This window comes from Hakea prostrata, chromosome 1 (assembly GCF_041222555.1).
Source record: "Hakea prostrata isolate BN-2017 chromosome 1, UWA_Hpros_2, whole genome shotgun sequence".
Lineage (NCBI taxonomy): Eukaryota > Viridiplantae > Streptophyta > Magnoliopsida > Proteales > Proteaceae > Hakea > Hakea prostrata.
The window spans coordinates 60,338,779-60,400,658 of NC_142600.1; the positions used below are offsets into that span (position 1 = coordinate 60,338,779).

A 61,880-nucleotide genomic window follows, 5' to 3' on the forward strand; every position below is an offset into this window, starting at 1 on the left:
CAACAGTTCTCAGTTCTAGTGGGGCCACTTGAAGGGGAAAGGTATGGATTGAAGGGTTGTTTTGTTGAGGCTGACTTGGCCTGGTAACTGAGGCGAGGTTCATATGAGACAAGAGCGACCAAATTGCTTCTTGGTGTTCTGGTCGCTGATTCAAGTAGTCGTGCAGGGATGGAAGAATTGAAAAGGTGCTTGCAGAGGTTTGATCATAGGGCCGTTGAGGTTAATGTTGACTCATGCCTTCAGTTTGGTAACAAATTTCTGCAGTTGCTTCGTTCAACTTCCATGTCTCATTTGTGACGTGCCCCGTTGAAGCTGCGGCTCAGTCTGCAGGTCAGCATGTTTAGGGCCTTGATCTTTTGTACGTTCAGCCAAATTCTTCTTTCCCAAGTTTTCCTTTGCCCGCTACTGATTTTCTTGGTATTGTCGTCTTCTCCTTTCCCTGTTACCTCTGGTATGTTGTGGTTTACACACCAGTGGCCTCTTCGTACAGGAATCTGAACCACCTTCATCACTCCTAACCTGTTTCTAAAAAAGCGTGTTTGCTTTGTGTAGCAGACGGTCATCAGGAGCTACACCTCTAATTTCTAGACCACATTTTGATATTTTTCTTCTTCCGCTCCTGTGGGAATTGCTTCCACTACCTGCAAATTCTTGAAGGTTCAAACAACGTTTTTCCTCATGTCCGATGGTACTGCAAGAGTAACAAATGGTTGGAAGCTTTTCAAACTTTACTTCTATGACTTCAAATCTTCCAGTGTTCCTTCTGCATTTGATTCTTGATCTGATCAGCATTTTTATGTACAACTTCACTCTCGCTCAATAATACTGAACATGTTCACCGAAATGTACACCTTTAATCTCCATCAGTGTCTCAACTTCACTGTACTTGATCGCTATCTTGAGCAAGGAATCCTCATCTTTTAACTCCTCCGACACACCATGGAGCTGTATCCAAAACATACAATGGAAGAACGCCAATTTTTTTCTTTATTCCAGTATTCAAAAACCTACGAATTTCTGAAGAAAGGCCATGACCCTTCCTTCAGAATACAATCTCCACAACAGATTGGGCAAACTGGAATAGGTACAGTCGCTCCTCCAACATAGAGATTTCAACATTGTACCTGGTATTCCATATTCTGGGAAGTCCTTCGAGCACTGGTTGCTACCTATACGGCTTTCCTACTATTATGTAACCAATATGGATGCATATCAGCTATATCGTAGGGATGCTTTAAACCTTGACTTCAACTGTGAAAACCTTTTATAATGTCCTATAGAGTGACAGCACCAAAGCAGGAATCTTGAACGGCAACCTAACTCCTATTATTTGTAGCAGGATGAGATTCTCTAGCCTTCTCAATAGGGCAAGGCTGTCGGCAAGAGTGTGAGACATGCTCCTAAGGAGGCTGAGAGGAAACCAGTGGGACGCTGCTATATAAGGTCTTTGATATGCAAATTAATAGTTTTGGGTTTTGTAAGCATGTTTGCTCTTGGATAAGTGAACGAGGAAAAGCTTCTTACATTCCTGTAGCATCCCTTGCAAAGTTGGCACAAATCCAGAATATCACAACATAAGAAGCATTTGCATAATTTTTCAGGCTTCAAGTTTGGTTAACTTCTGGTTTAGTGATACGAGGGGGGCAGTAAGAATACATTATGGTTTCAAAGTTTGGCCTTCACCACACAGTGATCTGCAACACAGTAGAACCAATAAATAAAAATTGTCTGTTTGAGCCAACTTGTCCATATGAAGACCAACTCTAACAAGATTTACATTCCAAACTCCCAACAATACAAAGTCTTCAGGCTATAAGATGATGATCTTTCTTTTTTTTCTCCTGTATCTTTTTCTTTTTTATACATCTCAAGAAACTAAAGATAAGTCAACAAATCAAAACGACAGACAAATGTGCAATTTGAACAAGAAAAAAAAAATTGCTGATAAAAGTTAATGCGGATCTATTACCCTAAAAAAATTACACCAAAAAAAAAACACCCTACTAAACTGGCTAAAGGGTTGTAGAATTGGCAAAACAGGTTTGCTTGACAGTTCTCTTTTCAACCCATAGTTGTCACGGCGACGAAGCGATGCAAGGCGGTTTAGGCTAATTGAGGCAATGAGTCGACGAGACGCCCTCCGAGGCGCTTTTGAGGCGGTTGAGGCGTTTTAAGTGAAATTTTTAGTGTACATCTCATTCACTCTAAATCTATCATATCTTATATAATAAAAAAACTAATATCAGATTACCTCAAGTCATCTAACATACTACAAACCACACATAATAGGTCCTAAATAAAAAGTTGCAAGAAAAAAGGAAGAGAAAAAGTTGCTTGTCACTGACCACTGCTTGCCGGAGTGTCATTGCGGGAATGGAAGAGAAGAAGAGAGGAAGAGAGAAAGAGATTAGGGATTAGAGTGAGAGTTAGAGTGAGAGTGTGAGACTTGAGTCAAGAACTTAATCTCTTTCAATTTTGTTTGTTTTTATTTTTATTTTAACATTTGATCACATGCAGCGTCATTATACATATGCATATAGGTCAAACAATAGATACTTTACAATCGGAATCTAATAAGTATTTCAATATATGCCTTCGATTAGGCATCTTTCTCGTGATTTAAAAAAGAAAGAAGAAAAAAAAAACGGACGCCTTATTGCCTAAAAATAAGGCGACGCCAATTTGAGGCGCTCCGAAGGAGCCCAGACGCCGAGGCGACAATTAAGCGACGCCTTGACAACTATGTTTCAACCACTCAATTTTTGGGGAGCATTACAAAAGCATCATCAAGACGAGTTACAGAAACTCAAACTGAGAAGGATCATATATTCAAAAAACCTCCTGAAGATGGATGACAGAAAAAGAGTAACATATAACCATTTTCTCAGGGCTTTAGCACCCACCATGATGTAAGCCCCCAATTCAGGGGCTAATCTTCAGCATCTATTCAAGTGAACCAGCACTAAAATTAGGGTTTTATAACCCTGAAGCTTAGGTATAGTGTAATGGGAATGGTTCTAGGGCTTGGGAATAGGGACTTTAGGGTTCGGGTAAGGCTTTGGGTCTAAGGTTTATTAAATTCCAAATGCTGTAATTTAAAATTCAGAACTGAACTCCAAATCTAAGGTCTAAGAAAATTAAGGTTTTCATAATTTTAGGGTCTCTAGTGGGTGGATATGATTAGGGTTAAGATCGAGGGTAAAGAAGGGGTTGGTATGATGACTCCAAAAGGAAATAGGATCTCGATGAAAGGTTTGAAAGGTCAAAGTAAAAGAAGGTTAGGGTTTCTAGGGTTTCTGGGAATTTAGGCAGCAACTGAGTGGACTTAAGTTTAAACTAGGTTTGGTTGGCCTAATTGGGCTGAAATTGAGTGGGAATGTCGCTAGGATTGGGGGGATGAGATTCCTAAAGTGTGGGACAGGGGGATGGGTGAGTTATGGTCTAGGATTTCGGTTTTGGGGGTGGGGAAGCTACTGCTGCCATAAAGGAGGAAGAGTAGGGGGAAGGGGAAGGGTGCAATGGGGTAGGGGATTGGAATTAGGAAAACTAGGGACGTGGAGGGTTGGAGCAGGCTATGGGGAGGGGGAGACTGAAGGCTGTGACATGAAGAGAAGGAAGAAGAAAGCCAGGGGCAAGGGTGGGGTGCTTGAGTCACAAGCCACCTGAAGCCCACGACTCTAATCGATACTCCTTCAAACAAGTCCATTTCAATAATTCATGAAAGCTGTCTTCATTAGAATTAAAGTGCAATGTTTATAGCCTTACTTGAAGGATTCATACTAGGACTCAAGATCAGAAAGCAATTCAAACTAGAACTCCTATTTGAACTTAAATTGGGAAGCAAACAAACGAGGACTATTATCTAAATAAAAAGTGAAAATATATTAGGACTTCTAATTTAAGAAGAAATCCATTTTAAGATAGGACTCCAACTTAGAAACCAAAACAAAGAACTACTGCTATACTTGGAAGTACTCCTACTCCATTAAGGACCCTCACTTGTCTCATCCTGGAATGACCCAAATTGCAAAACAAGAGTAGGACTAGTCTCCTAGTAGAACTTGAACTACAACTAAAAGAATCCCTCTCTAATTGGGCTCCTAAGTTGACTTGGACTCTTCCATAACCCAACCAAGACTAACTCAAATATTAAATTAAGATTAGGAGTAGAATCCTAATAAAATTCTGGGTCTACTTACATCAAGGTGGGTGGGGCCAGGAACATGCAAAATGACCAAAATGTCCCTATGCTGGCCAAAATATGCAGAACTAAGATATGAGATGGTTATGCTCTTACCTGTAAGAAGTCAGCCAAACACAAACACATGTAAGGGATTAAATGTCTATCTGCAATAAAGTAGTTAAAAGTCTGTAAATCAGTCCAGCTCCAAGAAATCACAAGATTTAATTTCCTGGGCTACTGGCAGGGCCATAGGGCACTAGACACCTCCCTAGGCCTTCTTTGGATGGTCCTAGATCCGATTCACATCACACCAGGAAGCTTGCAAAAGCTGTTTCCAATTTGCAGTAGGATATGAGATGGTTATGCTCTTACCTGTAAGAAGTCAGCCAAACACAAAGACATATAAGGGATTAAATGTCTATCTGCAATAAAGTAGTTAAAAAGTCTGTAAAATCAGTACAGCTCCAAGACATCACAAGATTTAATTTCAAGGATAACCGTATTAGAAGAAAAAAGTAGCAAAAGTGATGGGAAAAGAATCAGGTAAAGGAAAAGAATTAGAACTACTATTTAAAGAAATGTGAGTACTCAAATACTAGTTTAGCTACATGGCAAACAACTTAAAACTTTACTGATTGAAGAGGAAAAGAATAACAACTATTAGTATTCAAAAATTGAATATAATGAGATGATATCAAAGATAGACCAGACTTTGTACAATGCAATCACAGCTTCAGATACATAAAATCAGGTAGGCAATATTGATTCTCTCTACAGATTTATAGATGGATCGACTGTATAAGCTGAATTCTGTAAGAAAAAATTGAGGTTGGATACAAAACAATATGCAAGCAAGAAAATTCTTGGGTCTTTAAATTCGGAGGCTGAATAGCAGTAAAAGGAGTGAGAAAAACAGGTAGGAACAGTTAAAGCTTACAGAAATGCAAGAATAGAAAAAGAATAAAATACTGTGCCGAGTGTACAAACAGAAATCTTGAAAGAAGAAAAGAAAGAAAAAAAAAGCCAAGATACATCACACATACATACACGCAAGGTTTAAAGTATCAGTATCGAGTATCGTATCGGTCAGGTGATTTTAAAAGACGTATCGTCCTACATCGAGTATTGTATCACTCTAGCTTTAGTGTAATTCAATGGAGAGACATATCGAGATGTATCGTATCGGTTGGGTCAAATATGGATACGTATCAACTAGTATCGTATGGTATCGTGGGATACTTTAAACCTTGCATACACGATTCTTATCACATCAAAAGTATTAAATCCTTTACATAGACTAGTGCAAGAAAATAGAAACTTCAAAATTATTAACTTCCTAGCACCTTTAGGACTCCTAACTTAGACTCCCATCAAGAAGTAAAAGAAACCTACAAAATATAGCTTAGAACTAATCTACACTGTAGAAAGCATACTTTCTTAGAAGGAAAGTCTGAGGCTTTAGAAACAATACGCCTTTAGAATGGTTTACGAACAAAAAGCCATTAAAAATTTCCATTTCCCATAAAAATGCCATGCAGTAACCAAGGTGTGAAAACAGATTGTACCTATACAACTAAACTCATCAACAAACGCATGGTCCTTTGGAGCTTCATCATCCAAGCAAGGGTTGATCGCAGTCAATGAACAACCATGAATTTCATCATACACCCTACACTGCACTAGGTCACTAAGCACATGTCCATAAAATTCATTAACTAGAGCTAAAAGTTCAAACACGGAAACTGAAGGATACCAATAAACACTTTTCAGAGTCGAGACCTAGAATCCAGATCATAAACAAGAGAGAATCAATAGAATTAGATACAAAAAAAGCTGCCAAAAGAATTAAGGAGAAGGTGGTGTACTAACAATGAAAACTGCCATGGTCTTCTCCAGTATATCTTCAACTGCTTCATCACTCAGCTTCTCAAGTTTCATACCTTGGTTTTTCCCTACTCAACATTAAATTTCATTTGAACTGAAACAACTGCTATACAAATAATAAGAATCAATCCTTCAGATCAAAAAAATTGTTTAATATAGAACAAGAAAAAGAAGGAAAACCCAAGATCAACCAGAGTCGTAATTCATCCAACAACTGGTTAATACAGAAGATAGCCTATGTGGCAATAGCAACACCAAAAATCCCATCAACTGAGATAGCTATAACCTGCAATGACAATGCACAGACTTCATAAAGAAAGCAACTAGTAGATAAAATTCATGGAAGATATGCCTGAAAAGTAACAATGACTCATCTCTTACCAAACAAAAAATGAGATTACTTATTCGAAACCTAGATTCGTAATTAACTTGGTCCTGTTGATCAATTGAATATAAATCAAAATTAATTGCCAAATTAGGTGAAACTTATAGTAGTTATTGATGGAATGAAACAAAACAGTTTATCACTACCTAAATTAATTGACACTATTGAGTTATTGTTCAAGAACACTGATGCAGGGGAAACCTTAAAGACAAGGAGACCTACAAGGGCTGGTTATCTAATATTCAGGGTAAGGCAATCATTCATGGGAAATGATAAATAGAGAGGGCATTGCAGCAGCTTCTAACCTGATAAAACACAAATTAAACAACAAAGCAGAGTAAATAACAACATCAGCCCTACTAATAAATACGGCAAGACAAGAATCAACTAGGAAAACATAGGGGTGGGAAACATGCCATTGTATCCCGAATTTGAATGCAATTTGAATGGTTTACATGCATGTTCTTAATAACAATTTGAATGGAGTAACCTTTAAGAAATATACTTTCATGTGAAAACGTTGTCCATAACTTCTCCTCCCACAAGTATGACTCCTCTTTTGGAATTTTCTATTGTTTTTATTGTTGATACACATTTTCTGATATTTAGCAAACAAATTAAAAAAATAACATTAGATAACTTCAATTCAAATGACCACTATAGCACGAAAAACAAAATAACCCAAAGTACTTACTAAAATGTAGTAATTGGTAACTAGGAATAAAATGCAGCATAATATTACACTCCAACATATACACGAGGAGTATTTTACTAAATGCAAAGGAAAGCAAAAGTGAGACAAAAATAAAGAGTGAAATACTGAAAAATAACCTAAAGCAAGGTTGAAGCAAATCTAGAGCTCAGTAGTGCCACCAAAAAGCACCTCACAAAAAGAAAAATATCAGAGGTGTGCCCAAAAAAAGGTGTGAGGAAATCTTCTGTCGCAAAAATAAACATTCAATCAACATAGATTCATATAATTCTCACTTGCAGTTTCTGATCATGGAAAGGACCAAATGAGAAGAAGAATTCCTCCGATTGAGTGCGAATGTTGATTGTAGAAGAACAAGCTCCGATTTTTTGCAAATATTGACTGTAGACAAGTTCCACAACCTCCAGAAGTGCAAATGTTAACAAGTGTTATGCAGAAGCAGAAGAAGATACTCATGGGTTTCCAGAAGCAAAAGAAGATCCCCGTGTGTCTATAGAAGCAAAAAAAAGGGAACAGATTCTTTGATTATGCAGATTATGCAGATCTAAGAGAAGCAAATCTAGAGCTCAGTAATGCCACCAAAAAGCACCTCACCAAAAATTTTTAAAAAAAATCAGAGGTGTGCCCAAAAAAAGGTGTGAGGAAATCTTCTGTTGCAAAAATAAACATTCAATCAACATAGATTCATATAATTCTCACACTTGCAGTTTCTGATCATGGAAAGGACCAAATCAGAAGAAGAATCCCTCTGACTGAGTGCAAATGTTGATTGTAGTAGAACAAGCTCCAATTTTTTGCAAATATTGACTGTAGACAAGATCCACAACCTCCAAAAGTACAAATGCTAGCAAGAGTCTGCAGAAGTCGAAGAAGATACTCATGGGTTTGCAGAAGCAAAAGAAGATACCCGCGTGTCTATAGCAGCGGAAGAGATTCTTTGAATATGCAGATCTAAGGTTTGCAACCCACAAACAAACAGACCTCAATTTGCAGATTTGCAAAGATGGAAGAAGATACTCGCTGGTTTGCAGAAGGGGAAGAAGCAAAACATGTTCTTTGATTTTGCAGACCTAGGGTTTGCAACCTCCAAAAGAACAACCTTCAATTTTGCAAAAATTTGCAGAAGTGGAAGAAGATACCTGCAGGTGTGGCAAGGGTTGAAGACACTACTCGTGGGTGTGATGATTCTCCGGGCACATGGTTCATTAGATCCTTTTATACCATGGGTCCAAAATGTGGATTCTACTACCTATTAAAGTGGTTTCCAAACAATTAATGGATTTGTACTAAGAATCATGGTGGCAGATCTCGCGAGATATCTCGCTTTTTCAAATAAGTGAGACGAGATGGAGATTGAGAGCAGAGAGTTGGGATATCTCACTTGAGATCTCACCATATCACGCTGGAACTCTCAATTTATGCCCTTTTTTGCGGATTTCAGCTGGACTTTCACTTGCAACTACTCTCAGCACATCTACAACATCGAAGAAAGATCAATCATTCTCCGCTTATCTTATGAACTTATGATTTAATGAATTATATAGAACTTCTAATGGTTGTATAATTTTATTATTCTTTTCTTGAAAATTGAGATTGTGATACTCATATGGATGGAATTTTGATGATATTTAGGTTATTTAATGCATTTGATACACTTGTTTTCCATTTATATGCCTTAAAGGTTCTATATTACATGTTGTATAACCTTGCATTCCCTAATCCTACAACATTTCAGTTTCACACTATGGGTAGACCTAGAAATCATACTTAGGGTTGTTTTTCTGACAAATCCAAGGCCACAAATGTGTTCAAAATGCCTTAAATAGGCTGAATACCAAGTTTCAGTCCAATTGGGTCCCTAAAACTCATCGAGATGGGCCACCGAGTTGACACCAAAAAATCGCCCGAGATGGTCAAGATCTCGGTTTTTCAAAGTGGTGAGATCTTGCTCTCGATCTTCTACCATGCTAAAAATTAGAATCAACATGATAGAACCTTACTGTGTCTCCCATTAAATTCAAGAACAATAAAGAAGAATAGATTACTACTGCCTCACTTTCATCTCAAAACAGCAAGAACAACAGTAGCATAACAGTTGAATTCATTAAGTGATGCAAAGTAAGTAACACTAATGAACACAAACTGATTCCTACTAGCAGATAGTTAATTTAAGATAGCAAAAACAACTACACTACCCTGATAACAAAAACAGCTCCAATACCCAGAGCTCTCCTGAGAGGTCTTCCCTCTCCCACAAGCACGGCTTGCTATTTTCTGCTCTCCCCTCTCCTTTCCTCCTCACGCTTAACATATTCTAACAAGCCTAACAAACTCTTACATCCCTTCCCACTCATCTCTTGCCACCTGGACTGTCACTTCTGCACCCCTGCTGTGAGCAGAATAATGATTGCTATCCAATAGAATGTTGCCAACTGTCTCCTCCTCACTTTTGTCCCCTTCAGCCACTGGAGGTGATCTTGTGCTCTTCCTCTTATCCTTTCGCTTGTACACCCGCGTTATGAGAGGCCTATCACAACGTATCCAACAAAATGCAGGTGCCTCCATCTTTTTCCAGAACCAAACAATTAAAAAGATTCAAAATCATGATTCTATGGAAACTAAATCTGTGAAACCACCCCATATGATTCCTAAAACAGTTCCCTAGCCATTAGTAGCAAGTAATCTATGTATAAGTAGAATTAGACAATCCATAGTAGAAAATAATCTATCTATAAGTAGACAGCTACATCGTTCATTCATGTAGAAATTAAAGAACGCAAAGAGCCTTAGCTGAACAAGACATCTGTATATCCCCTTGATATGTTCAGTATGATAACAAAAAATCAATTTCTATGTAAAATAAGAGACAATTCACAGTTCATCACAATTATATTGTTCAGCAATCTAGAGATTAAGAATGGAAAAAAGCGTTACCTGAACAAACTGCCGAGACTACCCACTCCAAAAAAATTAAATTAAAAACAGTAGGGATGCATGATTCTCTTGTAGTATGTGCTGATGCGCACATCTGAAAATAGCTGAAATGCCTTCTGCAGTGGAACAATTGAAATCATAAGATATATAATATATATGCATCAGACATAAGATGAATGGATGAAAGATGACAGAAGCTAAAGCTTGAACTTTCTTCCAATAGTGGCGACCCAATCGCCTAGTTCCCCGAAAAAAAAAGGGAGAATAGTCATCTCGTGGAGAGGAACCAAGTTTGCTACCAAGAAAACCACCAACATGCAAAGCAAAGTGAAGACAAGTATTCTGAAGTATGTTTTTCAAGAATTTGGGGGGGGGGGGGGGGGAAGGAAGCCTGAAAACTGAATTATAGATCGATTGCTGAAGCTGAGAATATATTAGCTTAAGAAAACATTGGATACTCCATTACAAAATACTTACTGTTGGCTGCGAAGGCACACACAAGCAATTCGACCACCTCTAACATGGGTTCAATACAGCGGAAGAAGAGGGATTGAAGGGGAAGAAGTGTTGCACATCCCTTAGATTCAACGATTGCAAGCATCATCACAAAGCTTTAATGGAGAAGAAGAATGGCATAAAATCTCTTGTTCCAAAAAAACGACGTTCACTCATATTGTTTAGGAGAGATGATACATCGACTTGGCTGGGAAGTTCTGATGTCATGACATTTTGTTAACTTGATGACTAGCATGTACTCATTTATACTCTACATCACCTTGAACCACTCATTCTATTGGGGCTCTAACCTGGTGATTGACACTTTATTTATAGATTAACTTAAAGCCGGCATCCCACAAATTTTGTCCTTCAATAAAGTTGCCTGGTTCAGTTCTGCTTCGCATAAAAAATGCTGGTTGTGAGGGCAATAGAGAGGTAATTAAGTAGCTGCCCAACAATAATGACTATGTTCACCGTAGTGGGTCAATCATCTACATTTTCTTGAACACACAAGAAGTAAATATGAATGCATCTCATAACTTCACTTGTTGAATAATTTTCTATCAAGATTGGATCAACCAACTCCAATGCTGTTTCTGTTTGCCAATGCCTCCATGCCTGCAAAATACATATACAAGTAGATCCTTAGGTTCAGCAGATTTGCCAATCAGCTCTTATATAGAAAACTAAATGAACAAATATATTTTTTTAGTAGTAGTAGTAGTAGCAAATATATGATAAGGAAGAAGCACAAAAATCCATACTTACATAGCTTATAAGGTCCTCTGCTTACTCTGTTAGACAGAGACTACTGTTCTTCTTCCACTTATAATCTCCAAAACCGATACACCAAATGACAAAAGTTGAAAACATCTGATTTTATTGAGAACTGCCTGTGCATTAATGATACTCCAGAGACATGTAACCACTGCAATCAATTTATAAGATAATTTAAACAACTAAGGTTACTTAGAGATTGAATCTACTACGTCAGATTTCTCATTTCTCCTTGAGTGGTTAATTTTAGGTAGGCTCTAATTTAGCTTCAAGGCACAAACTGAACTCTTTTTTCTTGTGTGAGTTAGCTACCTTTGTTTGACGCAATTGATATCAAGTCAGTAGTCCTAACAAAATTCCATTTTCATGTCAAGCAAATTCCAGATGGGCTGAACCATCTTCATGATGAAAAATTATACCAGTTATTTTCCGCAAAGTATAATAGCTATAAGCCCTGCCCAAAATCAAGTCAGGTGCATATGATTTAGCAACATGTCTATTACTCTATCAATTTCATCACTTCTTTGGTGAAACAAGATAACAGAAGTTGTAAAAAAATTGCTTTTCCTCACCAAGCCAGGCCAGAGCCTATAAATATTAGCCAATATTTTACAAAAATGTGAATGCGTGAAGGAATGAGACTATGAAACTTACTAAGTCCCGACTATTCTATTTGTACTTGCTTCAGTTTGGCTGATGCCAAAAGTTCTTGCCATTCTGAAGTCTGAGATTGTGGGATTCATTTCCTCATCTAACAAGATATTGCTCGCTTTAAGATCCTTATGAATAATTCGAAGGTGAAAATCTTCATGAAGATAAAGAAGCCCCCAAGCAATCCCTTCCATGATCTTGTAACGTTTCTGCCAATCTAATTTTATTTATAGATCAACTTGATCCGGCATCCCGTATATTTTGTCCTTAAATAAACTTGCCTAGTTAAAAAATGCTGGTTGTGGGGGCGATGGAGGAGTAACACTAAGTAGCTGCTCAACATAAGGACTACGTTCACCACTAAACTATGCTTGGGGGGCTACTGGATTAGTAGTCAGGAAGAGCTGATAATGAATTCGAGCAAAATACCACAACTCTTCAAAAGCGGGATATTTGTGGTCTATGGACATTCCACCCGCCCAACCACCTGAGAGGTTAGGCTAGTGGAATGGGGGCTCTTGTAATGGCAAAATTACCTTAAGGCCGGGTATTTCTCAGGCTCTGTTGAGCCTATCTCATTAGGTCCATCTTTGCCTGATGATGGCACATACAACCTGGGAAAAGTGACAACATGGCATACATGAGAACCATCACTAGGCCGGAATATCCCAGTCTCCATCCAGTAGACCTCCATGACAGACTTGTACCAAATATGAAATATGAGCAATTTGACATTGATGACGTGGCATGCCAAAGAACAAACATAACTAATTGAGAGTCATATCTGCCCATGGTGAGATATTCAACACCGAATCAAGGATACGTGAGAGCATCCCAATCAACAAGGGATAGAGGTTAGCAGCCACCTTCCCTCTTTTAACGGGGCATGACTTAACAGCCCCCAAAGCATAGCCCTAGATATGGCAATCACCAAGACAAGGAGATCTATGCAAGATCCACCATCAAACGGCCTACAGCACCATAGGTCAGTCTATATAAACCAAAAACTAGCTAACCTACAGGAAACTAGAACTCAATTAACTCTAGCTCTGTGACAAACTAGTCTGGAACCATTCATTAGTTATGTTCTTGACTGATTTGATCATCGGAGGCAGCCTCTTGACCTACCCAAGGTTTGGCCACGCTGACATCTTTGTGTGCGTAGGTAACCAGTAGAGCTACCAGGATGGTCAACCAATTTTGGACACAACAATCAGTGACCAGACATTTTATTCAATGGCACCAAGACATGTGAAATATACAAGAATTAAAGTAGTCAAAATACTATTATGAGTGTAATTTCCTCATTAGTTCTTAGGCCTTACCTCATAAACATTACCAAAACCCCCTTCACCAATCTTATTAACCTTGGCAAAGTTTTCAGTGGCTACAATAATTGTACAGAAATGAAATTGCAATGCCTCTGAAATTATAATTGTTTTCTCATTTGTGCAAAACCAACAAGGGTGGAGGATAAAATTAAAAGCTTCACCTTTCAAAACAGAAAATGTGGAAGACTATTAGGAACTCTTGCCTTCTTTAGCTACAAGATCTCACCAAAATCTTAAATCTAGTTTATTTCTAACTCCAACTCCACGCCCCGATTTTTTGCAAATGTTGACTATAGACAAGATCCACAACCTCTGAACTTCACAACCCCAGTTTTCACTGGCTTGGTGGGGCCCGCATTATGGACATTCAACTAGGGCACGTGACAGTTCCTCTCATCATCAACCTGTTTATAACCACTAAAACAAAATGCTAAACTAAACATTTTCAAGGACAAAAACAAAAAACCAGTTTGACAATTTGACTCATAAACATATGTATACAGTCTAAAGTCCTGATATGTTTACATTTGACCTTTCAACAGTATTTAGTTAAGTACATACAATCTCAAAGGAATATATACATTCACAGTTCAGTTAAACCAACATCAGTTGCAACAAAAGAAAAAGAGTTTTCATCTTCCACTTTAAAGGCATTGTCAGGTGGCAGCACTCATGCCCTTATCATGTATTTGAGGACTTGCCAACATTCACAATAGTGAGCTTTACGGCCCAGTAAGCAATATAGACAACCATGTGAGTAAGTCAGGCACTTCATCATGCATCAAGTATCACATCAAACTCATATAACATCATGCATTCCAATTTTCTTTTCATTTTCCTTTTCCTTCTTCATTATTAAACCAGACCTAGCACTACCTATAGAGAGAGCACCATCAGTCTAAACCACACAAGTGGCATCAGTCTCAGTCTCAGTCTTAGAGGTTCTCATGAAGAGATTCTATTTTCAGTCTTTTGGCACAAAGCCAGGTGTTCTCTACAGAAGGCCATCATCAGTCTAGTATATCTTTCCACTTTTCAGTCTTGCTTCATGCCCTCCCATTTGGGTACACTAAGTACCAGGACTTACAGAAGCCACTTCATGCCTTCCCATTTGGGTACGTTAAGTACCATGACTTACAGAAGGCATTAACATTTTATTTCTTCTTCTTTTACTCTTGTTTATATTCAATTCCAGTATTGCATTACCATGCTCTGTCTATTTCGATGTACATTTTTCATTTCAATCATCATTTAGTCTCATTTGAATAAAACTAGACACAATTCATACAATCCAATCATTTAAATATAAGAGCATGATAATTCTACATTTAACAAACATAAGCATGATTTTAAATTTATAATTCAACATCTCAAGAATACTATCAACATTTCAATCCAAGCAGTTCAATCAAGTCATTTAGCTGTCATCCGATCCCATGCATTTCTATTCCATTCACAAAACAATATATCATGCATTTTCATAAATTGCATGAGTAAATAAAATCAATTCTATATTAACATACGAATACTATCTGTCCACTAATCACCTACTTATAACACACATGGGTTGGTCGATATCGCTTACCTGTTCATGTTCCATGTGTGTGTCTTGATCCTGGTTCAGTTAAAAATCCACTCTCCCTCATGTATCCCAAACAATTAATGGTTATTTCGAATACGCGGAAGCCAACAAGGGGTTTTCTTTTTGTATTATTATTTTCTCTCTCATCCTCTCTCTCTCTCTCTCTCTCTCTCTCTCTGGTCTCTTTAATGGCTTCTTCTCTCTTTCTTCTTAACTCCTTCTCTGGCTTCTTCTCTCTTTCTTCTTAACTCCTTCTCAACTCCTCCTCTCTTTACTACACGCATAAAGGTAATAGAGAGAATCTGTTTTCATCTTAAGTTCACTTTTAGCACCTCACATATATTATATGCCACCTTTCGTAAAAATCAGCCATGCAGGTGGGAGGGAGAGTGGGAAGTGTCACCTCCTCCCTCTCTCTCTCCTCCTAATTCTCTTACGTGTGATGTGATGAATATATAATATATACTATATTATGTATATGTAAATATATTTAATTAAATAGTGGGCTTCTTTATGGGCTCGTGGGCCCGTTCTATTATCTTACGCAAGACCCATTTTGAGGTACGGATATTAATATCTCTAGATTCAGAAAATTATGCTGATCATTTCATCGTTTTCAGTTCAGTCTAATTCCACCGTTGTGGGACCCACAAATTATGTCTGACCTCGACCAAAATATCAATTGGAATCTAGCCTCATTTAAGCTATTCTTTAATTACACTCGATCATTTGATTAAACCATCAAACAAACCATCGGATCCTTTAATAATCTTAAAGACTGACACATTCACACACAATAATAAAATAATATAAAAACATGCAGGGCATCACACCAAAAGTGCAAAAGTTGACAAGGGTTTTTGATGTGACCAAGGTTGACCCCCCTATAGTTGGGCCCAAAAGGCCCAATCCAAAGCTAGCCGAATACCCCAAGGGTATTTTGGTCATATTTAGCCCTTTTAGGGCTCAAAATGAGTCTGGGTTGGAATCCCCAGATCCAAGGGTTATAGATCTAATTTTACTTTTTTTTTTTTTTTATTTGGGTTGGTATTCTGAGTGATGGTCTAATTTAAATTCTTATTTGAGTTGTGGATAAGATAAGACTCTTTAACAAAGAGGGTTCCTATCTTTTCAAAGTTTTCTTTTGATTAGAATTTGTCTTTGGGTTTTTGTCCTTTATTGGGATTCTAATCAGATTTAAGAGTCCCAAATAACGTGTTCTAGTAGTTTCTTATCTAGATAGAGTTAACTGGACAAGGTTCCTAGTTAGATAAGGGACCTAAGTTAAAGTCAGTTAGGAATTGAGTTTGATTTGATTTCAGAGTTCGTAAAGGCTATAAATTTCTATGTAATTTTCAGTTTGGATGTTTAATAAAGTTGATTAAGTTTGAGGATCAGGGTTCCCAGTTAAGGGGGCCCTAGTTGAGCAAAGTTTCTTCAAGTTCAGCCTTCTTCATCTTCTTCATCCTCTTCATCTTCTTCAAGCTTGCGACAGTCCAAGAACTTTCAAAATTTCAGCAGCCTTCAAGTGTCCTTCCCCCATCAAGTAAGTACAACCCCAACCCCTTCCCCACCCTTAGCCACCCCCCACCCCCAAACACTAAGGGTGCATTTGGTAACGGGCCAAGGAATAGCTTTTGGCATTCTTCCATTCTCAAAATGCTGAAGAATGCCAAAAAGCGATTGGTGGGGTCGTTCTTTCATTTTTAGGGAAACGAACCAGTCCAATTTTCTTGTCTGCGAAGGCTTTATGCAAAACAAATTTGACTTGTTTCGTCGTTCTCAAAAACAAAAAGCACGTCAAAATTACATCAAAGAGGACCATTCAACCCAAACTTCATTCACACGCAACTTCTAACTCCTTCCCGCCTTCATATGAATTTTTCTTTTGTTTAAATCTCCATCACCTCAAGTGTTTAAAAGATAGATTTTACCAAACAGTCAAAATTGTGCTCAGACCACAGTTCTTTGATAAAAACGCTAGAAAACACTCGCAAAGAATGTCGTTCTCAGAAAAGATCGTTACCAAAAGCACCCTAAAGCCACGATCCTAATGCCCTTATCACCCCTTTTCTGATTTTCTGGTGTTTTTCTGCAATTTTTGGACTTTTTCCTAAACCCAAAATTCAAAGTCAGATCTATGTCAATCTAAACATTAGATCTGTCCAAACTTTAGGAATATTATCCCCCTAATCCTACTGGCTTCCCCTCCCAGTTTCAGGCCGATATGACCATCTAAACCATAAAATCATAACACCTCTAAACATTCTGCACTTCTTCTCCATTAAATTTCTGCAATTCATCTTCAACCTCCATACCTAAACCCTCATTCATATTCTAAAACCCCTTAGGATTAGCTTCTCCCAAACTTACTCCATTCCACTTTCAAAATCCTCACACTAGTTCACTTCCATAAAAGTCCCACCTTAAGAAGGAAACCTCCAACTAGGCCTAAAACCATTAGGAATAAGTCTGAAATTATAAAACCACAACAGTAGCCCCATTCCGCACCCAATCGAACCCTAAACCCTAGTTTTACGAACCTTACTGTTAAGCTCCAGATCTGAAACTGTTCTACTAAGTCTGAAATCCACAGCCCCCTTCATCCCAAGCTTGGCCAAATACCCCTAGGCCTTGACCTATTGCTTGTGAATCTAAAACCAGTCCAAAAACATCAGTCTTATTTGCTGGAATTCCTGGGCAGCCCTCAGATTTAGGAAAATTCCCAGAATACCCTTAACCCCAAATCTGGTTTTACATCAGGGTTTGCAAAGCGGAAGAAGATACTCGTGGGTTTGCAAAAGCAAAAGAAGATACCCGCATGTCTATAGAAGCGGAAGAGATTCTTTGATTATGCAGATCTAGGGTTTGCAATACATGAACGAACAGCCTTCAATTTGCAGATTTGCAAAGGTGGAAGAAGATACTCCCAAGTTTGCAGAAAGGGAAGAAGCATAACAGGTTCTTTGATTTTGCAGATCTAGGGTTAGCAACCTAGAAAATACTTGCAAGCATGTGATGTAACCAGCCCTAGCCAGCCCCCAATGAAGGCCCAACTAAGAGGAGCCGAATCCATTCAAGAGGTAGATTAGTCATTTCTACCCCTGGATTGAGTATTAATGGAGACCAAGTCTAGTCAAATTAGTTAGTTCAGTTTATCTCCTACTTTGGGGTCTCAGTGGTTAAGTAATTGTTTGTTTCCTTTTCGGCCGAACTTCTAGCTTGGTAAGAGTCTTTGAGTTGTTTTAAATTAGATTTTCTATTAAGGAGTCCTATTTTTTAGGTGTCTTAAATTAGGAAAGAGTTATTTCCTTTTTGGAAGTCTTATTGTGAGTTTGTTTAAAACTAGGAAAGAGTCTTTGAGTTCAGTTGGGTATTGGTGGCTATAAATAGCCTAAATCTTTCTTGTAATTGGCAATCTTGATTATTGAATGAAATTTGAGTTTGAGAAATTGACTTGAGAAGTCATGGGATTCTAAGAGACACATTGCATCTAGGTTTGTGTGAGGTATTCTTCAACCTTCAAAGCTTCATTCATTGTTTCAAGCATTCAACACAGAATTTCAGCAAGTCTTCAATCACAAGTAGGAAACTCCATGCCCTCAATCCTAGACCTCAAAGACAGCCCTAACCCCCGCAAATCACCCCTTCCCCTTCCCCTACCCCTACTAGCCTAACAACTTCTACCCTCTTCCCTGGCATCTGCAAGCCCTCCCCCTTTCCTCCCTGTTTCTGCAATAGCAACAGCCATCCATCTTCATAAACTCTACCTGTCACATCCACCCTGCCGGTACCCTATCTGGAATACCCAAGTGTGTGATCCACAGCCCCGAAGATCAAGTTTAGGAACGATCATATCCATTTAGCACAATAACATAATCAAAAGCAAGAACAAAAATCATTGTATTCAAGTAATTTATTAATAAAAGTCAAGAAAGGATCTCAGAAGGATCACTAAAGAATATCTGAGTGCGGAATAACAAGATACCAAATCAAAAGACAATTGTAGAGTATAACGGAAATATACCCCACAAACATATGCAGAAGGTAGATCGAAATCTAAAGTAAAGCTCTAAGCTAATACAAGTAAAAGGAAAAGACTAAAAGAAACAAGAGGATCTAATCCACATCTTCAGTCAGCTCTTCTTCTTCTTTAGTCTTCATCTTCTTCACTTTTGGGTTATGCTCTTGAAGCTTCAGATCAGCATCTAGCGCACGATCCCATCGGCGAATAAGACGATGGCGGCTGCCGTCAATAGGAGCCATCAACGTAGTCCAAATCCAAGTGTTGGCTGCCTCGCTGTTCATTACCTTGTCCAAGGACTTCCGGAGCTGTACCATATATGGAAAGGTCCTCCGTGCTGGTGCACGAGTTCTCTTTCGGTCCTGCAATGTCATCTAAAACAAGTCCCCCAAAGGGTAAGCTCAAAAGAACTTAGCAAGTAATCCAAACACAATAAGCATCTTCACATGCATTCATAGGCAAACATATATGCAAAGATATGAGACAATATATGCAAGTATGCTTCTAACTCTATGTATGTATGCTAGTCTTTATTGGCAGACATGCGTTAAGTCATAGCACCATACTTCTTTGGGAAGGTCTCAATTCACACATCATCGATTAGTAATGGGTCCGGCATCCCTCAGGACATTCCATGGCTTGGGTTTAGGTCACTGCTCTCACATCACCATTGGTCTAAGTGTTAGCGCATGTCAAGGTAAAGCCTAGCCAAATACAAATCTTCTACTTAGTTATATCAACTCAAGTCCAGATACGTCCATTCCTCGCCCCGAGCAATCCTTTCTGGTATCCTTCTCACTAGAGTCAGTGTATCCTATGGCTACAACCAACTTGGACTACGGACTCATTAACCCTATTGGTCATCCACAAATAATAGACGGGAAGCTCTCATGTCCTCTCACGGGTTGGCTACCGGTTTTGAACGCCCATGAGCCCAAGTCTACTAAATGCGACCCTACCAATGAATGGCCTCTCACGAGTATCCACAATGTGATTCATGTCCCCTCACGGGTTGGTTACCAATCTTGAGCGCCTACAAATCCCCATTGCTACCACGGGTTACTCGGTCTTAATACCCTTCCGAATCGGATCTGGTATAACAGGGTATTCCTAGCCAAACACTACTAGACCAATCCTAAGTATGTCAACCAGTAGTCATGGAAAGAGTCAAGGGGCACCATAGGAAAGTGTCTCGTACCACTTCCACCGGTATCCAAAGACAGAAACGCCAATAGGGCATTCCCCATTCCACAACCACGACCTAAGCATTCACATCACATCATGATTCCATTATAAATCACATTCACATTCATATTCACATCATAGTCCAAATCACATTCTTATAATCAATAATCAATTCTAATATGTAACTGACAATATGGGCATGCTATTGTAGTTATAGAAGTATCATGATGTAAAGGAATTGAAACAGCAGTAGCTAGGTCATTCATTCATGTCATATTACAAGAAGACATGTAAATAGGCATATTGTGAGTTGGAGTACTCACCTCATAATCTGAACTTATAGTCTTCAAATAAGAGATCAAAGAACAGATCCAAATTCACCTAAACAATTCCAAATTCACCTAACCAATCTTGAGCGCCCACAAATCCCCATTGACAAAACATGTATAGGTCATAAGAAACAATTCCCAAAAGATTGAAGTTGAAACGGAGCAAAACTAAGTAAAGTTGCTATCAGCAGCAGCCTTGGTCGATGGTCCTTGGTTGATGGGATCAACCAAACAGAATTCAATCCGGGCAAATTACATTGCTTTGGTCATATCTTTTTCGTTTGAAGTCCGATTGATCCAAAATTCAAAAGGGAACCTCACACAAACATACTAAGACTATCTAGCATGAATTGGACATCATCCATGGTCAAAAATCAGTACTTTCTAATTTGAGAACATGAATTTCTAAATTGGAAACAACATGGTTTTCATAGCAAACACACCATGGATTCAAGGGACGAATTAGAGAGAACAAATCTTCACCCTAATGGAATATCAATAACGTATCAGAGGTAATAATCATCATAAGAATGGATCAATTATGCTAGAGAATATGATCAAACATGCATCATGAAGATATCCCATGATCTCTTTTAGAAAATCAAATAAGGGAATCATAGCATCATTAGAATTGAATGGATTCACTACCTTGAAGATCATAGAAGAGGTGTTTGAAAGGATGTAATACCATCTTCATAATCACAGCAAGAGTAAATCAATAATAGACCAAAAGAATACTAATCCTAGAATCAAAAATAGAAACTTACTAGAATGCTTATATCGATGATCAACAAAGAACGCTATAATGGCTAGAATGAATGGGGATTCATTCAAAGGGATGAAATACATTAGAACAGCAATATACACTAAGATTAAACATGTTAAACGTTGATTAGAAAGAAAAGTACAGTAGGATGATCATGTTGTCCAAAACTCATACAAAAACCAATGAAGAATTGAGGAGGTTCACCATATGGCTTCAAGGAATGCAAAGAGTGATTGGGGGTTCACTCTAAGACACAAGGAGTCAGAGAATAGGTAGTTACAGTAGTGTAACAGCTTCTCTATAATCAAAACATCATGCTAGAACAATAAGAAGAAGAAATCAGAGAAGAAGGTGATAGATTACTAACCTTGTTGAAGATGAAACCAAATTAATAACAAGGAGGAATGCTTGGGGATCTTCCTTGGTTTGAGAAGGAGGCTCTAGGGTTCTTCCCACGTTCACTAGCAATTGAGAGGCCAAACAATAGGGTTTAACACGAGGTTGCATTATATAGAGGATCTCACAATCAAAACTTCCAAAAATAAGAATTCAGCAAATCTAGGTAGCTTTGGTCGATGGGATCGACCAAAGGGTCTTCCTTCATCAAACAGCTGATTTTTGGGTCTCCGGGGTTAAATCCGACACTTGGGCCTATAGCCAACTTAGGGAAAGGTCTGAATTGACTTTCTAGGGTCTTCTAAACCTATCCACACTGAACTCTGGGTCCCACTTACAGGTCTAATATCTACAAGTCACTTCTTTATCCCAAAACAAACAGGGTGTTCAGGCTAGGTTTAGGGCTGGATTTCACACTACCTCCTCAGCCCTTCTAGACCTTTCCTAGAGTCGCACCTAACATTAGAGTAAAAACCCTAAGTCAATTGCCTCCTCCAACCTATTTTACCTTAATCTAGAATTTTTTGCACTTCATCTTCTTCAACAGTAGTTGCAGAATAATCTAGATGTTCATAAAACCCTAAAACCTTCAAAACCCCCTCTTTTCTAAACAGCTTCTAAATTACTAATTTAGCAGCAACAGTAGTTCAAATCACATAAAACAGCAGTCCTACAACCATCCTAAACCCTAGCCAAAACTCTAGTTTAACCCCAAAACCCTAAGTTGGTGTTGGACCTATTTCAAAAGATCCTGAAAATCTGACCCTAAATTTCAGGGTGACATTAGTGTGGCAACGGCTGAAGATGTTGCTCCTGGGTGTGATGATTCTCCGGGCACATGATTCATTAGATCCTTTAATACCATGATGGTTTTCGTAGAATTAATGGATTTGTACTAAAAGTTAGAATCAATGTATCCAATCGAATAAAGGGTGACTCCCATCTTTTTCAGAACCAAACGATTAAAAAGATTGAAAATCATGATTCCATGGAAACTACTTCTATGAGACCACAAAACCAAATGCTTCCTAAAACAGTTCCCTAGCCTGTTAGTAGCAAGTAAGCTATGTATGAAAATCCATCATAGCTACATTGTTCAGCAACGTAGAAATCAAAGAATGCAAAGAGCCTTATCTCTGAACAAGACATTTGTATATTCCCTTGATATGTTCGGTTTGATTAAAAAAATCAATTTCTATGTAAAATTATAGACAATTCAGAGATCATCACAGCTAAATTGTTCAGCACTCTATAGATAAAAGAATTGCAAAGAGCCTTACTTGAACAAACTGCCGAGACTACCCACTCCAAGGAAATAAAATTATAGACACTAGAGAAGCATGATTCTCTTGTAGTATGTGCTGAAATGCACATCTGACAATGGTTGAAATGCATTCTGCAGTGGCACAATTGAAATCATCAGACATTTCTGCATTGACACAACTGAAATCATAATAAGATGAATGGATGAAAGACTACAGAACCTAAAGCCTGAATTTCTTCCAATGGTGGCGTTCCAATCACCTAATTTCTTCACACCCATTGGATCTCAGAGACGAAAGAAAACCAGGAAAAAAAAACCCAAATAAACTCACCTCGGATAGAGGAACCAAATTTCCTACCAAGACAACCACCCAGATGCAGAACAAAACGAAGATAACTATTCTGAAGTATGTTTTTCTAGATATTTAAAAAAATTTTAAAAAAAAGTCGAAAACTGAATTGTAGGTCGATTGCCGAAGCTCAGAACACATTCGGTTAAGAAAACGTTGATACTCCAGTACAAATTACTTACCGTTGGCTGTGAAGGCACACACAATCAAACTGGCCACCTCTAGCTTGGGTCCAATTCAGTGGAGAAGAGGGGTTGACGGGGAAGAAGTGTTGCTGAGGTCCCTTAGGTTTGACGATTCCAGGCTTCGTCACGAAACTTTAACGAAGAAGAATAGTTTAGGAGTGATGGTCTAGGAAATAAAAAGTTATTTGCAGCACTAAAAATCATTTTGGGCAAAAATACTAAAAATCGTTAGTAACCAATAAGTAAGATTTTTATACCAAAAAAAAAATGTGTTTTTTTTATTTATTTATTTTTTTTTTTTTTTATGCTGAAAGAAAACTTAGTATTAAATAAGAGAACAAGTACACAGACTAGTAGCATCTATGACTTCTATCTTTTCTTGATGTTCTATGGAGGATATATATGCTATATATATATAAGCCATTCCTGTAGTGTGGTCTGGGTGAATTGTTTCAGACTAGGTTTCTTAATATTACAAAATATATTTATCAAAATTGAGACATAATTTATTGGTCATTAACTAAAGAATAAAAGAAAAGAAAATAACAAAAATGAAGGGAAAGTAGTGAATTTCCCACCACAAAGATTGAAACAATGATTCCAAAGCTGTAAGGTTGCCGTATAGCTGAGCGCTTATAGGTTTGACAGCAAGGGAATCCGTATAGTCTTCGGAGCCACCTACAATCGAATCCTGGGGATTCTGCAGTAGAGTGGGGACTACTATACGTTTTTGTTTCTACTCAAGTTAAGAGTAATATCTTTGAATTTTTTTATTTTTAAATCACTTCGATTTACCTAAGAATTAGAAAAACAAAGTGGACTAATACCTCCCCGGCAACGGCGCCAAAAACTTGTTTGTGAATTTTAAAAGTAACCGCAGGCGGGGAGGCGCGGGGGTCGGGGGGCCCACGGGCCGGTCTCGGGGAGATATGCCACTTAGAATTTGAACTTCTTAATAGTAATGCGAGAGTGGAATGATTCAATTTTTTTTATTAACTAATTAACTAAACTAAACGATCCTAATCTATATATCTAATGCAATCGAATTGAAACGAACAATAAATTAAACACAATCAATGCATAAATAAAAGACAGAAAAAATGCAGATGCAACACCACCCGTCACCGTAAGCGAAGAGGCACGACCGTAGGCTTGCTCCGGTTATGTGGTCCGAATTATGAATGAATAGGCGAGAAGTAAAGTAAATAACAAAAGTAAAGTAACAAAAAAGCAATAAACAAAACAATAAAAGGAAAAGGAAATAACTAAAATGCAGATGCAACACCACCCGTCACCAGAAGCAGAGGCACGACTGTAGGCTTGCTCCGGTTATGTGGTCCGAGATTATGAATGAATAGGCAGAACAATAAATAATGCTGAAAGTAAATCCTAAATTAAGAATATAGAGGGGTAGATAGAAGCGGGAATGGAGGGAGGAGAGAAGATTAATAAAGAAGGTTACTTACTTGCGAATTGAACAAACGATTCGAATCTCAACCAACCCTAACAACCAGATCTAGATCTAGAATGATCTAAATCTGCAATTGCTAGACCCAGAGAAAAACGAATCTAAAAAAATTGAATCTTGAAGCTTGAAGCTTGAACTTGAATTGCATTACATAAAAAGATTAAACCTAAACATTGAATCTAGAAATTTAAATCTCACTAATGCAAGCAAAGAAAACTAGAGAAAACATAAATAAACTGAAGAGAGAAGAAAGAATGCTTCTACTAAGCTCTAAGACACGTTCTCTTTTGATGGAGTAGGCTCTCCTTTTATAGAGTTTACATGAGATATGAAGCACGGCTGAATTTGAATAAAACTCAGGGTTTCTATCTGACTCATCCAATTAGGGTTTTGACGTACTAATCGCGCTGACTTAGAGAGATCAGATGCATAATTCCACCGTTGGATTTGAGGTTTAAGTAGTCGTGAAGCTCTCCTCCAAAAATCAGCACGATCGGACATCGGATGACCGTTCGATGAAGGGTTTGATCGAAACTGGACAGAGGCATTCAAAAACGGGATTTTTGCTTCATCCTTATCTGAAAATAATTCTTTTTCCTCTTTTTCTTTCTTTAATCAAATCCCAAATAGAAAATAAGATATTGAGGTATGCAAGGACTCTTTTCCATCTGGACTCTCTCAATAATATCTCTGTAGATTTGATTTAAAATCTCAGCCGTAGATCAAATTTGCCTTCTTTATCTCTTCAATATTTCGGATTTGGCCCGTAATCACACATCTCTAGCCCATCATGCTCCAGATCAGGCCCATTTTCGCATTTGAGAATTTGAATGGACTTCTTGACGTGTAAAATAGCATGATTCAAGCCCAAAACTCCAAATATTTGCTTAAATCTTGAAAAGTCCTAAAATCTGCAAAAACAACATAAAACCCAAGGTAACTCCATTCTAAGTGTATAAAATGCATGCTTTATGCCCTAAGATTTCACACATAAATGTGTTCATCAGATTCCCCCACACTTAGATTAAGCTTGTCCTCAAGCAAAAATTAAAGAAAAATACAAATGCAGGTAAGAAACTAGTGCAACAAACTAAATTCTAACTCACTTTCGTAGGAATCACGGTTACACTTAGCATGTGCAACGTGGCCTTTAAACCAATAGGTTACCCCTAGAGGACGAGTTTTGTCTCGTGGATGTTTGCAGTGAATGTACATCCAAAATTCCAATTTTAGCTCAAAATAAAACATTGCAAATTCCAACTCTAACAATTGGTAAGTACTCATACAGGATCAATAGCTATGACAATTTTTCTCACAATTGATTTAAGATCCCCCACACTTGAACTTTATTACCCCATATTGATTCTTGAGACTTAGCATATATCTCAATCAAGGACTCACCTTATATCTTTCAAGTACACCTCTCCTTTAAGCAAAACCACTCATAAAGTAAGGGGACCAAGGACTAAGGTTTTGAAGTATTTTTGACCAAACAATTTTACCAAGGCATTGATGACACTTGTATTTATTTCTCTTTTTTTTTTTTTTTTTTTTTTTTTTTTTTTTTTTTTTTTTTGAGTAGTGAACTCTACATTACTCCACTACGGTTGGCTTGAATGACATGGTGGAGCAGACACCAGAAACCCAAGTTACTTTGTAGCTTTGCTTTGCATATGCCCACATAGACAAGTGATGCGAGAATTCTTTTCAATAATCTCCTTCCTAAGAGTTTCGATCAAGTCACCTCGATTCCTGAGTCGGAGTGCCCTGTCTAGTTCCAAGGAATTCAACTTTTACTTTCTACTCTTTTTTTTTTTTTTTTTTTTTTTTTCTTCTTTTGTCATGCCATACACAAAATTGATCTCAACTTCTAGCCAAAGAAACAAGGACCCACAAAACTCATAGATGGTTCAACGCCTTAAGTTAAGGGCCTTTTATTTTTCTAAGGAAAGTCTTATCTCAACATATATACAAGTTACCTTCCTCTCAACAGGGTTTTTATGTGTTCACAATGGGTACCAAAATCACTCTCATTTCACACATCATAGCAATTGAAAGAATATGTATACTAACCAAAAGTCAAAGTTAAAATTTACAACGAAGCTATACCCCCCCACACTTAAGTAATGCAATGTCCTCAATGCATGATGAAAAGAAGAATAAGGGGAAGGCAAAAGAGGGCATACCTTGGAGTTTCTCAATCACCAGTGTAAAAAGGCTCATAGAGATCAATGATCTCTACACTATCAACACTTGGCATTTCAAGGAAAGGCTTTAAACGTTGACCATTCACTTTGAAAATTTGGTTAGAATGAGGATCAACTATTTCCACAAAGACCATGGTTAAAAACACGGTGAATAATAAATGGACCTTCCCATCTAGTTCGCAATTTTCCTGGGAACAAATGTAGCCGAGTATTGTATAACAAAACTTTATCACCAATAGAAAATGATTTCCTAACAATATGCTTATCATGAAAGGTTTTAGTTTTAGCCTTATAAATCTTTGAGTTTTCATAGGCTTCATTTCTAAGTTCCTCCAACTCAGATAGTTGGATACGACGATGGATACCCGCATCGTCAAGATCAAAATTCAACTTCTTGATTGCCCAGAAAGCCCGATGCTCTAATTCAACTGGGAGGTGACAAGCTTTACCATACACTAAACGGTATGGGGATTGACCCAAATCCGTCTTATATGCAGTTCTGTGGGCCCATAAAGCATCAATCAAACGATTTGACCAATCCTTACGAGTGGGGTTAACTGTCTTTTCTAAAATCTGCTTAATCTGTCTATTGGAAACCTCTACCTGACCACTTGTTTGCGGATGGTATGCAGTAGCAAGCTTATGGGTGATTCCATACTTTTTCATCAAGGCCTCAAAAGGCCGATTACAGAAATGCTTGCCCCTGTCACTAATCAAAGCACGAGGAGTGCCAAAACGAGAGAAAATATTTTCCCTTAAAAACTTGACTACCACTTTGTGATCATTTGATTTACAAGCTATGGCCTCTATCCATTTGCTCACGTAATCGACAGCCAATAGAATATATAGATTCCCGTAAGAATTAGGGAATGGTCCCATAAAATCAATACCCCAAACATCAAAATTTTCAACAATTAAAATTGGATTCAGGGGCATCATGTTCCTTTTGGTCACTCGACCAAGAGATTGACAAGCTTTGCAAGCTCTGCAAAAAGAAAATGAATCCTTAAATATTGTAGGCCAATAGAACCCACATTGAAGCACTTTTTCTGCGGTTTTCCTAGGCCCAAAATGACCCCCACAGGCATGATCATGGCAAAATGAAAGAACAGACATTTGTTCATGCTCAGGTACGCAACGCCTAATGATTTGATCTGAACCTATTTTAAACAAGTATGGATCATCCCAGAAAAAATATTTCACTTGTGAATGGAACCGATATTTATCTTGGGTGGACCAATGGGATGGGGTTTCATTGGTCACAAGATAATTGACAATATCTGCATACCAAGGTACCGTGTTTACTGATAACAATTGCTCATCTGGAAATGTTTCTAGAATTTGACTCTCTTCCTTTCTAGAATTAGAAAGGCGGGATAGATGGTCTGCAACTAAATTTTCAGTTCCCTTTTTGTCCCTAATTTCTAAGTCAAACTCTTGTAGTAGCAAGACCCAACGAATGAGTCGGGATTTTGCATCCTTCTTTTGTAGCAAATATTTGATAGCTGAATGATCAGTGTAAACAATTACATGACTACCTATCAAATATGAGCGGAACTTCTCTAATGCAAACACAACAGCCAAAAATTCTTTTTCAGTTGTCGTATAGTTAAGTTGTGCATCATTGAGGGTTCGACTTGCATAAGAAATCACAATGGGCATCTTATTTAACCTTTGACCTAGCACTGCCCCTAAAGCATAATCAGAAGCATCACACATTAACTCAAAGGGTTCTAACCAATTTGGTGCTTGTATTATAGGAGCGGTGGAGAGCTTCTCTTTCAATAGTTCAAAACATAGTAAGCACTCAGAGGTAAAATGAAAGGGGACATCTTTAGCAAGTAATGAAGTTAATGGTCTGGCTATCTTGCTAAAGTCCTTTATAAAGCGGCGGTAAAAACCAGCATGACCTAGAAATGATCTAACATCCTTGACACTTTTAGGTGATGGTAAATTAGATATAAGATCAACCTTAGCCTTATCAACCATAATTCCTTCCTTAGAAACAATATGACCTAAGACTATTCCATTCTTCACCATGAAGTGACATTTCTCCCAATTAAGAACTAAATTTTTGGCTCTACTACGTTCAAGAACTAAGCGGAGATGGTGAAGGCAATCAGAAAAGGTAGACCCATGAACAGAGAAATCATCCATAAATACTTCCAAATAATCCTCTACCATATCTGAGAATATGCTCATCATGCACCGTTGGAATGTGGCAGGAGCATTGCATAACCCAAAGGGCATGCGTCGATAGGCATATGTTCCATATGGGCATGTGAATGTGGTTTTGTCTTGGTCTTCGGGTGCTATAGGAATGTGATTATAGCCAGAATAACCATCAAGGAAACAATAATAAGCATGGCCGGCTAAACGTTCTAACATTTGATCAATGAAAGGCAAAGGAAAATGATCCTTATGAGTAGCTGCATTAAGCTTCCGGTAATCAATACAAACACGCCAACCAGTTTGAATACGAGTTGGGATGAGCTCATTGGTAGTAGATGTAACTACCGTGACTCCGGACTTCTTAGGAACAACTTGGACCGGGCTTACCCATCTGGCTATCCCGATATGGGATAGATAATCCCATTATCCATGCATTTCAACACTTCTTTGTGAATGGCTTCTTTCATCACAGGATTAGCCCTTCTTTGGGGCTCCCTAGAGGGTTTGGATCCATCAATCAAATTTATATGATGTTGAACTATGGAGGGACTAATTCCTTTAATGTCGGTCATTTGCCAACCTATGGCTTCTTGATTGTCTTTAAGCAAACTAAGAAGCTCATCCTCTTGGTCTTTGGTAAGATCATAGGCAATGATTACAGGAAGAGTTTTATTGGAGCCTAGAAAAGCATACCGAAGAGTCGAAGGCAAAGGTTTCAATTCTAGTTGGGGGGCCTCAACCACAGATGGGACAGGAAGATTTCTAGACAGCTTACCGAGTGGTTCATTAAATTGTTGCAAGCTCATCATATCAGAAACAAAATCACTCCCTATATCCTCTAGTTCTTCCAAACAAGTGTAAAAGTCATCCTCAAAACCTTTTTCAATGGAGAAATCAATATCATCAGAATTGCTTTGCAACATACTAATATTCTCAGAAAAGTTTGGTTGTTTCCCCAACCTAAAGACATTGAACTCAATGGATGTATTCCCAAATGATAACTTCAAAAGACCATTTCGACAATTAATAAGAGCATTGCTTGTAGCTAAAAATGGTCTCCCTAATATCACAGGAATTTGGTCCTTAAGATTTGTGACTGGATGTGTGTCTAAGACAATGAAATCAACAGGAAAAACAAATTCTCCTACTTGAATTAACACATCTTCAATTATTCCATTGGGTATTTTGACAGATCTATCAGCCAACTGGAGAGTAACCGAGGTTGGTTTGAGTTCCCCAAGACCCAATTGTTTATAAACAAGATATACGGCAAGAAATTAACACTAGCGCCCAAGTCTAGTAAAGCATCTTCTATTTTCTTATCACCAATAATACATGGAATTGTTGGACTTCCTGGATCTCTATACTTAATCGGGACTTGTTCTGAAAGGATTGAACTCACATTTTCTGTTAGAAAGGCTTTCTTTGGGACATTCGTGGTTCTCTTTTGAGTACACAAGTCTTTAAGAACCTTAGCATAAGAAGGGACATGAGAAATAACATCTAAAAGTGGAATGTTGATACTCACATTTTTGAAAACTTCTAAAATTTTGTCAACATTTTCATTCCTTTTGGTACTTGCTAATCGGCTAGGAAAAGGGGCCTTAGGTACATAAGATCTCTCATTTGAAGTTTGTTCTTTTCTCAAGGTTTCAGATAATGATTCATTAGACTTAGGTACCTCTAAAGCAATTGGTTCCTCCTCAACTTCTAAGGGTTCTTCAGACAAACCCTCATTAGGAGATACTTGAACATTCTCCGCATCACGATGGTTACTAATTTTGCTCTGGTCAGTAATAGGAGATTCACCTGTTAAATATCCTTTTCCACTTCTCAATGCATACACAGAAGTAATTGGCTCTAAAGAAGAAGAAGTGGTTTCAACTTGGTTGACTTGATTTGGTAGCTTTTGTTGAATCTGAGTCCTAGGATTTAACTCAGGCTGGCTAGGCATTTTACCTTTTTCTCGCTCAGACAAAGCACTTGCAAGAGTGGAAATTTGTTTTTCCATATTATGCATAGAAGTCATGAAGGTGCTAGAAAGTACTTCCATATTCTTCTCTAAGGTAGAAAGACGAGAAAACTCTGGATTATTACCTCTATTGAAACCAGGTGGTGATTGATTTTGTGTAATATGAGGAATACGAGGCACAATAGGTGGATTGGCAGGCCTAGCTAAATTGGCATTCTGAAAATTAGAGGCTTGAGGGAACTGGACATTTGGATTATAAGAAAATTGGGCATTTTGTTTTTGAGGGGCACCAAATTGATTTTGTGTGGAATAATTGCTTAATCCATTTTGGTTTTGCCCTTGAGACCATGAAAAGTTAGGATGATTCTTCCACCCAGGATTGTACGTGTTACTGTACGGGTTTGGAAACATCGCACTAACATTTTCATGTTGGCCTCCAGAATAGCTAGGGCATTCCTCAATTACATGTGTAGGAGACTGACACCATGCACACATAGCAATAGATTTGTAAATAAAATGTGCTTGACTTGGTGGTGCAGCTTTAACTACCAAAGTCTCTAACTTTTTCAAAATGTTATCTATTTGTACTTCCTTATGGACTTGGCTATCAACAAAATATCCTCTACTAGTCCTTTCAGACTCTTGGGTTGACTCCCATTCTCTAGTTCTATCTGCTAGGTCTAAAAGAAAATTCCAAGCTTCGGAATCATCAGTGAATGATGTAAATCCTGTGGGGCACATTGATTCCAACAGTTGCTTTGTTTGGTAATCGATACCCTCATAAATTATTTGGCATAAATGCCATAATTCTATACCATGGTGAGGGCATTCTTGGAGAAGGCTTTGAAACCTCTCCATTACCTTAGCAAAGGACTCATCAGTCATTTCATGTGATTTTGTGGTGAGAGTAGATCAAGCACTTCCTTTTCATTGCTCCATATTTCTTCTACTTGTATGTTGTAAACTAGTGCCTTTTCTATTCCATCCATCATTCCACTTAGAAGAGCCTCCACGATCTTTCCCTTCTTCAGTCCTCCTGCACTGAGATACCTTAGGTGTCCTTCCCAGAATAGTCCCACACTCCATCCAATTCTATCTAATGCTGCATTATGTACCCCTGCACACATCAACATTGATAAATAGCTTAAGTTAGTCATAGTTTTGCATAAACATGTGTGTGGTTTAGAAACCATCATCTCTCTAGGTGTGGACCCTAAAGGATTCTTTGTGTTGGTTTCCAGAGATTGGATCCAATTGTAAGTGTTGAACAACACTTTTTCTGGGTTGGGATTCATCTTCTGAAAGATTTTATTGTTTCTTTATTTCCAGATGAAATAGCAAGTGATAATAAAGACCGATACTACCCATTTCTTATTAGCTTTATCTTGCCTAGGGTCAGAAATAAAAGAGTTGCACAGATCAGTGATTGATGCATGTGTCAATCTCTCTGTTTGAGGCCTAAGGGTCTTGCTGCCCAAATTCTTTTTGTCCATTCACAAGATAAAAAAATATGCCAAAGAGTTTCAACACAGTTACCACACATCTCACATATTGGAGACATTAAGGTCCATTGGGCAAGTGTCTCCTTTATGGGAAGTCCTGTATTTATCAGACGCCAAAAGAACGTCTTGAATTTCGGGTGTAAGGGTAGTTCAAAGAAGGGGTATCCAAGCATCATTATTAGCATTGAGATTAATATTTGAAAGATAAAAAGATAGAGAAGTTTGAGGTAGAAATGACTCCCTGTTGTCAAAATTGACTGAATTTCTCACTTCCGCTACTGTTGAATTTCTTGCCCACCTATCATTTTTCGGAACTTGATGGAACCTGTGATCTGGATTTTCAATCCATGGATCAAACCAGAAAGATGTGTTCCTCCCATTTCCTACTTTTCTCCACACCATTTTTTGAAGATCTGGTAATACTCCACATATGCTATTCCATGTCCATGACCCATTTTTTTTCATCACTTTCGGATCGAAAACAGAACTGTTTGGAAAGTATCTTGCCTTCAGAGTCTGTACCCACACGGTTTCTGGATTCTTGAGCATTCTCCAACCTTGCTTTAGTAGCATTGCTTTATTTATGTCCTCCATTTTGTTGAACCCCAGTCCTCCATTTTCTTTAGGTTGGCAACATCGGTCCTATGAGATGAGTGTAAGCTGTTTTTCCTTCGTTGGATTTCCTAGCCAAAACCTTTGGCATAGAGAATCGATTTTTCTACACACCGTACTTGGGAATTTGAAACACTGCATGTGGTAGAGTGATTGAGCTTGACAAATAGATTGTAGCAACACACTTCTTCCTGCAAAAGAAAGACTGGATGCTTTCCAGTTCGCCATTTTCTGCTTCATCTTGTTGATGATGAAGTGGAGATTCTTCACTTTAGATTGGCCATGAATCAGTTTGGTACTAAGTAAAGTGAGTCTTTCCTCATTTCATTGATCCCTAGAGTGGATAAAATCCAAATTTTCTCTTAATTGGGTACATTTCTACTAAAATAGGCCCCACTTTTTTCCAAATTTATTTCTTGTCCTGTAATGTCAGAGAATAGTTCTAAGACTGCTTTCATGGCCAAGACATCTTCTCTCTCTGCCCGACAAAACAAGAAAGTGTCGTCAGCAGAGAAAAGATGGGAAATCTCAGGAGCTCTTCTGGCAACCTTTATCCCCTTAAAAAGATTGAGAGATCTGTACTCAGACAATAGTCTTGACAAGATCTCCATAATGAAAAGGAAAAGATATGGGCTGAGGGGGCAACCTTGTTTCAGTCCTCTGGTTCCAGAGAACCAAAAATACGGGTTGCCATTATGTTTGATCGAGAAAAATGCACTAGATATTAGAGAATTGATGAGTGTGCACCATTTCTGATCAAAACCCAGGAAATCAAAAATTTTAATTATCACATTCCATTCCACCCTATCATAGGCTTTTGACATGTCAAGCTTGAGAGCCATATATCTGGTCCTGCCCTTCGTTTTTCTCATGAAATGAAAATTTTCTTGGGCCAACAAAATGTTATCCATAATCTGTCTATTTTCCACAAAAGCCCCTTGAAACGGGGAGATGAAGTTGCTCAACAAGGGTTTGAGTCTCCGAGCTAGCACTTTTGCTACAATTTTGTAGCTCAAATTGCAAAGGCTAATTGGTCTAAAATCACCAACTGATCTTGCTTGCTCCTTTTTTGGGATGAAACACAAGAGAGTGTGATTTGCACCAAAGGGGAAAGAGGTTTTATTGAAAAATTTTTGAACAAATTGGAAAAGATCACTTTTAATTAAATCCCAGTGCTTTTGATAAAAACTTGCATTAAAACCATCCATACCAGGTGCTTTGTGTGGGTTTAAGGAGAACACAGTATTTTTGATCTCCTCCATGGATGGATTCAACGAGATTCCATCCAAGATCCCACAGCTGGCCATATTTGGGAAAAGGCATTCAATGAACGATGGGTCCAGAGGTTGAGAAGTAGTGAATAAAGTTTGCACGTGGCTTGAAAAAGCATTCGCAATTTCAAAAGCAGTGCAAGCTAATTTTCCGTTGTATTCAATATTCTCAATTTTCCTTTTATGAAGATGAATTTTAGAAGATAGGTGATAGTACCTAGTATTTCTGTCGCCATCCTTGATGTACTTACCTCTTGATTTTTGAAACCAGAATTCTTCCTGCTGCAAGAGCCCTTGAGAGAGCATGTTTTTTTGATGTGATTCTATCCCAGTCCGGGGTTGATAGATTCTCCATTACCTCAATTTCCTTAGAGATATTGTGAAAAATGTTATCAATGTTCCCAAAAACAGATTTATTCCAATGAATTAAGAATCGAGATAGATTGGCTAGCTTGCAATCGAGAGATGAATTACCTCCACTTACCCATGTTTGTTCAACCGCCGATTCGAAAAGAGGGTGGTTTAGCCAAGCATTTTGAAAATAAAACAATTTCCGCCCCGAGGGTTTGGAAAAAGCCAAATAGAGTGAAATAGGATTGTGGTCTGAACCTGTTGCCGACAACTTCTTTAGCATGGCATTTGGGAAGAGAGCAATCAAAGATGGTGAAGCCCAGCATCTATCAAGCTTTTCTTTAATTAGGTTTGGTGGTTTGTGTTTGTTTGACCAAGTGAAGTATAGACCAGGTTGTGCAATTTCTTGTAGATCCATACAAGAGACCAGGTGTTGGAGTGCCGGTAGCGCCGGCGATGGTTTGAAAACTCCTCCCAACTTATCCTCTTGAGACATGACTTCATTGAAATCCCCTATGAAAATTAACGGTTTGGTCACAGATTGGGTAAAGCACAATAGGTCACTCCAGAAGGTTTTCCTTGAGGCATACTTGGGAGGGGCATATATGAAGATCGTGACCCACTCTCGTCCTTCAAAAGAGCAGTTGATGGCCATAAAGGAGATTTCTTTTTTTAGGACTGTGCACCCTGTTCTGGCCTTCTGCAGGGTCCAAATTCCACCTTTCATCCCCTTCAAGCCCTGGCTGTTTGAGAACTCAACAGAGGAGTAATTTTTGAAATAATTACCCCGTTTTTTAAGAAAGATCTCATGATCATAGCACTTGGTTTCACATAAGAAAACCAGGTCTGACTTGTGTTTGTTTAGGATTTTGGTTAAGCATTGAGTTGTGAAATTCCCATTGAGACCTCTCACATTCCATGATAAATTTTTCATTCTTGAAAAAGATTGGTTTGCAGCCGAAATAGTCCGAAGAGCATTCATAGATCCAACCAACCTCAACAGATCAAGGGTACTAGGTGGTAAGAAATGGCAATTAGAAAGTAAGAACAAATAAGGACAACTAATCAGAGGACTGAACAATATCCGATGAATTAAAATTCTGATATTTCCAACAGCAAAGAAAAGAAACAGATTTAAAGAAAAGCATTCATAAAAATGCAATAATATTTAGGAGAAATAACAACAAGAACCAATGGAGCTTGGTATTAACATACCAAAACAACACAGCAAGAGGCAAGACAAAGCTATTAAGAGGACCTATGGTTTCGGGTTTTGGATGGGGAGCAGCTATTTTTAAACCAGCCAACAATTATTGCAAATAAAAGGATGAAAAAAACTATGCATTGATCAAAAAAATCAGAATATAGATGATACGGGAATACCTGGGGGGCCATAGGATTTGGAGTTTGAGTCTCTGCTTGGTTAGAAGGTGGTTGAGTGTCGGTGTGGATTTTGTAGCCATGATCAGCTCCCATTGATTTTGGGATATTCAGGTTGTTCAGATGTGTAAGTTGATCAAAGATTTGATGTCGCGCCTCCACCTCGCTTTTGAACTGGTAATACACGGTTAATGGTTCGATACAGTTATGGAGTGTGGTGTCAAGATTGGTACACAGGGCAGCCACAACAGATTGGGTAGGTGTTAGCTCGATCATCCTTCTTCTTTTACTTGAGCTGCTGCCAAAAGGAGAATCAGTAGAGAGCCTATCCAAGTCATCACCTTCAGAAGCATTGGTAGTAGGGAACGAGCAGCCGATCTTCTCCTGAGATTTTTCCTTCAAAATATCATTTGGCTTGGCAGCTGGCAGATCTTGGTTCAATGAGGTTGAGGTTAGAAATTGATTCTCAAGGCCTTCAATACGCTCCACTAATTTTAGAATGGCCAGGTTGCTTGCTTCTTGGACCTTCATCTGTTGTTCATTGCTTAGATGCAGATGATGCTCCTGCTGATTTCTCAGTAGAATTTCTAATTCCTTTTGCCTTTCCAGTAACATTTTCAGCTCCAGCTTATTGCTGTCTTCTTCTTCTTCACCCTCAATTTGTTTTTCTTTCCCTTTGTTCAGCTTATTCTGCTTGTTCTTTCCTCCTTCAGCCTTATCTTTTATCCCTTCTTTTTGTTGTCCTTTGATTCCCATATTCTACATATCTTTTTGAGAAGCCTTTAGTTGTCTTCTTTCTTGGACCGTGAACTGGTCCACTTTGCTGCCGTTTCTTGTTGTTGGCATAACATCTTCACTTTTGGATTCACTGTTTGTGGATTCATCTCCTGTTGAAACATATGTGCCTTCATTTGTAGTATGGAATTCAGGTACAAACTCAGGTACACGCTGCACCTCATCAAGGTCCTCCTCATTTTCACATCCTAAAATAGTGGGGGTTATTATTGGCATAGCCAATAAACCGTGGATACATTCTGAAGTAAGGATTCTTGAGAGTCCTCCTCCAAGTGGCTCTGTGGTTATTCCTTCAAAAACTTTCATTTGAAGAGCATCAACAAAGGGTGGTGCATCTTCAACTTCATAGTTCTTGCAAAAGCCTGTTTGATGGGAGATTTTTCCACACCTTAAGCAAATTATCTTCACCTCATATTTTACCTCAACACTGATCCATTCATTTTTTATATTCTTGATAGAAGTTATTGTTTGAACTCTCTTGTTGATGTCTGGAACCATCTTCACTCTTGCCGTGTGACTGGGTAAGCCCACCTCAAAAGCATTCAGCTGGATTTCAATGACTCTGCCCATGTTTGATGCAACCTTCAGAACAGCTTCATAAGAGAAGCAATCGGCTCTAATGCCTCTCAGCTGAACCCAAGTCACGATTGGTGGAAGTAAAACATTCTTTTTGCTTTCTGGAAATGGGTTAAGAGCCAAATGTAATATGAAATTCCCTATCCACCAAGGAGATAACGACATAACAAAATTTCTTTGCTCTTTTGAGTTGAAGTTGACTTTGAAGTTCTCTCTTCCTGTACTTGATATGGATGTGGCTCCCAAAGGGGACCAAATATCCAGTAGCTTCTTTCGGGTGATGGTAATCAGCTCACGAAGAAATCCTAAGGCATAACCATATAGGACATGACCATGATGTAATTGATCAGAAGAAGGCTGACCAGGGGGGTGGTGCTATTCTCTTGAAGGTGCCACCACCTTCTAGGATTCAGCAACCACAACACTCCTAGAGTCAGGGGCTTTGGATGTGAAACAAGCCGAAGAGGCTGCCTGTGGTCCCAAAGAGGAAGATGAAGGGTGTGGAGGGTTGTTAAAGGAAACACGTCCACAGTGACGATTCATCTTCCTCCTTTAATTAGTAGTAAAATGCTCAAGTGAAAGGGGAGTTTAGTTTAGCTAGAAATGGAAAGTCAGGTAGGAAGGGTTATTGCCAATTCTAGAAACGTTATAGAATGTAACGTTGCAGTTTTGACAATAGGCAGAGGAATTTCCATAAGTGGTTGGTGGAATAAGTGGTCCAGAATTTAGCAGCCATTAATGGTATTCAGGTAAAACAGGGGTATGGTTGGTAGGTTGAGCCATTAACATTTTAGCAGCCATTTCAGAAGGTGATGGAAAATCACAGCATCAAATCTTGCTACTTGAAACCCACCGACTCTCTTCCATAACCAGGACCGTAGACTCTTATCTCCATCCCATGTCCCCCAGGCGAATTAATTAGCCTGCAAAAGAAACAACACACAAGGCAGAGAAGAATAGAAAGGAAGATAAAGAAAACAAGTAGGAGCTAAGAGGAGGGTATGCACTAGTCACCATAATTTCTAAAAGAAAAAGACGTTGCACAACGCTGAAGTTGATCCCTCGTTTGAGAGCTTCAGTTGCACAACATATGTTTGGCGTATCTTTTTAAATTATATATTTCGAAGTTAAAAAAAAAATTTGCATTGTGAAATTGTGATAATCCTCATAACATTGTGAAATTTCAAAGTTTTTCTCTCTCTTGTCTAAGAGACTGTTTTCAAACTTCACCGGAAGTTATCGCTACATTCGCTAGACTAGAATTTCCAGCTTTTATGACCTACCTTGCTAGGTTGGTTCTTATCCCTAGTCTCCAAATTAACTTTCTTGGAGCTATGGGGTTTCCCCTCCCGTGAGGGGTTGGTTTTGCTTTTCGGCTTCTTCAGTTATTAATATTGCATTTTCTAATCATTTTCTCATCCAACTTCTGATTCCACTTTCACACACACTTTTAGTTGTTGCTTTGTTTTGAATTTTTGCCATTTTCAATTAGTTCTGAGTAAGATTTTACATCTTTGAGATTCCTTTAACTTTGTTTGATAGCTTTGCAATTTGTTTTTTATTCAAAGAATGGTGATGGTCCTCTACTGTGTTGTTTTTTATTACATCTTGGTGACTCCCTGGGACTAAATAGCTTTTTCTAGTTTTTTTTTTTTCTTTCACTTATTTGTGTTGTGTAGGCTTTAATGGCGACCCCACCGATGGATTCCTCTTCCCCACCAACCCAATCACTGGATGCAGTAGCTTTTTTAGCAGACATTATTCTGCCCAAGGATGACCTACCTGAGCTCAACTCCCTACTTAATCCTTCACCTGGTAATGAAGAATATTTTGTTATTAGGAAGGTGACCACTTCTAAGAGAGTCAGTCCGTCTACGTTATCTATTTCACTGACAAAGGCCTGGGGTCTTCCTAGAGATTTACAGGTCTGGCAAGTTGGTCGACTTCTATTCCTCATCCGACTGCTTAATCAAGAAGCAGTTCACCATGCTCGAAGGTCCCTGGCTTATCAAGAGCCATTTACTGATTCTTAAGTGTCTGGAACCCAAAATTTATGATTCTTAGAGGAAGTCATATCCATGATTGGATGGCTTTCATCTACACAAAATTTAAGGATTGCAATGATTTGGATAGAGTCAACTAAATTTGGAGTGCTTTAGCTTGGAGTATTTGGAACACTAGAAATGCTTATCTCTTTCGTGGTATTGATGCTTCAATTACGTACACTATGACTCACTTTTCTTTTTTGTGTGCAGATATATAAAATCTCAACATAAGGATTGGCTTTGATAAGAGAAAGGCAACTGATTGCTTTAATTCTTCCTATGGAAGATGTGAGGTATTTTCAGGTATCTGTGGATGGTTCTTGGGATGGGTCACAAGCAAGGGCGACATGAATTGCATCTTGTGGGATTCGGTTGGCATCTTTGTAGTAGCACAGTGTTTTGATTGCTTGGGTAGCTCGGCAGCAATTCTTAAGCTCCAAGCTATTAGAGATGACTTACTTCTTGGGCGGACTTTAGGAGTTTCCAATCTCCAAGTAAATTCAGATTTTCTACCTGCACTTTTGGCACTTCAAGGTGCTCATAGTTCCTTAGATTGGATTTGTTCTAGTTTAGTTTTTGAGATTTTGTGACTCTTTAGATTTCAATTATGTTCATTTTAATTTCGTCAATAGGTCCTGTAATAGATTTGCTGATTTCTTTGCTAAGGGAGCCCGTTGTTTCTCTCTTTCTAAATCATGGCAGAATGTCCCACCTATTTTCATGATTGATCAATTGTTATTATTGTCCAGGTCTCCTGGCTTAAACTCTTTTATTTAATAAAGCTCTTATCCTTTGACCAAAAAAAAAAAAAAAAAAAAACTACGCCCTCCTAGTTACTATTGCTTTATATATGATTATATGTGTCATTTCACCATCATAGTGGCATTTTGAAAGGCCCATTGAGCAGGATGCTGTAATGGACCTAATGGTATGCTGAAATGCCAAATTTATCATGGGGTCAATAATGCTAATCCCTTTTTTTGTGCTACAAGGGCGGGAGGAAGAATGAGATTATTCCATACGGAATATATAACCTTGTTAGTTTAAGAACAAAAAAATTTTGAAGTGATAAACTTGGTGATATTTAGCACGTGTGGCTAGGTCAAATAGTTTCCAGTTTCCAGTTTTTTTTTTTATATGTTTTGGTGTGTATTAACAAGGGTTTAAAGTACTAGTGTTCAGTATTGTGTCAATCAGGTGATTTTAAGAGAGGTTATCTCATATCGAATATCTTATCATAGTTGTCAAAACATTTTTCATGTAATACTGTCCTTTAAGGGGGGGGGGGGGAGGAGAAGAAAAAAAGAAAAGAGATGTACTGATATGTATCATATTGACAATATCTAATATGGATGTGCATCGACTAGTACTGTATTGTTTCATGCGATACTCGAAACCATGGTGTTGACCACCAATATTAATGGGTTTCATCGTCAGTATTATTGTCTTCCATTAAGGTCTAATTATTTATCAAAAATAAAAATATGAGGCCTAGTTAGACTTGTAAATGGATTGGATATGTCTTGGATACACCACTACTGAATTCAAATCCAATAAGCAAAATTGTTATCTCAATCCTATCTGATGTCCGACAAAAATTTACAGAAGGTATCTGAATTAGAATCCAGAACTTTATCGAATATCTGATGATAATCCAATCCAAAAAACTATCCAATATTGATTGCTAGTTGTCTTTTTTTTTTCTTTTTTTTTTTTTAATTACTGATTTTCAATTTGCCTGTTTTAGATTACTAGTTTGCGAATCCAATTATCAGCCTTTTTGAAAGAAAAACATGTTTAATACTTTACTCTCACCAGGTAAATTTTTTTCTGAACAATATCAGATTCAATAAGCAATTATTCGAATCCGAATCTCGTTGCTGACTAGACGGACACATATATAATTTTTTGTAAGAAAAATTCTGACACTTTTAAACGAATATAATTGTGAATTTAGAGGCGGATTTTAACTACCTATTTAGAGTTCTAGATCTCGTAGGTCTACGTACCAAGAAAAGAAAAAAAAAAGGTCTAGTAGGTCAATAGAGTATGGTACAAAGCAAGCAAAGAATTAATGAATTCTTTTCGTAACCAAAGGTTACTGACTTGCGACCTTGCCCATCATTCATCAATATGGAAGGTGGAGTATGATTAGAAGGGAACAGAAGCAGAGATCAGTAGTAATCAACCATTTTTTCTTGGTGCTTGGTTAATTTGTGGCAATCAATGTCAAAGATGTAAAAATCCAACACTTGTTTGAGCATAAGCAGATAAGCACTTCTTCATAAAATCTGAAGGAGTTAGGCACCTTAAAGAAGAGATGGGGTGCTTGCACATCAGACCTATTGTTATCGCCATCTAACAACGAAGCTTTTGATTTCACTGAGTCTCTTTGGATTTAACTTCAACTCGTTTATAATTTGAACTAATCAATTTCCGCTTGATGAATCCAACTCTTCTGAACCTCATACTCATCTTTTTCTTCATGTATCTTATTTTATATTTTCCTCTAACCATCCTCTCCGGCATAATCTAAAAATGCAGATTCAACGATCTTTGATCTTCAGAATTGTTGGAGTTTCTGCAAGAACACATCACTCTGAATTTGATGCGTAAAGTGTTAGTTATGAGTTTTTGAAGCGTTTGGATATGCAGAAATCCAAATGGAAGTCAAAGTACGTAGTTTTGGTTTTACCGTAATACTCGAAACAGTCGTAACTTTTGATAAGGGTGTCAATCGGTACGGTTTAGGTAATTTTGTATAGTACCAACTTTAAATACTGAAAACCAGAACCGTACCATACTGAATTTACATGATACGGTACGGAATCTATATTTGCAAAACGGATTAATATGTAAGAATATTTCTATCCAAGATCGCATAGATCAACTAAAAACACCTTAGTATGATAATGACACAAGATGATGATGAACATACCTTTCTAGGATTCATTGGAGACGAAGCGCAGTGGAATATCTTCTTTATGTCTCCCACTAGGAACGAACTTGAGGTGGAAGTTGATTCTATAATCAACTTGATGCTGGATCTTCTCCTCTAGACTCTTCCTTATTCAATGGCTAGATGGTATAACCTCTCTGAACTAACGAAGAGAATAATGTGATTATGATTAGGGTTAGAGGAGGGACCTAGCATCCTTTATATAGGCAAATCCGTTAGATCGACCATCAAGATCTAACGGTCCCTATTAGCCCACACTAGCCAGTCCATATAAGAGTTTTAGTAACCGTATATTACCCATATTAGACCAATAAGAAACCAAATCAAAGTGTAACAAAATCGATAAAGCCCATCTTATGTGGAATATTTAATTAATATTCTAACTTTCTCCCACTTGGGCTAAATTGATTGTGACACAGCCAAGCAAAACAAAACATCTCTTTTGTTTAAAAAAAAAAAACATTTGAAAAAACATGTTGAAAACATTTTGACATTGATGTGCACAACTTTATATTGATCTGAAGATAATCCTAAAACTCAATCCCTTCACATAGAGCCTTAAGTACCGAATCATGACAGTTACTGCATCTTTTAAGCGACACAGGACCATCCATGGTCACAAATACTCTTAACTCTACTGAAAATGGATGCAATATGGTAGTGTGGCGACTAATGACACTTTATAGAAATCCTCATGTGTCATTCCGTTGTCAGTCCAAATCTCTCACTTTATGGTTCCCACGAACCTGACTCAATGCCATGAGAGAATATACTTTACGGTTCCCACGAACCTGTGACTCAATGCCACGAGAAAATATACTTTATGGTTCCCACAAACCTGTGACTCAATGCCATAGAAGTATACACTTTACGGTTCTCACGAACCTGTGACTCAATGCCACAAAAAGGAGATTATATGTACATTACGGTTCTCACGAACCTGTGACTCAATGCCACAAAAATGAGATTATATATACATTATGGTTCCCACGAACCTATGTCATCTTTATAACTCGAGTTTTAACTTTATGTGTTACATGACACACCTCAAGGCTAATACATGAATGCCTTATCTTTTGCTCAAGGTAAATGCATACCTTAAGACTTTCATAACATGCAACATGATAATAATGTGAACATTAATATGTCACCAAAGAACTTTATTGAATTCAAATAAATTATCAGTGCATACAAGAGACAAGTACAAATATAATACCTTATTACACAATAGAGCAAAATTCACAAACTCCCACTAAACAACCGCATCTAAGGTTCCTCCTAAATCTATAGTTACCGCATGTTTATCAAAGACGTCTAGGAAGGAAACCTTAGTTAGGGGATCTATAACCATATTATCTGTACAAATATGTTCTACTATGGTGTCACCTTTAACTTTTTCTTTAATAGTCAAATACTTAATTTACTTGTGTTTAGACCCTGTGATACCCTTATTGTTGTTAATAAACAGCATAACAGAACTATTATCACAGTACAACTGGATAGGTCTATCCAGAATGTTAAAATAGAACTGTCAATTATTTGATGAGATTCTTTAGTCAAACAATTTGAGAAACTACCCCATAACATGTAACAAACTCAACCTATATGATGAAATAAGTAATTTTACTTTATTTCACACTTTTAACAATATTATCCCTCCTGCCATCAAGGAAAACAACTTAAAGTTGACTTCTTATTATTCGGACAGTTAGCAAGATCAAAGTCTATATATACCCTAATGCTATAGGTCTGGAACAAGCTTGTAGATTATCATATCATCAATTGTCCTCTTCAAGTATCTCAAGATAAGATACTTTCTTCAATTGTTCTCTCTCTCAGTATCCTTTATAGGGCAACTGTAATAAGCTCAGTGTATCTCCCTTGAGAATCAAAACCATTCTCAAGTCTGCAATCTAGCATACTGAACTTCTTTAAATATAAATTATATATGCCCTCTGAGAAAGATCCAATAAATAGCATGAACAATCCCTATGGATTTCAATGTCCAAGACAAAGATGCCTTACCATCATAATTCTCAAATAACAATTGCTCGATCTTTATGCAGTAGGCCAACGTCACTACTAGTGAGCAAAATATTATCAACATAAATAATAAGAAAGATAAAATTTCTCCCACTGACCTTACCATATATATATATATATTGATCTACAAGTTTCTCAACAAAATCGAATGAAGTCACAACATATCAATCTTTAAGTACCATAGTTGGAAACTTACTTAAAACCACAAATTAGACAATCTTGAATCTACACCAAGATGATTAAAATCATCAACCGCAAAATCCTCAGGCTAAAAGAGATAGACTTCCTTATTAAGGTTTCCAATCAGAAATGCAGTTTTCACATCCATTTGGTATAACTCTGAAAGAGTCCTTAAAAGAGATAGGTGAGAAAATTTAAGTAGTCAACTTCCTCTTTCTGAGAAAATTCTTTAGCTGTCAATTTGGTTTTAAACCTTACAATCCTTCCTCATGAATATTTATTAGTCTTATACACCCACTTAAAATAAATGGGTTTAAAGCCTTCGGGCAACTTAACAAGCTTCCCAAGCATCATTATGTCTCATCAACAATATCATATATCTCATTGCACCCAACATAAATCTAATTAAAGACAACTTTCTAGTAATTGGGTCAACCATAATGCCAACGATATAGTCATGTTAATTATATCAAGTAGTCTGGGAACAAGCTACCTTTCTTGGCTATATCAAACTCCAGAAAACTATTTAAGAATTCACAATTCTGGTGTCTTAACAAAGATGGTAAAAACAAGATCTGAGTAAGAAACAAATTAGCAATGAAAAAACTTTTATGTTCCAACTTCGCAATTATTGGAATATACAACCTTAGATTTGTAGAACAACTCAAACGCTAAAATGGTTCAAGTTAGATTTATGAATAATCATACTCCTCACTATGTCCACAGGGGTGTGATTAAGCCTTACGGTTACACAATTTTGCTCGGGACTATCAAACATAGTGAACGGACCAACTATATCCGAATCTTCAGAGTATTTGGCGAATGGGCCCTTAATCTTCCAAGGATCCTCATATCAGCCATAATACTCTCCTCCCGGTTAGAACAACAATTTCTCATCTTCAGTCTAAAAAAAATTCTTGAAGATCTCAGAGATTTAGACTATTCCTTAATTGAGTACAAAAATCATATTAAGAGTGATCATCAATAAATATGATGAAATAATAATTTATACGCAAGGTGGCGGAATAAAGACCACTATCTAGACACCAAAACCGAATGGGACAATAGAAAATCAGATCTCCAAACAAGAACCAAATAATCATAACTTTTATTTTCGCACTTAGCTAACCAGACCGTATACTCAATGCAACTTCTACTTACATAAAAAAAAGAAGAAGCAACAATCATCTCTATTTATAAGGAAGTTTTCATAGGTCCCAAATTGTTAGTCTGACCGGACTCCTTATCTTTACCCTAAACATTTTTATGAGTATTGATGCTCATAAGAACAAAGTTTCTTTTTGAAAAAAGTATTGGTCTTTATAATTCTAAACTCAATAGAGGATGCAAAGGGCATTGATGGATAATAGCAAGGGTAATAAAAAGAAACATTAGGAATCATGAGTTTTATCTTGAAAAATAATCATCCTAATGAAATAATCCCTAACTCCTCCAAAACTATCACACCTTATGATAAAAAAAAAACTCTTACAGAGAAATATACTTATTTCAATACTAGATGAGACTTAGTATCTTTGTGCTACTACATTCAACAATTTCAAAACAGTGCATTCAATGGGTAAACAACTCTTCAAGTGTTCCTTTATGGACCTCTTAATAGGCAGTAAGTGGACATAATTACTTTTCACCTTTGCCAAAAAACAACTTTTGTCTTCTATACTCTTATGAGTCATATCCATCAGTTTCTCAGTAATCAAGAATGTGTGGTTAACATATCATTTACAATTTCTTGAAGTTTGACTTTATAAGAATCTCAATATCAATTATATTGTTGAAGACAGAATGTGACTAACAGAAGAGCACACACATATCATCATGAAAAACACCTTTGGACAGAATTCATGACATACAGTTGTGATACTCTATCACTTTATTAGTACTTTAATATGTAACTTATAAATACATAACTAGAAAGAGCACACATATATCATTATGAAAACACCTTTGGGCAGAATTCATGACATACAGCTGGTGAAACTCGGAAGTCAAAGTACGTAGTTTTGGTTTTACCGTAATACTCAAAACGGTCGTAACTTTTGATAAGGGTGTCAATCGGAACGGTTTTGGTAATTTTGTATAGTACCAACTTTAAATACTGAAAACCAGAACCGTACCGTACTGAATTTACATGATACGGTACGGTTTCTATAATTGCAAAACGGATTGATACGGTTTGGATATTAAATCGGTGAGGGAAAACAGTTTAAACACGGTATCTATTACGGTACAATTTTAGTACAAACGAATTCATGCTACTTTTGTTATTAGTTCATTAAGATCCTAATGAAATTTCGATCAAACAATCGATAGAATATGATATTAACAGAGACAAAACAAGTAAATCTATGAAGAGGAGTGAAGGACGAAACGAAAAACTGAAACAGGGAATTAGGGATAGGGTAAATGTAAAGTATTTTAATTGTAAAATTATATTTATATTCCCTAAGTTGGTACTACACCAGTTCGGTACGGTTTCGGTACATACCAACGGTATGAGTACTTAAAACTGGAACCGTACCAAAGAAATTCATTTTCAGTTTTTCGAATTTTGAACGGTGTGGTACGGTGCGATTTTAGATGGCATGGTTCAGTATGTTAAACGGTTTAAGTACAAAATTGACACTCTTAGCTTTTGATCCAAGAAGAGTTACGAGACCCACAATATATTAAAAAAAAAAAAAATTACGAGCACTACAACGGGTTCTACAGGGTTCACTAGTAGGCATCGTCTTGACCGCCAAATTCCCTTGTTTAGTGGGTTTTCAGGGCACTTTTAGTTTCCTAGTTAGATTTGGATTCCTAATTTTAGTTTTAGTTTTGTTTTGTTAATATTTTAAGATTTCTCAGCTATATATAAACATTAGTGTTCTCTTCTAAGGATTGCCAACATTGGATGATATTTTTCAGTTTATGTAATTTCCTTATTCTACACCATACACTGCGTCAGCATTTATAAAACCAATTTTTAATATGCATTTGAAGAAAATTAAGAAAAACTGAGATCATGCAATTGGATGCAAACAACTGCGTTTAGACTGATGAATCTCTCGATCTTCTCCAGTAAATGAAGTCGAAAGTGATGTTGAAACCCCTTTCAAAGAGGAGATTATAAACATATTATGAGACAATGGAAATTTTTTTAAATTCAAGAAGAAAAGAAGGTTTTATTCTTTCATTCATCAACAAAGCTAAGTTTGTTTGCAAAGGTGGGGTGGAAAAAAAAAAATGTGGGCCCCATGTGTAGTGGGGTGAGGGAGAAGGAAAGGAAAGAAATGGATTTTGTGGAAGAGTGATAATTGTGGGTCCCACTTTTTACTTTTTCACACTTTTCCCCAAAGTCCCACACATTTTGTGCGGTTTTGAAAAGGCTTGGGGTGGAAAAGTTTGCTTGCCACCTCAAGTAACCAAATAAACTACACTTTTAGGATTTAAAGGAAAACATTAATTTTTCCAGAATTTTTCCACCCCACCTTTATTCCAGCAAACAAACGCAGCCCAAGGGTAGGCAAAATTAGCTGGTGAAGCATTGAGGATGATGGAATGGTAAAGAATAATTTGATATAAAAAATTCCATAATTATCGTTTTAATCTTACTTATTTAGATTAAAAGCACATGCGTTCTAAAACAACCGCAAAAACAATTAAAAGTGATTTTCATAGAAAATTTGAAAATAGGTCTCCTTATTTTTTGTTTTTGCATCTTTTCAGCCTTTTATAAATAGAAATAGGTCAAAAAGCTAGGGTTTTGTGAAGGGTATCAGGGAACGATGCTGCCGTTGGGAGGGAAGGGTGTTGTTGGGGGTGTCAGTGGAAGAACTTTCACCAAAGCAACAAGAAGATGAAATGGCGAGTTGGTGATGGGGAACCATAGGAATCCCCACCAACTAGAACCTATACTGCATTGTTGGCTGGCTTTCAAACTGCAGGAGACATAGATGAAACTATGGAAGAAACTGGACGGATCGATCATAATGAATTTCTAGTTGGTGAACAATCTGAATGGGACTCGGAGTCCGACGAAGGCGGCGAGGAAGGTGTAGGCGTAGGTGATGAGAGATTCTGCCCAACCATCAAGCTTTCAAAGGCAGATAAAGAAAGAATGCGAAAACCTTGAAGATAGTCACTGATAATTAAACTTGTGGGAAAGACAGTAAGTTTCAAAACCCTCTCTGGTAGACAGAATATCTTGTGGAAGTCTTGTGGGAGCCCTAGATCTTATTGATATTGGCAATGCATTCTATATTGCAAAATTTGGACAGCAAGAGGACTACCTAAAGGTCCTTATGAACGGACCTTGGATTATATTTGATCATTATCTATCAATCCGAAGATGGGAGCCTAATTTCATCCCAGAAGAAGAAGTATTGAAACAATTGATTGTTTGGGTTCGATTTCCAGGTGTTTCAATAGACTATTTTGACCATCTATTCCTACATAGGCTGGGGAATAGGGTGGGCAAAATTATCAAAATTGATACAACAACAATGTAGGCCTTAAGAGGTAAATATGCTAGGGTTTGTGTAGAAGTGGATCTTACTAAACCTCTACTCTCTGAGTTTCGTTTAAACGGTCGAGTTCATCAAATCTTATATGAGTCATTACATCTTTTATGCTACACATGTGGTAAATTTGTGTATTCCCAGGAACAATGCATAGCTATACCTCCTACAGAAATTGAGCCACATGCAATTATTCCTTCGGGAGGAGAAGCTGTGAACTTGAAGAGAAAGGAAAGGAGATTGAAGAACATCCTCTTGATGCCACATATGGTCCATCGATGCATGTCCAAAAAACCAGATACATGAAAATAATAGGAAAACTGTCAAAGGAATGGCCAGAGAAGGAATCCAAGGTTAGAAAGGGGCAAAATCAGAATAGGGAACAACTGGGAAACAGAGCTATCGTACAAGTTCTGGGCTTTAGGTTCGCAGCGCTCATGTTGGAGGAAACTAATGAGGTGCCACTAGAGTCCCAATCGGATTCAAATGCTATGATGGTTCCAGAAACTGGTCAAGTTAGGCAAATTCAACAGAGTTTCAATAAGGAAAGAACTCCAAAATTTGATAGACAGGATGAAATTCCTAAACAATTATCAATTAACAATATGGGCCCACGTCTAAGAGCTACAAATCCAATAACTGATGCTTGCAGAAGTTACACGTTGCCAGTAGAGATCCAATGAGCACACGCCACGATAGGTAAAGTGAAAGATAACGGAGGAGTTGATTGCATGCAGAATTTAATGGGCAGAATGGAAGAAGAGAAAATCAAGATCCAAACCACATATTGGGAAACATTGCTACTGTTAGTACAGAGAACCAAATGAACGTCGATCAACTGGCATTGAGAACAGAGTTGGGTAAACCGCCAAATATCAACCCTGCAAATGGGGTACATGTGGAAAAACTGATCATAAATGAAGAATCGATCCATCCCCTTGGGGACAATGAGTTTATGTAGGAGGATGTCCAACCTTCAATCTGTTAATTATGAAGGTTTTAGTGTGGAATTGTAGAGGGCGGGAAGTAAAGCATTTATTTCAACGCTCAAATTTTACAAACAAGAATACAATTTTGATGGAATTATTATTATGGAGACCCGTATAAGTGGTAAAAGAGTTGAGGATGTGATTAAAAAGCTTCGTGGAGAAGTTAACTTTAGAAGTGAAGATGTGGGCATGTCTGGGGGAATTTGGTTTGTTCTCTTCAATCCTCAAATCCAACTATCACTGATTCAAACTCATGATCAATATTTGTTTAGGGAAGTTGAAGATCGAATGGGTAATTTAGATGGAATATGGTAGCAATATATGCAAATCCATCAGATACATTGAGGCAAAAAGGTTGGGATGATCTCCATACAATTCTAAGCATCTCAAACCAACCTTGTTTGGTTACAGGTGTAAAATCCGGCCTTATCCTAACCCTGACCCGGCCTGGATTTTTTACTATTGCAGGTTTGAAGACCCGAAGTGGAGGTAGAAGAGACTTGTTGATTGACTTGTAGGAGAAAACCCAACTCAATTCGGATCTGTCTGGCCTTCCAAATCCACTCCTGAAGTTGCTGTCATGCCTTGGTCGACTGACAGTCGACCAACAGTAATGAAATCCGAAAAGTTACAAAATCACTTCCCATTTTGCCCCTACCTTTTTGGAACTCGTGAATGAGGACCTAAACTAATCATTTGCACTCCAGAGCATGGAGTTGGACACTCTCTTGGGCTTTTCTTGATGTTTATGAAGATCTTTGACTCCAATCATTAGTATTACACATCAATCATCAACTCAAGGTATGATTCTTTCTATTCTTCTTCTAATCTATTCATTTTCTACTAAATTATGATCTTAAGACCATGGTTGAAGTGCTGCAACCTTGCAAACACTTAACCATGAGTTTTCCCCATTCAATCCCATGATTATCACCCCATTCTTGCTATGTTATGATTCAATTAGGATTGCTTACATTTCATTATTTTGATTTCTTCCCTTTCAACCTTGTCTTGATTCAAAACTGATATGTAAATACATGTTAGGTCTAGATTACTATGAATTCATGATTCTAACTTGATTCTTACCATTCTCTTGATTGATTCCCATCATTCTTTACAATTTCAATCAATTCCAATTCGATTTGTGATATTTATCATATGGAACATAAGGCTTCGATTTGGGTATTTATAATTGGACCGTTGGATCGTCATGAAATTTAGTGTGTAGTATCCTCATATTGTTATAATCATGCCCTCCAAAATTCGTGTCGATCGGAGCACCGGAAGGTCAGTTTCGGACCAAGTCTTCAATTCTGCCCATGGTTAACAAGTCTTGGTCGACTGCCTTGGTCGGCTGACAGTCGACCAAGCCAGTCCACCAAGAGATGGTAACATCCCTGTACTTGGCCGAATTGCTTTGTTTGACCTCCGATTCGATTGTTTTCTTCTCTGATGTTACTTGTATGTTGTCTAGGGTAGCAACACTGATTTTTGGGACTATCCTTGGTGATCATTGATTTTATTTACGACTCGATTAAGGTAAGGACAGTCGTTAACTCAAGTACATTGATTATGTAAACATGCTTATACTTTGAGAACTCAATGGTTATATTCCTATGTGTACTCCTTAACCATGCATGACTATTATATGCATTTTTATCAAGTAATAGTGTGTTACATATCATTCGGAATATCATGCTTAATTATCCTTTATGATTATGTATATGATTAATCATGTTATGACATGTCTTTAATTATATGATGAATTGTTGAATTGATATTGTTGGTGCAACCTAGAGGGGGGGGGTGATTAGGTTGCAACTAGTGGATTGTCCCAATTTTTCGGCTTGTGTGGAAATACAAGATAAATTGAGAATTCAAATGAATCTAAACAATACAAGCAACCACAAGACAAGTATTTTATAGTGGTTCGACTTTGCAAGTCTACGTCCACTCCTCTCTTGGACTCAAGAGAGTATTCCACTAGTGATTCTCTTTCAATACAATGGGTAGAGATCAAACCCTTTACAATCTTTGTTACGGGGCAAGAGCACCCTTTACAATCTTTGTTTATCTTAGGGCAAGAGCACCCTCTTCAATCTTTGTTCACGGGCAAGAGCACCCAACCAATCTTTGTTCACGGGCAAGAGTACCCAAAACCAATTCTAATCTACCTAGACTAGAATTGAAAACAGATACAAGAGAAGGATGTTACCTTAACAAGAGGTGTGACACTTTACCTCTTGTTTGTGTGTGATGCAATAAGAGTTGTATGCTCAAGATATGAAATGTGCATCGCACCACCAAAGCCTTCAATCACCTCAAGCTTGACTTCCACAAGCTTACTTTAACACCTTGGTATGTTCTTCAAGGTTGGGGAGAAGGTGAAAGGCAAAGCACAAGGCTTTCTTGCAATTTGAGAGCTTTAGGATCACTTGGGGAGTGGGTGATCAAGTGTGAGTGTTGTTACTCTTAAACGAGGTGAATTGGGTTTATATAGAGCACCTTTGAGTGCCAAAACCCAATCCCCAACGGATAGAAAACGGACACATTTTTGTCCTGTTTTTCAGCCCAGACGGACGTCCGTCTGGTCAGACGGTCATCCGTCTCAAAAGTATCCGTTGCAAACAGCTGTAGAGGATATTCTCTTTAAACTAGCCGTTATAGTCAAATCTGGGCCAGACGGACGTCCGTTTGGCCTGGACTGGCTCAGACGGACATCCGTCAGCCCAGACGGTCATCCGTCTGGCCTGGACTGGCTCAGACGGACATCCGTCTGCCAGACGGAAATTCCGTCGGCCTTCTGTTGTTTTCCGAGAAACAGAGTTATCGCATGCAGACGGACGTCCGTCTGCTCAGACGGACGTCCGTCTGGGCTCTGTTTTTCTAAACAACTTTGGGTTGGGATATGGCTTGGATTTTTGGATCGTTTTGACAATCCTAAGTATTGTACACCTTACTAACATGTCCTAGGTCACTCTAGTAATATGGATTACATATTATGGATGCATTTACATGTGTGTGTATGCAAAGGTGTCCTAAGCCCTGATTTAGCCTAAGTCTTGATCTTTGACTTGGTCTTCGACTTGATTTTGTGCAACGGTCTTCATGTCCATCTTGGCATGGTCATCTTGACTTAGACTTCATGTCCATCTTCATGTCTGTCTTGGCATGATCTTGGCTTTGACTTGCATATGGCTTTGACTTGGAGTTGGTCCACTTGTTCTCATCTTGAACTAAAACATCATAACTCAATATAGCCATTAGTAATTTATGCTTATTATCATCAAAACCAATAGAGGCTGATGTGGCAAATGCTGACATGGCATTTCCCAACAGATATGATATGATGAGATTGAACTTGTGGATGACTACATATGACTTGGGATTGAGGAGTGTCCTTACGACACTTCTGTCCTTGGCCATCGGAGGGAATAGTATGGGATATTCTCCGAAGGTGTCCATCGACGCTTTCCCGGGTTATTGGATGACATGCATAGGATTGTCTAGGTGTATGGTTAGGATTATCCTTGTTGTATCAGATCCGAATCGGAAGGGTATTGAGACCGAACGACCCATGGTAGAGTATGGTTGATGGGCGCTCAAGACCGGTAACCACTCCGTGAGAGGACTTAAACCATACTGCAGATACCCGAAAGGGGCCATTTATTGGTAGGGTTGCAAATGGATAGACCTGGGCTCACGGGCGCTCAAGACCGGTAACCAACCCGTGAGAGGACGTGAGAGCTTTCTGTTTACCATTTGTGGATGACCAATAGGGTTGATGAGTCCGTAGTCCAAGTTGGTCGGTGCCATAGGATACGCTGACTCTAGTGTGAAGGATACGGAACCGAGTTGGTCGGTGCCATAGGGGAAGTATCCGGATCTGACATGATACGACTGAGTAGATGACTTGCATTGGGCTAGGCTATGCCGTGACATGCGCCAATACTTATACCAATGGTGATGTGAGAGAGTGGTGACTTAACCCCCAGCCATGGTTTGATGATGACTTTACCCAATTACCCCGGCAGACCCAAGATATCTTGTATGATTGAGGGGGAGTGACAGACGACCTAAAGGAGTATGGTGCTATGGCTTAAAGCATGTCTACCTTAGAGACTAGCATACTTAGGGTTAGAATCATATATCATCATTGTCTCATATTATCTTGCATCATATCATGAATTGTATCGAATGAACTGTGTATTATGAAACGACTTGCCTTGCTGAGTTCTTTTGAACTCATTCCTTTCGTGCAATTTGTTAGATTATCCTACAGGTGTAGACGACTCTGATGGCGCACTCTACGACCCGAGCTATGATCCCGCATACTACCCTTCTGGTGATGGCTACGATGAGAGTCAGGATTATTGTGCCGAGGAGGATTATGGTTCGTACTAGGGTTAGCCCCACCATGGTGAGGGAGCGGCCGCGCTGGGTTCACTTCATCCACACTTATGAAGAAACAATCATTAGGATAGAAGAAACCTTTGCGTAGTGCCCCATTTCCTTGGATGACTGTAAACATTTGGATATATTGTCTTTAACTCTTATGGATTTACTCTTGATACTGATTGTAATTAAGTTTAATTAACCACTTTTCCGCTATTCTTGAAGGAGTGACTCCTGATCACTCTTTCTCTTTGAGATTATTTTTATGTGAAGTTGATACTTGATAATTCCGCACTCTGATTGATTATCTTTTCTTATTTATTTGATCTGTTTATTGCTTACTTTGAACATTGATTATATTGTTCATGATTATGTTATCGTGTATGTGGGAGGCATGGCCGCTCGATCTGGATCTTTGGGCTGTGGATCACATCCCGGGTATGCCAGATAGGATACTGGCTGGGTGGATGTGACAACAGGAGACTTAAATGATGTTCTAAACTCATCCGAAGTAAAAGGGGGAGCACCAGTATCAGAAAGAAAATGCAAAAAGTTCAAGAAAAATTTGAATAGTTGCAACTTGATAGATCTGGGATTGTCTAGACCTAAATTTACCTGGAGGGGCTTGAGATGCACTTACAGAAGATTAGATTGGGGTTTATGTACGGACTCCTGGAGGTTATTATTCCTGGCGCTGTGGTCAAAGTTCTCCCTAGAATAAAGTCTGATCAACACCCTCTTTTGGTCGACTTCTATCCTTCCAAGAGGAACTCCCTTAAAAGACCTTTCCGTATGGAGGCCATGTGGGTTACTCATAAGCAATTTGACAATGTCATTAGTGAAGGCTCGCAAAGAACTATTAATCTTCCTGTGACTTTGTCCCACATGCAAGAAAAATTACAAGACTGGAATAGAAATACTTTTGGAAGATTACAGAAGGAGAAAAAGAAGTTGAATGCTAGACTCGAAGGGATTTAGAAAAAAAAAACTAGCTGACGGCCCTCTGAATCCCTTTCTAGTTGATCTTGAAAAAAATTTGAGGTTGGAATTGGAAAAAGTTCTAAGTAGAGAGGAGATTCTCTGGGCCCAAGAATCTCGAAAAAACTGGATTTTACAAGGAGATAAAAATACAAGATATTTTCATACCTCTACCATAATAAGGAGAAGAAGGAATAGAGTGGATGCTTTGATAGATGAAATAGGTGAGTCGATCCAAGAAGAGACCAATCTCAAGGTGCATGTAATAAACTATTAATATAGGAGTTTATTTAATGGGGAACATCATGAGCCAAGTCCCATTAATTCGAATCATGGATTTCCTGCTCTAGACCAAGATTAGCTATCAATTTTAAGCTTTGTTGTGTCAAAAGAAGAAACCTTTAAAGCTGTGAAACAAATGGGACCGTGGAAAGCTCCTGGACTAGATGGTTTTCAAGTAGCATTTTACCAAACAATATGGACAACCATTGGAGAATCTGTACATCAGACTGAATGGGAAGCATTTGCAGGTAATATGGATGATAAGATAAATGAATCTTTGTTGGCATTGACACCCAAAATTAACTATCCTGAGAGAATCACCCAATTTAGGCCCATATCTCTCCGCCATGTGAGATTAAAAATTACTACTAAAGTGATCACTAACAGACTTAAGGATTTCATGCCTAGTCTTATTGCCCCTAATCAAACCAGCTTCGTTCCTGGACGTCACATCCATGATAATACTATTGTAGTGCAGGAGATCTTTCATGATATGAAAAAGAAGGGCAGAAGAATCCAATACATGGCTATAAAAATTGATCTAGCAAAAGCATATGATAGAATCCAGTGGAGTTTTATTGCTAACTCACTTTCTCTAGCAGGAATCCCTAAAAGTTTGATAAATGTCATTATGAATTGTGTTCCAACTTCTAAGCTCAATGTTCTTTGGAATGGGGAATTGACGGAGTATTTCCAACCTTCTAGAGGAATTCGACAAGGGGACCCGCTCTCTCCCTACCTGTTCGTGCTATCATAGAAAGATTGACTCATATTATTCAAGATGCTGTTGCAGAAGGAAGGTGGAAGCCATTTAAGATAAAAAAAGGGAGGAACTATGATCTCCCACCTAATGTTTGCAGACGGCGTTGTCTTGTTTTCTGAAGCTTCTAAAAGACCAAGTTTCAACGGTCCTACAATGTTTGAATAAATTCTATAATACTTCAGGAAGCAAGGTTAGTGTGGCGAAAACAAAAATATACTTCTTAAAAAATGTGGATAGACAAAAAGGCAAGGAAATAACACATATCGATGGATTTTCTACAACTGATGATATAGGTTGTTATTTGGGAGTCCATGATATAGGTTGTTATTTGGGAGTCCCTATTTGGAATGGGAGAACCAGGGAAGCTAACTACAACTATATTGTCAACAAAGTGAAGGAGAGGCTGTCTTCCTAGAAAGCAAATTCTTTATCTCTTGCGAGTCGAGTTGTACTTGCTAAATCAGTAATCCAAACAATCTCGTACTACATAATGCAATCAAATCTCATCCCGAAAGGAATTCTACAGGAGGTGGAAAAGGCCACTAGAGCATTTGTTTGGGGAGATACTAAACACCAAAAAAGAACTCATCTAGTTAATTGGGGAAGTTTGTGCAATGCCAAGAAAAATGGAGGTTTAGGATTCAAAAATTTAGCTATTATGAACAAGGCTTTCATCATGAAGCTAGCATGGGGGTTTCTCCACCAAGATACTATGTGGGCAACAATTTTAAGGGAGAAGTATGGCTTTACAAGGAGGAGCAACTCATTAAACAGTTCAGTGACCAACTCTTTACTCTGGAGAGTAATAACAAAAGAAGTCGTAACCATCAAGAAACATTGTGAAGCGGTAGTTGGGAATGGTAAGTCTATTCTTTTCTGGAGGGACAATTGGATATGAACTAATCCTGCTCTTGTAGATATGGCTGTGAAACGTATTCCAGTTGATTGGTTTAGAAGAGAATATACAGTCCTATGTGCAAACCAGTGAGAGGTTATGGAACGACAAATTTATTAACTTTCTACCTGATAATATCTGTTAATAGATTAAAGCATGTGCTCCCCTTCAGAAGATAATGGTAGTGACAGGTTCATATGGAAGCACTCTCCAGATGGGCAATTCACTGTTCGCATAGCTTATGAAGCTATTTCAAATGAATAAATAATGTCGGCTCTTGATTCGTACGCAATAGCCTTCTGTGATGTGGTTTGGAATCTAAAAATACCAAGTAGATTGTGCTTGTTTGCTTGGCTTGCAAGCAAAGATCGCTTCTTAACCAATGCTCCAAAAAATATTTAAAACTCCAGGATGAAGATGGATGCAATTTTTGTAGTGCTAGGGTGGAAGACAATATGCATGTCTTCCGAGACTACAGTCAGAAGACATGCGGTTTTGCTACGGGTATATGGAATCAGCTAGTCCACCCGACTCATTGAAGTTCATTTTATACTTGTGATCAAACCTCTTGGTATGGACTTAACATTTGTGGAGAAGTTTTTAAATGGTATTCAAGATGGTTAGAGAAATTCGTCTATGTGATTTATTTTCAGTGGAACTGGAGGAATAAAGATGTGCATGATATCAATTATGTTTTTCTGACCTAAAAATGGAAAGTTAATAATTGAGGATTACTTCACCACAGTAAAGGAAGCATGGGAATCCTACAATGCAAAAGTACAGAAACCACCAAGTATTACAAAGAAGTGTAATTGGTCTAAACCACCAAAGGGTTGGTTTAAATGCAATACTGACACCTCCATTATCAAACAAGGTCAAATGGCTCAAGTGGGAGGAGTTATTAGAGACCATAGTGGAGCTTTTCGAGGCGGATTCACAAAAGAGGTGCGATGTAAGGAAGTTCTAGAAGCTGAACTTTTGGCATTGAAGGAAGGATTGGACATTGCTCTCAATATGGTGGCATGGCCTATTGAGATGGAATTGGATTCTCGCCAGGCTATCCTCCTTCATCCTTATTCGAAGATCCAAGGAAAGTTTGGGAACATTATTGATGACATCCGTCAAAGATTCATATCAAATGGTCATGTCCATTTCACCCACATTAGATGGGAAGGAAACCAAGTTTGGTTGGGCTAAATCACTTTTTTCTTTGTTTTGTTTTCTGGTTGGGTCTGCGTGACCCCGTTCTTTCTACAAAAAAAAAATTAATATATATATATATATATATATATATATATATATATATATATATATATATATATATATATATATATATATATATATATATATATATATATATATAGAAATAGGTCTTATAAATTGTACTAAACTTATCATTTATATTTATCTGTGTAAACATAAAAATGAAAAACCATACCAAACATTGCCTTAGTACAAGGGCACTTTATATATATGGGGAGTGCGGATGCTACGTAATGCAATCAACAAGAGTCAAACTCACTAAGAAGTGTTTGGCCCACCAGTCGAGCAACCCATGTGTTGGCAGAAAATAAAAAGTTGGGTTGGTATTAATTGTACAATAATCAAACAATTTTTGTCAAAATGGTTGTGTTCTCTTTACAATAAGAATGCAATTTATACATGAATGTTTCCTAATCTACTTCTACTATTTAGGAAATTATAATCAGGATGGTTTACAAAATAGTACACAATAATACAAGATAGTAAAGATGAAGTGGGAGGATAATGATGTGATGAGAGTGGTGATGTAGAGAATGTTGGTACATATGGAAAGATGAGGTGGGGGGATAATGTGATGAAGATGTTGATACATGAGATTTTAGTGATGTGGATAATCCTGGTAGATAATAGTCTCGCTCAAGTTTGAGTGTGAAGATATCAAATGCCCAACTTGAAAAGTAAATAATGGAACTGCTCACGACATAGTGCTTTAGTAAATAGATCAGCAAGTTGGTCCTTGGAGGAGATTTTGCATGGATTGATGAGGCCTTGTTGTTGTGTTCACGAACCAAATGATAGTCAATTTCAATGTGTTTTGTGTGCTCGTGGTAGACCGGGTTTCCAACAATGTGAAGTGCCACTTGGTTATCACAATATAAAGGAATTGGAGTGCTAAATGAAAGGTCAATATCACAAAACAGATAAGTTAACAAGCGGCAACAGTCATAGCACGATACTCGGTCTCCGCAGAGGAACAAGAGACGGTATGCTGATTTTTAGTGTTCCATGAAACCAAACTTGTATTGAATAAGACACAATATCCAGTCATAGAGCGTCGAGTCATCAGGCAACTGGCTAAATCATAGTCACAATAGACTTGAGGTTCTGAGTTATTTGCAGCAGGGAAATGAAGGCCTTGTTCAGGGGTAGCCTCAAGGTACATGAGTAAGCGATGAGCAACATCAAGATAAGGTTGACGAGGCTAGTGCATAAATTGACTAAGTACTTTGATAGGGTGAGTGACGTCCAGGCATGTAACCATAAGGGAAATCAAATGCCCAACAAGGCGGCAACAATAAGGCATCATCATTAGTAGATAACTTCAAACTTTGTTCCATAGGTGTGTCGGTAGGACAGACTGTCACATCCACCCAGCCGGTATCCTATCTGGCATACCCGGGATGTGATCCACAACCCGAAGATCCAGATCGAGCGGCCATGCCTCCCACATACACGATAACATAATCATGAACAATATAATCAATGTATAAAGTAAACAATGAGAAAAGGGTAATTAATCAGAGTGCGGAAACATTAAGTAACAACTTCTAAGTAACAGAGTCTCAAAGAGAAAGAGTGATCAGAAGTCACTCCTTCACCATCAGTGGAACAGTGATACATCAAGTTAAGTTACAACCAGTGTTATGAACAAATCCATAGGAACTAGAGAGAGAATATCCAAATGATTACAGTCATCCAGGGAAATGGGGCCTACACATAGGTTTCCTCTATCCTAATGATATCCTCTTCAAAAGTATGGATGAAGTAAACCCAACGTGGCCGCTCCCTCACTAATGTGGGGCTAACCTTGGTACGCACTATAATCCTACTCGGTATAGCAATCCTGACTCTCCACGTAGCCATCACCCGAAGGGTAGTATGCGGGGTCATAGCTCGGGTCATAGGACGTGCCATCAAGGTTTTCTATACCTGCAGTATAATCTAAAAAATTGCACAAAAGGAATGAGTTCAAAAGAACTCAGCAAGGCAAGTCGTTTCATAATCCACAGTTCATTCAACGCAAGTCAAAATAGGATGCAATATGATATGAGACAATGATGAATGATGATTCTAATCTTAAGTATACTAGTCTCTAAGGTAGACATGCTTTAAGTCATGGCACCATACTTCTTTGGGTCGTCAGTCACTCCCCCTCAATCATAAGATATCTTGGGTCTGCCCGGGGAAGTTCGGTAAAGTCATCTCAAACCATGGTTGGGGATTTAGTCACCACTCTCTCACATCACCGTTTGGCATAAGTACTGGCGCATGTCACAGTAAAGCCTAGCCCAATGCAAGCCATCTACTCAGTCATATCATGTGAGATACGTCCATTCCTCACTCCCGGCGATCCTTTCTGGTATCCTTCGCACTAGAGTTAGCGTAATCCTGGATTACGGACTCATCAACCCTATTGGTCATCCACATATAGTAAACGGGAAGCTCTCACGTCCTCTCACGGGTTGGTTACCGGTCTTGAGCGCCCGTGAGCCCAAGTCCATCCATATGCAACCCTACCAATAAATGACCCCTTTCGGGTATCCGCAATATAGTTCAAGTCCTCTCATGGAGTGGGTACCGGTCTTGAGCGCCCTTCAACCATATTCTACCACGGGTCGTTCGGTCTCAATACCCTTTCGATTCGGGTCTGATACGACAAGGGAAATCCTAACCATACACCTAGACAATCCTATACATGTCATCCAATAACCCAGGAAAGTGTTGATGGACACCTTCAGGGAATATCCCATACTACTCCCTCCAATGTCCAAGGACAGAAGTGTCGAAAGGACACCTCTCAATCCCAAGTCATACGTAGTCAATCACA

The 61,880-nt window shown here is 38.1% G+C and overlaps 1 protein-coding gene and 1 long non-coding RNA gene across 4 annotated transcripts; both read right to left on the reverse strand.

The window, feature by feature from the left end:
• Positions 1–3,734: 3,734 nt before the first annotated feature.
• Positions 3,735–23,599, reverse strand: LOC149029248 (uncharacterized). Of its 3 annotated transcripts, XR_016170970.1 has the most exons (6): positions 23,433–23,599; positions 22,918–23,033; positions 10,576–11,524; positions 10,099–10,214; positions 6,449–6,502; positions 3,735–6,353 (listed from the first exon to the last, which is right to left on the reverse strand). It is a non-coding gene; the product is annotated as an uncharacterized LOC149029248 (long non-coding RNA). The 3 variants fall into 3 exon arrangements; XR_016170969.1 differs by having other exon boundaries at positions 6,449–10,214; XR_016170968.1 differs by having other exon boundaries at positions 3,735–4,555; positions 6,053–10,214.
• Positions 23,600–27,021: 3,422 nt separating this feature from the next.
• LOC149029249 (uncharacterized) lies at positions 27,022–37,126 on the reverse strand. Its single transcript, XM_089142708.1, is given in 10 exon segments — positions 27,022–27,232; positions 27,234–29,104; positions 29,579–29,678; positions 29,681–30,547; positions 30,550–31,068; positions 32,175–32,371; positions 34,579–34,817; positions 34,891–35,006; positions 35,677–35,733; positions 36,374–37,126. Coding segments are annotated over 10 exon segments (4,851 nt in total). The 3' UTR covers positions 27,022–27,100.
• Positions 37,127–61,880: the final 24,754 nt, after the last annotated feature.